The sequence below is a fragment of the Akebia trifoliata genome, chromosome 2 (genome assembly GCF_017979445.1).
Source record: "Akebia trifoliata isolate Shusen 1 chromosome 2, ASM1797944v1, whole genome shotgun sequence".
Lineage (NCBI taxonomy): Eukaryota > Viridiplantae > Streptophyta > Magnoliopsida > Ranunculales > Lardizabalaceae > Akebia > Akebia trifoliata.
Genome location: NC_141376.1, coordinates 28048628 through 28120716, shown reverse-complemented (window position 1 = coordinate 28120716; position 72089 = coordinate 28048628). Strand labels below are relative to the sequence as shown.

The 72089-nt window shown below is 34.8% G+C and overlaps 2 long non-coding RNA genes across 5 annotated transcripts; both read right to left on the bottom strand.

Annotated features, from left to right (window-relative positions):
• Positions 1-32630: 32630 nt before the first annotated feature.
• On the bottom strand, positions 32631-51575 carry LOC147410032 (uncharacterized). Of its 4 annotated transcripts, none has more exons than XR_015170251.1 (5): positions 50580-51575; positions 50384-50438; positions 48397-48422; positions 47497-47559; positions 32631-32880 (listed from the first exon to the last, which is right to left on the bottom strand). It is a non-coding gene; the product is annotated as an uncharacterized LOC147410032 (long non-coding RNA). The 4 variants fall into 4 exon arrangements; XR_015170248.1 differs by lacking the exon at positions 32631-32880 and adding an exon at positions 46889-47417 and having other exon boundaries at positions 50360-50438; XR_015170250.1 differs by lacking the exon at positions 32631-32880 and adding an exon at positions 46889-47417.
• Positions 37312-39746, bottom strand: LOC147410033 (uncharacterized). Its single transcript, XR_015175574.1, has 2 exons — positions 38464-39746; positions 37312-37655 (listed from the first exon to the last, which is right to left on the bottom strand). It is a non-coding gene; the product is annotated as an uncharacterized LOC147410033 (long non-coding RNA).
• Positions 51576-72089: the final 20514 nt, after the last annotated feature.

Below are 72089 nucleotides of genomic sequence, written 5' to 3'. Positions count from 1 at the left end.
TCAAAATCATGGTTTTAGGAAGGATAGGGAGGCTTTTTAACCTACTTTTTCTAGGATTTTCTTTGACTTGTGAAATTAGATTGTGGAGGCTCTCTATTTATAGATTTTCTGGGTAGAGTTAGTGTTTGATTAGGTTTCCTTTATGATTTTAATTAAGATTTTGACTTTAGTCTTATGAAATTGACTTAGTCTTTTTATATTAGGATTTTAATTAGAATTTTGACTTAAGTCTTATGAGATTGACTTGATTTCTTTAGATTAGAGTTGTAATTAGAGTTTTGACTTAAGTCTTATGAGATTGACTTGATTTCTTTAGATTAGAGTTTTAATTAGGATTTTGACTTAAGTCTTATGAGATTGACTTGGTTTCTTTAGATTAGGATTTTAATTAGGGTTTTGACTTAAGTCTTATGAGATTGACTTGGTTAGGGTTTAATTAGGGTTTTGACTTTAGTCTTATGAGATTGACTTAGTTTAGATTTTTAAATTAATTTTATTAAAATTTTATTTTACGTTAATTAATATTTTATTTATTAATTTTGAAATTAAAATTTTTTAAAATTGAAAAATTATCGTTTTACCCCCCGAAGAGAACTTTTGCATTTCAAGTCGATTTTCGATGTTCTGGGATGTTTTGGAATCGATTTTTTGTAAGGAATTCAATGAGATTATTGGTTTGTGTTGTTTATGAAATTTTTTGGCGTGAAATGATAGTGAACCCTATGAGGGGTATTTTAGTAATTTTGTCGAATCTGGTGAAAATTGGTTAAATAGTTTATTAAATTTTAATTTGCTATTTTATGTGTTCGAAAGGATTTTTCTAAGCATAAGGGGGGCTCTCAAGATGTTTTGATGTTAGGAGTATTATGGTAATTTGATCATTTTTTAGTGATTTTCATCATAAAGTTTCTTTTTGTCTGAGAAATGATGATTCCTATGTTTTTGGACTTATATTTTCCTAGCGTAGCATGGTTTCTATAGTTTTGTTAGTTTGAAATACTTAATTTGAATTTCTAAAACATATCTAGTAACAAATAAAACATTGGAATAATCATCTATCATTAGGAATCATCGTGACCGGGTTGACGAGTTGATTAATCAGGCGGATGCAAAAATGGGGTGTCTACATATTTCTTCATAAAATCATGCATCATAGTTAATTTTTCATAAGTTACATTTTACTAACTAAATTACATGTATTTACATGAATTTCAATGATTTAATTATATTTCCATTTTTTGCAGGCCAAACATATGGGAGTTAAAGAATTAAAGAGTGGAAAAACTACCAAAGTCAATAGTCAAAGGCCAAAGTTAAAGTTAAAGCTCAGTCTAAGATATTCAATGGTTTCAAATTGACAGAATCAAGATCTCAATCTGCCATATCATATCATTTTTCTCATAAGTTTTAACTCATTCATCAAAATAAGGTATGATAAGAGAGTTAGAAGATTAATTCAGAGGAAAATAAAATTGCATTCCACGAAGCAAAGCTAATTCGAACTTTGAGTTTGTCTAAAACATGTAACAAGTAGCAGATTTCAAGCCTGTCATGGTTCATCATTTTGGACGTAACTTTTAACTCCGTTATCAAAATGGGCTAAGGTCAATGGTGTTAAAACTTTAATTGAATGAGGAAGATAATTCTATTTTACATAGAAAATTCAACTCAGAAGAAAAAAAGGACAAAAATGTGTTGTCAAAGTAATCCTAATTTTTGTTTATAAAAATACCTTAATTTTCAAAATTTTAGGTTCTTTCCTAGCTTACTCTCCTGTCTCCTCATCTAATATCTTATTCTTATATTTTTATTTTATATTTTAATTATTATTTTCTACAAATTAGAAGACAAGTATTTGTTAAAGATTTATTTTAGAGATCAATAAAAGATAAATTATTTTACTTCTATTTATTTGTTGATTTTCTAGAACGAGTCGTGTCTAATTTCCCCATCTAGAAAGATTGATCAAGTCGAGATCTTTAATCAATTTTATTTTTATTTTTAAAGTTCTAGCATATTTTTCAAAGTTCTTAATAAATTTATTTTTCAATAAAAAATCAGGGTCTAGAAAATGGTTTCTAGGACCTTAAGTTCATAGACTTTATGGATAAAATCTACAGTAAATCCTCTAATTAGATATAATTCATCATTAGTCCATAATAGTTATTGATTTCAATAAAATTATGTATTTTGAAACTAATTACAATTATTTTCATGAAAGAGGAAGAAGTCATAAATTTTTTGAAATGAATAAGAAAAATCCAAAGCATTCATTGTGATCCAAGATTCGAACAAAGTCAAATGACCAAGACCCAGACCCAGTGTGCCCTCATGGACCTTAGTACCCAGGTTGGGTAGGATGGCACAGTGAAAAGAGAGTGAATTTTTTTGAGATTTGTACAGTGTGTTGACGGCTGAAAAGAATTTTGATTGAAGTCAACTTTTAGAGTCGTGTGAATTCAAAATGTTATTCCAAACTCTAAAACCCTAATACAGTCTCTCTATAAATAGAGGACCAGACTAAAGCTTTAGAAAATGAGCTAGATATCTCTACAATTAGGTTTAGAGAATTAGGATTTTTATACTTTTTGTTATTTCTTTCTTAGTTTTGATTTTTGTAAGGAGACTCTGTCAGATTTGGTTCCAAGATTAATAAAGTTAATTTTTTTTTCTCATCTCTCTCTTTTTATTTTATTATTCAATTATTGTTCTTGCAATGTTTCTTGGCTAAACCTCTATTAGAGAGGTCTATGAAAACAAATCAACATATAATGAATAAACTTGTTCTAAATCTATATTGTTTAAAGTTTTTAGTTGATCCACTTTTTGTTTATAAGTATTGAAAATTAATTTTAATTATCGAGAGTTCTGATGGTTTAACCTTAGATAAGGTCAAGCTAAATCATACTTAGTTTTAGTAGTTTGATTTTGATTTTGATATTTGTTCATTTAAAAAGGGAATCATAATTTTTAATTATTATATGTGCTAAATTAGATTTACTTTATGATTTACAAGCATTAATTTTGTTTGAATAGATTGAGATTAAAAAAAATCGAAACTTATTTTATCTACTAGACTCGCTAGGGTAGATTTGACTGATCTAACTTTTCTCTTATAGTTTTAATATTTCATTTTTATTAGTTTGATTGATAAATATTTCTAATTTAGTTTTTAATTGGTTACCCAAAATCTTTAGTTTGTTTGAGTTAGAAAGATAATTAGATAATGTTGTCTCTATGGATCGACCATTGCTTGCCAATGTTGTTTAATTTTTGTTATATTTTTTATTCTTATTGATTCATAACTACAGCTTGAACAAATTGGCACTGCTACCGAGGACAACGGTTTGATCTAATACTTTTTTAACAAAATTCTGATTAGGATTTCTGCGAATTGAAGTTTTATTTTTCAGAAAAATTCAATTTTTTTTGTTGCATTTCTGAATCACGTGCAAGAAAAACCCTAAAATTTTTTTTTCTGATTTTTATCACAATTTCACCGTGGTGCCTTAGTCAATCTAGGTGGTATGGTCAAACCTCGAGATTCACATATTAAATTTTTACTGTGAAATTCTACAAATTCCAAGAATTGAATGAAATAATGGTTTTTCTAAAATTTTGACTTGGATGTATCTTTTGTTTTATGCCGAAGGATTTGAAGAGGAACGACGTAGTTGGAGAATTAATTCAACCATCCAGATCTAGTTCTTTAATGAAAAACTAACTTTTCTTTCCATTTCTTTTATTTTTTAGATTAAACTTGTAGTATGTTTTAATTTTACTAAGTTCAAAGTTAGGAGTTTAAATTTTATTTTATTAATCTGAGAAGGCTTGGAGTGTAATAGATTTAGGAAAGGACAACAACGAGACGTAACTGTCTCAGCCTCTTGGGTTCATACACTAAGGTTGGTGTCGATGGCTAGAGTCGACTCAAGTAGTTCATTCCCAATCTAGAATTGGAGGTAAGACTTAAACTACTTACATAACTTGTCCAAGTGGATTTCTGTATTGTTTTTTGGTGAATTATCTACACACTCTGGATTTGTACTTAGTAAACAGAACACCATTACTAGGATGGCACTATAAGATAAGAATCAAATTTCATCATCGAATTCTTGTTCTATTAGAAAATTGAAATCATAATAAGTCAAAATTAATTAAAATCTGGCTAGACTTGACCTTAGGTCCCATCGAGCTCAATAGGCAAAGCTAATTTGAGTTGCATCAATTGTACTTTTTGATTAAGGTCGGTGCCTAAGCGAGATCCTGTCCCACTATACCCTGCTGTATTATAGTTGTACTAGGGGGATATATTAAGTCTATCTAAACGAAGAGGTGATTTAAGAGTGCCCTTACTCAAACATTGTGTGCCACCTCTAATCTGGGGATTAAATAGGACAACTTTGATTTCAGAGAATTGGGTTGGAGGCTCAAATTATCCTTTTCAAACAGTTAGGAGCTATTTAGTCTATGAGAACCCATAAAACATGTGTGAATTCCTCCCTACTTTGTGTGTGCATCTCTAGTGTATATTAGGTAGGAGGTCTCAACAAGGTCTGCTTAAGCCATTTGATCTAGAGATCTCGAGATCTCACCTACTTCTAAGGATTAGGAGAGAAGTCAACCCCGTACCTACTCCTCAATTTCTCGAAATGGAGCAACAACATCTCAGACCTCAACCAGTCCGAGAAGAACAATGTATCATTAATGAGGTATTTTCCCCTATCATAGCTACTTCACCTTCCTATATTGCCTTGCCAGCAACCAATGTGTTACAATTTTCAATTAGGGCAGCTACCATCAATATGCACCCTAAGTTTTACATGTTTGAAAGTGAACAATCTTATAACCATCTCAACAAATTCCTGACCTTATGTGAAACCTTTAAAAATGACAACTTGGATGAAGAGAGGGTAAAATTGAGGTTGTTCTCCCTATTTTTAGAAGATCATGTTGTAGCATGGTTGAATTCATTAGCCTCTAACTCAATCACTACATGGGATGAGCTATTAAAAAAATTTATGGCCAAATTCTTTTCAATGGAAAAAATTGAGTGGCTGTTTGATACCACCTTTAAACGCAGCTTTTACTGCATTTGAGTTGAAAATCTGAGTTTGCATTCATAATCACCGTTTGATACAAAACGCTACATATAAAATCTGTGTTTTTAAATGCAAATATGAGAAGCTTGTGAGACCCACTTTTTTTTTGCGTTTGCGGGAAAAGTAGACACCAAATAACGATCGAGGCAAAAAGACATAAATGCCCCCATCTTCTCTTCTCTATCGACAACAAAACTCTCAGCGTCTCTCGCACCATTTTCTCTCACACAACATACACTCTCTCTCTTTTACTTCTTTGATCAACTTAAACCCCACAACAAGTGATCTGCGACACCATTGATGAAGGCAGGCATCGCTATCCAACATGATTCAAGTGATCTATGATGCCATTGACAATGAAAAGCATCGCTATCAAACCCAATTGATTTCTTCTACCTTCTTGGTTCTAGATTTATTGAGTTTGCCCTTAACAATTAGAACATCACAGTCGTTGGTTCCAGTGGACAAACCTCGAGATGAGAAGAAAGAAATGAGGGATTTCCAAGTAACAGAGGAGGAGATGAGATCAACTCCTTTGGTAATAAGTATCAGCTGAGTCTCAGTGTGGGTGACTTGAGCCTAAAGGTCCAAGCTATGGAACCTAGGTCCAGCCTTTGGTCTTCCAAAGCTACCGAAGGGACCAGCTTCGACAGTGATGGACATAATAGCTTGATCGGTTTGCTTCTCCCACTCCCAACATCTAATCTGATTTCTTTCAAACAATTTTTTGTATTTCATCTCTTTCTATTGTCTCTAATGGCTTCTCAAAGTGTGTAAAACCTTCTTTTTGTGCTATTGGCACCCCAATTTTTTATTTATTACACTTCAATTTCTAAATTATTTCTCACTTCCATTAAATATAAAAACACACCATTCAAACATTACAAAAGTTTTTCTTAAATTATTATCTCAACAAAATACAACATTATAATACTCATTCAAACAATTTTGAAACTTTTAATAAAATTTCGAGCTGTTTTGGGCATTAAGTCTTAACAACCGTAAAATCAGTATCATCTCAATAATGGGTTTTGTATAAATTTGACTAAATGAGGTAAATGGGTTTGTTTTTTTTTATTTATTTTTAATGATTACCAAAATTTGGGTTGTGTTTGAAAGAATGGAATATTATTCTATACGGGGCCTAAGCAATTCAAAAATTCCATTCAGAACTTCAAAGGAAGACCAATAAAGAATTCTCCCAAACTTGGGAGAGATTTAATGACTTACTTGTCAAATGCCCTCATTATGGGATAGATAAAAACCTAGTGGGGTCAATTTTTTCTATCGAGGTCTCCCAACAGCTCAACGCATCCTATTAGAATCCATACACAAAGGCAAGCTTATGAATCAGACTCCTAATCAGACATTTGAGTTCCTTGTTGAACTGGCTGAAAGTGCCCGAAACTGGAGCACCAACTTAATAGATCATGATAGAGAAGATATAGGAGCCAAGAAGCTAGGCATGTATGAGGTCAAGGCTGACCCTGATCTTAAGAATGTCATGACAGGCCTGGTTAGTGGTACCCAAAACTTGAATAAGAATTTTGACACTTTCAGTGTCAAAACTAACCACCAAGAGGCTAATCTGAAAATGTGTGTCGCAATTGAGACACCAGCAACATGTCTCATATACGAAAGTTTCTATCATTCCATCAAGAGTAGTTCCAACTTACTAGTAGTAAAGATCGAATAAGCCAATGTTATTGGATCATATAACACCTATAGAAATCCCACTCCAACTCTTATAGTCAAACATATCATCCTGACAATACGTTCCATCCTAGTTTCTCATACCATCAAAATGAACATATTCAAAAGGGTGGTGCTCTAGGTTTCCAAAGGGGTTATAATAGATAGTATCAACCCTCTACGAACCTAGTTGTGGTTCCAGAACATCAATACTTTTCACATTTTCAAAATTTTAATCAGAGAGCGATCGTTGTCGACCCTATGACTAATTACTCTCCCCTAGTTACATAGATAGGCTCATACAACAACAAATACAGACCAACTAAAACCAACCTCAAATCAATCAAGTGAATGCACAAGCATTCAATAAACTGGAGATTCAATTAGGTCAGTTAGCTCTGTTCATTAGGGAGAAGAATAAGGGGAAATTCCATAGTCAAACAGTTCCAAATCCAATAGGATATACTTCCAATGCTCAAAAAGGGCAATGTGAGATATCAAGTCACCTAGATCCCTCTAATGACTCTGTCCAAGCAGTCCATACTTTACGTTATGAAAAGCTAGTATACTATCAGATTCATAGGCCCAAAGAGAATCATGAGCCCCCAACGAAAGCTAAGAACTCGACTGTATTTATGACAAAGGAAGAGGAAAAGTAAGAGGAAACACCTCCACCATGTGAAATATACTATTCCCAAGACTTCGTTCCCACACAGGCTTACAGGCAATAAGAAAGGGAAACAGTTAGAAGGGATTCTTTTAAAAAATACAAATCAATATCCCCTTCTTAAATGCAATCTATAAGATTCTCTCTTATGCTAAATTTCTCAAAAATCTTACCATAATTAAAAAAAAAACACTTTTACCGAGAGAGACTGTGATCATAGCTCAATCTTCTTGTCTGATCCAACAAACAATTGTACCTAAATTCTAGGACCCTAGCTATCCCACAATTTTTATGCATATCGGGGATACCATGATTGAGAAATATCTGTTAGATCTAGGGCCTAATGTGAACCTTCTCCTATTTTCTGTCTACAAACAATTAGATTTGGGGGGAACTCAAACTTATGGACATCACATTGAGTTTAGCTAACAGATCGATTAAGATTTAGAAGGACATAGTGGAAGATGTTATCATAAAGGTGAAAAACTTTTATTTTCATGCTGATTTTGTGGTTCTTAACACTAAAACAGTCACTAACCCAAACAACCACATTCCAATCATACATAGTAGGCCATTTTTGGCAACATCTGATGTTGTAATCAGATATAGGAACAAAATCATGACCTTGGCTTTTAGAGATATGAAAGTCAAAATGAATATCTTCCATAACAAATTCCAATCCATAGACATAGATGACGGGGAAGAGGTCAGCATGTTAGAAACCTAATCAGTAACTCGTTCAAAGAAACAAAAAATATTGATCCATTATAATAGTACTTAGGCCAATCTGACATAGACTTTGATGTAAAAAAATTTATCAGGGAGGTAAACTCCTTATTAGAATCCCTTCCTGAGATGAAATTTTAAAAATGGCAATCAAAAGTCAAGAGTCTCTCTGCCCCTTCATCTCCAAGATCAGTCGAAGAGACTTCCAAGCTTGAATTGAAGCAATTGCTAGAAATGCTGAAATACGCATTATTAGGAGAAGTTGAAACCTTTCCTATCATAATCTTTCCAGACTTAGATGAATCACAAGAAAAATAGTTACTTGATGTTCTACGCAAATATTGTGAAGCTATAGGTTGGACCATAGTTGAAATTAAAGGCATCAGTCCCTTGGTGGTCATACACCATATCCACCTCAAGAAAAAATTTCAAATCTTTGAGAGAACTATAACAACAACTCAATCTAATTTTACAAGAAGTTGTCCGAGGCAAAATCCTCAAAGTACTAGATGCATGTATTATATATCCCATCTCGAATAGTAAATGGGTTAATCCAGTTCAAGTTGTCTCAAAGAAGTTTAGTATCACAGTCATGATCAATCAAAACAATGAACTGATACCTACTTGCATCCAAACAAGATGGCAAGTTTTTATAAACTATATGAAATTGAATACCATGACAAAAAAAAATCACTTCCCTATCATATTTATTGATCGAATTCTTGAACGTTTAGCCAGACATGTCTATTATTATTTTCTTGACGGGTATTCGGATTATAATCAAATCTCGATTGCTCCAGAAGACTAGGAAAAAACAACATTCATGTGCCCCTTTGGGACATTTGTTTATCGTGGCATGCCTTTTATGATATGCAATGCACCTGCCACCTTTCAACGGTGCATGTTGAGTATCTTCTCCGATATGGTAGAATAATTCTTGGAAGTCTTCATAGATGACTTTTCTATATTTGGATCTAACTTTGAAAATTGTTTGAATAATTTGAAAAGAGTATTAGCTAGATGTTGAGAGAAAAACATGGTGCTTAATTGGGAGAAGTGTCATTTCATGGTAACCTCCGGTATTATTTTAGGACAAATAGTTTCCCACAAAGGAATAGAGGTGGATAAGGCAAAAATTGACCTTATCACTAATATACCTCTACCTAAAATTGTTAAGGAAGTCCGAACATTCCTAGGTCATGCAGGATTATATAGGCGCTTCATCAAAGACTTCAGAAAATTTTTCCAAACCCTTGTGTGAATTATTTGATAAAGATCCCTCATTTGAATGTTCAACATCTTGTCTAAAAGCTTTTGAGAAACTCAAAACTGAAGTAACCTTTGCACCTATCATCCAGCCACCCAATTGGAATCTCCCCTTCGAGTTAATGTGCGACGCATCAAATTATGCTATAGGTGTTATTATGGGATAAAGAGTTGGAAAACTCTCCCATGTCATTCAGTATGCGAGTAAAATGCTTAGTGATGCCCAACTCAAACTATTCCACCATAGAAAATAACTACTTTTTGCACTGAAAAATTCTGATCCTACCTAATTGGATTTAAGGTCGTAATTTTTACAGACCATGCTACGCTGAAAATCTTCTCACTAAGAAAGATGCAAAAGTAAGGTTAATACGATGGGTCATCTTATTCTAGGAATTCGATCTTAAAATTCGAGACAAAAAAGGATGTGAGAATGTGGTCGTAGACCATTTGTCTAGGTTGGTAGTTGAGTCTAGTTCAGACTTCCTCCCTACTTTTGAAAATTTTTTAGATGAGTAAATCATGTCGATTTCCAACCCTGACACACCATGGTATGCTGACATTGTCAATTTTTTGGTAACAGGGCAGACATTGGTTTCATGGACTAAACAAGAGAAAATACGATTTTTCACCAAGTACAAATAGTTTTTCTAGGATGATCCCTAGCTATTCAAATATTATCCAGATCAAATAATCAGATAGTACATACCTGATGGAGATCAGAAAAACATTCTAGAGTTTTGCCACAACCACGCATGTGGTAGACATTTTGGTGATAAATAGATAATTGCAAAAGTTCTACAATGTGATTTTTATTAGCCCACAATTTTTCAAGATGAACATCTATTTGCTAAGTCTTGTAATAGATGCCAATGATTAGACAAGATTAGCAAGAGGAATGAGACGCCCCAACAACCAATCTTGGTTATTGAAATCTTCGATTTATGGGGCATCGATTTTATGGGTCCTTTTCCCATTTCACACGGATTTCAATACATTCTAGTTGTAGTATACTACATGTTGAAATGGGTGGAAGTTACAACATATCGAACTAACGATCATAAAATTGTTGTTCAATTTCTTAAAAATATAGTATTTGCTAGATTCAGTATACCACGCATTATAATTAGTGATGGAGGTAAACGCTTCTATAATTGGGTTTTTGAAAGTTTGATGCATAAATACGCAATAACTCACAAAGTAGCCATCCCATATCACTCACAAATGAGAGGGAAAGTCCATCCCATATCACTCACAAACGAGTGGGAAAGTCAAAATTTCAAATCAAGAGGTAATGACCATTCTTGAAAGATTGGTCTCTATGATTGGCTTATGTACTATGGGCCTACAGATCAACTTTCAAAACTCCAATTGGCATGTTTCCCTATCAGCTAGCCTTTGAAAAAGTTTGTTACCTTCTAGTAGAACTAGAATATCGAGCCTATTAGGAAGTGGAACACCTTAAGTTTGACCTTTTAAGGCAGGTGAACACAGGAAACTCCAACTCTCAGAGTTAGAGGAATTATGCAATGATGCCTATAATTATGCAAAAATGTACAACGATCACACCAAAATTTCGTACGATATGTACATTCATAGAAAAATGTTTCACGTGGGTTAGAAATTGTTGCTTTACAACTTTCGAAACATCTATTACCGAGATAGTTAAACTCTTGATAAATAGAACCCTTCATGGTTCATCATATTTACCCACAAGGAAATATTGAGATACTTAATCTAGAAGATGGTAATACTTTTCAGGCTAATGGCCAAAGATTTAAATCATTTCTTTACTTTCTTACGTATCAAGATCGAGAATTAATTTTGAGTGATCCTGTGTACCAAGATTAACACCATATCTTTTTCTGGCTAAAGACTTTAAACTTAGTACTTTTGGGAGGCAACCCTTGATGTATTTTATTAAATTAGTCATTATTTTCCTAGTTAGGATGGTTTCTCTTATGTAGGTAGAATTTATAATCTTACAAAACCTATCGATCATATGTATGTTAGAACTTTTACATCTTTGAAAATAAGTTGTAACATCAATGTCGATTAATGCCAAAATCATTTTAAGTATGATCCAACATTTTCACTCTTTTTTTAATGCTTCATATTGAGGATAATATTTCATTTAGGTTTGGAGGTATAGGGTTAGTTCATAATTTGCATGTTTTAGTTTATAAATTGCACATTTTACTTTTAAAAATTTCTTTTCTTGAAAAAAGAAATATTTAACATTTTTAAGATATTTTCTTCAAAATCTTTGTATGTACTGTTTATATAAGAATTTCAAATCTCCGGCTCATGTCCTAATTTTTTATCATAAGTTCTTTTTGGTTATTTCTCATTAAAAAAATCATAAAAAGATTATTTTAAAAAATTCACTATACTTCTAATTGAGTTATTGAAAAAATAAGATTTTATGGAATAAGAGTTGACCCTTTTCTCTGTCTAGAGTGTTTAGGAGAAACCTAGTCCAGTGAGCTATGACTTCCTTATCCTTTTGTTAGCTGGTTAGAAGAAAAATAGAAGTGGACTTAGTATGACTTGGACAACAACCAAAGGATTAGTGTAGGTACCTTGAAAATGGCTGCCTGCTTTTTGAAAAAGAATACCAGAAAAATGGTGATGTGTGAAAAAAGTTAAAAAATAAAAAGTAGAAACCTGTGAAAAAGACCAAATCAAAGCCAAAATGTTTGAATGGAAAAAGTACAAAATTGAAAAGAGTCCAATGAAATCAAATATAATAATTTCAGTAGTATGAAAGCCGTTAATAGTAAAAATATAACATGAAATATCACAGATGATGCTCAGTTTCGAGTTAGAACCTAGGAAGAACCGACTATTCTTAACAGTTAGGAAGTGAAATTTTATTCCTAAAAAAAATATTTTATAATAATAAAAAAATTTGCACAGGTACTCGAATTATTTTTAAATTTTTTTAAACTGAGGAATGGAAACCTAGAAGTTTATTTAAACATAAAGGACATTTGATTGATTTGTGAATGTCGTTATGTTCGACTTACATACTTTGATTTTGATATCGACATTTTTATTAAGTGTTAGAATTTTGTGGGTATATTTATTGTAAACCTTCACGACTCTAACACGCCTACTAGGGGTAACCTAGGGGTTTAAGAGCTTGTTGTATTCGCTAAATACAGTTGTGTAACCTATGAAAGTGATTTGTAATTTAGTTTTTACTTAATTTTTTCTTAGGACTAGCAAAATCTTGGTTTGGGGGTGTGATCAAGGTCTAGAAAGTAGTTTCTAAAGTCCTAATTTCATAGATTTTATGAATAAAATCAATAATAAATCCTCTAATTAGATATAATTCATCATTAGTCCATAATAATTATTGATTTCATAAAATTATGTATTTTTGAATTAATTACAATTATTTTCGTGTCATAGGAAAAATTCATAAATGTTTGAAAATGAATCAGAAAAATCCGAAGCATTCACTGTAATCCAGGATCCAAACAAAGTCAATTGACCAAGACCCAGACCTAGTGGGCCCTCATGGACCTCGTTGCCTAGGTTGGGTAGGGTGGTGCGGTGAAAAGAAAGTAAATTTCCTCGAGATTTGTACAATGTGTTGGTGGTTGAAATTTTTTTTTATTGAAAGGAACTTAGAGTCGAGTAAATTCAAAATGTTATTTGAATATCTAAAATCCTAATCCGGTCTCTCTATAAATAGAGGACCAGACCAGAGCTTTAAAATAGGAGTTAGATATCTTTACAATTAGGTTTAGAGATTTAGAGTTTTCATATTTTTTATTTTTTCTTTCTTAGTTTTGATTTTTATAAAGAGACTTTGCCAGATTCGGTTCAAAGATCAATAAAGATAAATTTTTATTTTTTCATCTCTTTTTTTTATTTTATTATTCGATTATTGTTTTTATAATGTTTCTTGGCTAAACCTTCTATAGAGAGGTTAATGAAGCCAAAGTAACATATAGTGAATAAATTTGTTCTGAATCTATCTTACTTAAAGTTTTTAGGTGATCCATTTTTTGTTTATAAGTGTTGAAAATTAATTTTAATTATCAAGAGTTCTGTTGGTTTAACCTTTGATAAGGTCAAGTTAAATTATGCTTAGTTCTAGTAGTTTGATTTTAATTTTGATATTTGTTCATTTAAAAAGGGAATCAAAATTTTTAATTGTTATATGTGCTAAACCAAATTTACTTTCCGATCTACAATCATTAATTTTGTTTAAGTAGATTTAGATAAAAAAAATTCGAAACTAGTTTTATTTACTATACTCACTAGGTGGATTGGACTGATCTAACTTTTCTCTTATAGTTTAATCTTTCCTTTCCATTAGTTTGATTGATAAATATTTCTAATTTAATTTTTAATTGGTTACCTAAAATCCTTAGTTGGTTTGAGTTAGAAAGATAATTCGATAACGTTGTCTCTTTAGATCGACCCTTACTTGCGAATGTTATTTAATTTTTGTTATTCTTATTGATTCATAATTACAGCTTGAACAAATTGATGTTCTTGGTGAAGTATGGTTTAACTTGAACTTATTTAAGAATAGACCATCAAAATTAGAAAATCAAATACTCAACCCAATAATCCCTACTTAAGATTCTCATAATGAAAACTATGAAGCATAAGGTGAAAGGCAAATTAACTATGATAGACAATATTATTCAGGTGGATTTGATCTATATAAGATCTACATTACATTTTTATTTCTTATTTTTCTTTTAGTTAATTAGTAATACTCTTTCCTAAAACTATTTTAATTTGGTTACATTCAATCTTTGTTGATTTTTAGTTAAAAGAATTATTTGATTAATGTTGTTTCTTTAGATCGACCCTTGCTTGTCAATTTTTTTTAATTTTTGTTATACTATTTTTTATTGATAGTCTACATCGAACAATAAACCTTATTTCTAAAATTTTGTTATTTATTTCTCCTCATCCCTCATCTTGGGTGCGATCCATTACTATTGGGGAGAGTCCATTATATCAAATGCTCACTGTGATGTAGAATCATTTGGCGATAAAAAATTTAATAAATTTAATTATTTTAGTAAATTTATTTTTTCTTCAAAATTACACTATTTTCCTTTGATTTCTAAAATCTGGAATATTAGTCCCCCAATCTCCAACGGAACGATCTCACTTTTCAATCTAAAGTAGGTTATTAATTTTTATTTAATATTTTGCTCTTGTCATTTTCATAGAAATCTTACACGACAAACAAATTGGCATCGTTTACAGGGATTGGCGTAATTAATTGTCCAGATAAAGGAAAATCAGAGAAGTTTTCTAATTTTCTTAATTTTTTTTTTAGTTTTTTTTCTTTTATTTTCATTTTTATTTTAGGGAAAAAATTTTCTTCTCCTGTAGGAGATAGATTTTGAAGGTAGAGTGAAGAAGAAGATCAAATTTTCTTCAAGACCAAGTTAGAAGTAGAATATAATTAATTTAGGAGTAAATTTTTAAAGTATAATTTTTTTTACTCATTATTTATTTTAATTATTTGGGAAGTCTTAAATTGCAATAAAATTAAGGAAGGATTGACAGTGAGACGTAACTATCTTGACTTCTCGAGTTCGTACATCAAAACTAGTGTCGGTGGCTCGAGTCGATTTGTGGTGCCCCGCCAAACGCTAACACAAAGCTCCATGTTAGATCTTGACACACTAGGTGATGCCTCAAAATTTTGACATGGTCTCCTCTATTTATGTTAGCCTTCAAAGGTGTTCAACCTGCACTTGATAAACAACATACACGATATCCTGCATATACATACAAAATATAATAATTAACGGAAACCTATATACAAATAATAAAGTACGATAGATCAGAGTGCGAAATGATAATCAAAATACAGGATTATGCAAATATTCCTCACTTTAACAAAAGTCTCAATGCTCAATACAACATTTATAGTACACTTGGACAAATCGATACCACTAGGGAGTATAGTCCCAATACTTACCAGGTGACAAACTCTGGTTGTCTATCTGACCCACCAGACGATCCTCACTCGTACTCTATACTTGCCTCGCTAAGCTCTGAATTTGAAATTAAAAAAATGGAGACGGAAAGGGTGAGTAACAATGATTACCCAGTAGGAAAGTAAATAATTTCTACCAATAACCTCTCCTAATATGAACAAATAAACATACTGAATCATTTTAAAATATGCAAAGTTTTACAGAAGAAACTACAATTACCTAGTACATATAGCTAGGGATGAGCAACTAAACATTTTAAAACTCACATTACAAATCTAATTAATCAAATGGAAACATTAAACATGCATTTCATTTTATATATCAAAATAAGCCAACAAATACATAATAGACAATGGTGGAGTAGTGGAATTAGAGAGTTGGGATTCACGACTGAATCACTCCTAGTCGGGATAGGATTTTTCATAATAAAATTTTAGTTCTTGATTTTGTGGTTGATCATTGTTTACCACACTTGTGGGATCATAAATCCGACTCAAACTGACCATTTAACGTGATTGTAAGCAATGGGTTTTTTTTCGATATGTTAGAACGTTCGACTACTATAGATTGTTAGTGATCATTGACTAATCATCTTCATCTATGCCTATCAAATGTGCATGTGATTCCCAAATATGCAATCCATTCGTATACAACCACCTTTATATTACAAGCTCACTAGTAAAGATACAGAGGAATAAACTCGGATTCCAATTGTGAGTCCATTCTCATACACGTCTGAAAGCGCCCTCGATCCGCGGGGTGCGCGGATCCGCTTTTGACCCTTGAGGTTTGGGAGTCGCCACCTAGTTATTACGGTCTAGGAACCGATCAATGACTCTAAACGGATAAAAACTAATCTAAAACAAAAAAAAAACTGAATTCGGGGATCAAGTTACGGGGTTGGAAGGTGTTAGGCACCAACCCTGCCCGGCCAAAGCCGGTCTCTACTAAAGTCCCAAATATATCACATTGCTAAAACCTAGATAAAAATAAATAAAAATAAAAACTCACCTTTTCCGATTGCAAGGACTTGGTTCCCTCAGATCTGACAAAAGAGCTCCTTGTACCGTGCTCCCTTGCTTCGTTCTGTCTCCGGATTTGACTTCGGATCTCCTAGATCAAGATATCTCCTTGTTTCTGAATCTGAACTCTTCAAGTTTGTTACGGATTTGGGGGTATTTTTGGAGGGCTTTTAAGCGTTTTCTAGACTAAAATTGAAGGGGGATGTTAGGTAAGGAGTTGGGGCTCCAAAACTAGGGTTTATGGGGGGCTAGGGGAGCTTCTAGACCTACTTCTCTTAGGGTTTATGATTTGATACGAAAATAGGGTGTGAGCACCTCTATTTATAGATTTTTTTTAGGGGTTGATTTGGATAGAGTTAATGTTTAATTAGAGATCTTTTAATTAGAGTTGTGTTTTAATTTGACTTGTTTTAGGTAGAATTGTGTTTTAATTAGAATTGTTTTAGGTAGAATTGTTTTTAAGTTAGAACTTTATTAGATAGAGTTATTATTTAATTAGAATTCTATTATGACTTTTGGTCTTATTTGATTGACTTTTAATGTTTTGACTTTAGTCTCAATTGATTGACTTTTAATATCTTGACTTTAGTCTTGCTTAATTGACTTTAATTTTGACTTCAGTCTCACTTGATTGACTTTAATACCTTGACCTTAGTCTTGCTTGATTTACTTTTAATTTTTGGAGAACCCCCCTCTAAAATATCTTTAATTCTTTGGACCCCCAAATGGAGGGGTCCTTAAAGAAATATCCCACGAACCCTCAACAATTTTACTTGAGAGTCCGATTAATCGATTTTTTAGGTTCAAAATTTTAAATTAATTTCATTAATGTTTAAATTTAATAATTTAATGTTTTTTTTATTAATTTCGGAATTTTTTATCATGAAAATTGTGAAATTACCGTTTTGCCCCCAAAGAGGACTTTTCACATTTTAAGTCGGTTTTTAATGTTCTAGGATGTTTTAGAATCGATTTTTCGTAAGGAATTCAATGGAAATATTATTTTGTGTCATTTATGAAGTTTTTTGTGTGAAATGGTTGTGAACTTTATGAGGGGCATTTTCGTAATTTTGTCAAATTCTGTTAAAATTGGTGAAATGATTTATTTGGTTCCAATTTGTCATTTTATGTGTTCGAATGGGTTTTCCTAAGCGTAACGTAGGCTCTAAGGTTGTTTTGAGGTTAGGGGTATTTTGGTAATTTGGTAATTTTTAGTGATTTTTATCGTGAAGCTTCTTTTTGGTCTGCAAGATGATGATTTCTATGTTTCTGGGGTCGTACTTTCCTAGCGTAGCGTGGTTTCTAAGTTTTTGTCAATTTGAGATACCTCATCTGGATTTCTGAAACAAATCTGGTAACAAAATAAAGCAACGGAATACACATCCATCATTGGGAATCCTTGCGATCGGGTTGACGAGTTGATTAATCAGGCGGATGCAAAAATGGGGTGTCTACAGATGCCCCTCTTTGGCAGAGGGTTGAAGCAAACTGGATAGCAAATCTATTTTGGTAGATAGTGCGATATCCGAATGCCAAAGCTAGTGACAGTTCATTTTGCAGCCTGATTTAGCAATTCGTCAAGGTGTTCGGATCCTTGAGGGTAAAACTCTCCTCGAATTAAAAGGTTGTCAGGTCCTTGAGCGCAAACTCTCACTGACGGTGTCAGATCCTTGAATTTTAGAGAATTCTCCCTGACTAAAAAATGCAAATGTGCAAGTGTGTGCACTGTGTGAAACTGAGTAAAACCTGAGCATAAATTTAGCATAATCTGAGTATAAACTGAGCATAATTTGAATATAAACTGAGCATAATTTGAATATAATCTGAACATAGTTCCTGAGCATAGTTCCGAGAAAACCCTCGGCGGTATCTGAGCATGGTTCCGAGAAAACCCTCGGCGGTATCTGAGCATAATTCAGAAAAAACCCTCGGCGGTATCTGAGCATAGTTCCGAGAAAACCCTCGGCGGTATCTGAGCATAATTCCGAGAAAACCCTCGGCGGTATCTGAGCATAGTTCCGAGAAAAACCCTCGGCGGTATCTGAGCATAATTCCGAGAAAACCCTCGGCGGTATCTGAGCATAATTCCGAGAAAACCCTCGGCGGTATCTGAGCATAGTTCCGAGAAAACCCTCGGCGGTATCTGAGCATAATTCCGAGAAAACCCCCGGCGGTATCTGAGCATAATTCTGAGAAAACCCTCGGCGGTATCTGAGCATAGTTCCGAGAAAACCCTCGGCGGTATCTGAGCATAATTCCGAGAAAACCCTCGGCGGTATCTGAGCATAGTTCCGAGAAAACCCTCGGCGGTATCTGAGCATAATTCCGAGAAAACCCTCGGCGGTATCTGAGCATAGTTCCGAGAAAACCCTCGGCGGTATCTGAGCATAATTCCGAGAAAACCCTCGGCGGTATCTGAGCATAATTCCGAGAAAACCCTCGGCGGTATCTGAGCATAGTTCCGAGAAAACCCTCGGCGGTATCTGAGCATAATTCCGAGAAAACCCTCGGCGGTATCTGAGCATAGTTCCGAGAAAACCCTCGGCGGTATCTGAGCAAAATCCAAGATAACCCTTGGTGGAGACTGAGCAAAATCCAAGATAACCCTTGGCGGAGACTGAGCAAAATCCAAGATAACCCTTGGCGGAGACTGACCAAAATCCAAGATAACCCTTGGCGGCAACTGAGCAAAATCCAAGATAACCCTTGGCGGAGACTGAGCAAAATCCAAGATAACCCTTGGCGGAGACTGAGCAAAATCCAAGATAACCCTTGGCGGCGACTGAGCAAAATCCAAGATAACCCTTGGCGGAGACTGAGCAAAATCCAAGATAACCCTTGGCGGAGACTGAGTAAAATCCAAGATAACCCTTGGCGGAGACTGAGCAAAATCCAAGATAACCCTTGGCGGCAACTGAGCAAAATCCAAGATAACCCTTGGCGGAGACTGAGCAAAATCCAAGATAACCCCTGGCGGAGACTGAGCAAAATCCAAGATAACCCCTGGCGGAGACTGAGCAAAATCCAAGATAACCCTTGGCGGAGACTGAGCAAAATCCAAGATAACCCTTGGCGGAAACTGAGCAAAATCCAAGATAACCCTTGGCGGAAACTGAGCAAAATCCAAGTTAACCCTTGGCGGCAATTGAGCAAAATCCAAGATAACCCTTGGCGGAAACTAAGCAAAACTGGCAGAGGAATGAATGAATTTTGGAGAAAATTGATTAGAACGAACCGGAGAACGAATAAATCTGGAAGATAATGAATCTGGAAGAGAAATGATTGATTTCCAAGAATGATTGAATCTGGAAAAGAATCTGGAGAACGAAAGAATGTTCTATCTCCTATGTGAGATCCAAAATGCTTTTGTTTGAACCTCAAGGATTTATCAAAAAGTTTTATGAATTTAAAACCTGAGTTTTTATTTCTTTTGAACCTCAAAAGTTTTTCAAAAAACTGTTATCAAGAGGGTTACCTTAAATTTGGGGTTCTCATTATCTTTTAGGATTAACATTGCTCAAAAATAAACCACCTCTAGTTTGACAATGAACATGGCCTTGAAAATAATTGAACACATCGTGCAAAAAAAATGCCCCTAGTATAAGGGGGAAAAGTTACATTAAAAAAGAAAGAAAATGCCCCTTGTATGAAGGTTTGAAATAATTGATTACCACAAGCGCAATAAAGACTCAACTTTTAATTTTGATTAATTTTATTAAAGGTTTTGAGTCAGGCTCAAGAGTACAAAATTATTCCTTTCGAGACTCATCATAGAATTCACCTTTATCTCCCTTGGTTCACTTGGGGAAGTAAACATTTTCAGATCGATCATAGACAAGATACTTGTGGCTTCTGAGTCTATGCCTGGCTTAAGCTAAGTATTGAACTTGGTTATTCGGACTTCTAATGTTTCAGCTCGGACCGCTCTCAGCTTAGGATTTTCTTCTATTTTTTCTTTATTGCTCTAATTTTTGTCTAGATCGCCTTTTCAGGTTTTCAATCTAGCGAGCTTGCTCTAACTTTTGCCTAGATCGCTTTTTCAGGTTTTCGATCTAGCGAGCTTTTTTTTTCTTCTTGGCTCTGATTGTTGCCAAAGTTGTCCTTTCAGATTTTCAACCTTGCGAGCTTGCCTTAATTTTTGCCTAAGTCGCCCTTTTCGGGTTTTCAACTTAGCAGGCTTCATCATTTTTTATCTTTTTATTTTGTCTCTGAACTTCTGGAGTTGCTGCCTGATCATGCTTTGATATCTTCCTTGACTTCTCGCACGGTACTTAGGAGGACTTTCATGGGTAGGCTTAGGACTGGGTATAAAAAAGAAAGGGATTTTGAGGCTCAAAAATCCAAATGCCCCTTGTGTGGCATTTCCTTTTAAATTATTCCTTTTTCTTTAAATTTCCTTCCCCATTTTGGATGATATTTCTTTTCTTTTGAATTTTTTTCTTGATTTTTTCCTTGTCAGGGAATATAGATTTTTTTTTTATTTTTTTTATTGATGTGGTCGGGCCTGAAGTAACTTCTCAGGTTGCCTACGTACCCCAGAATTTTGGGATCAGACCAAAACGTAGTTCGAACATTTTTCCCTCCCCTAGGTTAGGTGATCAGGCTAAGAAATAAAAGGCACAATTTTTCTCTTTTTGAATAGGCTGCAAAGGGGTGAGAAAGGAGATAATGAACTGGGTAGCAAGAAAATTGATTCGGCCAAAGATGGCCTCCTTAAATGTAGTACCGTTTGATTTGGTCAAGGTTGGTTGGTTCTGGTAACTCAATTCCATCATGATCTTGAAGTTTGACAGCCTTTCCTAGTAATATTTCCTTAACGAATGAATTTCTCCAATTGGATTCAGACTTTCTTCTATAATCGAGGAGGAGTGTTCAATTTTCTTTGAAGTCTGATAGTTAAATCTTTGACTTGTAAATGATGAGCTTTGAACTTTTTGTCAAATGCACGGGTGACTCTTCTTAGATAAGCTTGCACGTGGTATAGGGCTTTAACTCGTTTTCTTCGATCAAGTTTAATTCTTCATACTGCTGACGAACCCAATCTGTTTCTAACAAATGATTTTCCAACAAGACCCTGAGAGACGGAATTTCCATTTCAACTGGCAAAACTGCTTCCATGCCATACACTAAGGAGTAGGGAATAGCTCCAATATAAGATAGCATTGAAGTAAGATGTGCCCCTAGTATGAATGGTAACTTTTCTAACTAATCCTGATGTGATTGACACATTTCCCTGATGATTGTTTTGAGATTTTTACGAACTGCTTCAACTGCTCCATTAATCTGAGGAAGGTAGAGTGATGATCTGCGATGCCGGATTTTGAACTTTGTACACAGAATAATGACTTATGCTTTGAAATACGACCCATTATCAGAGATCAGTTTAGAAGGTATCCCCATATCGATTGATAAAATGCGATTTGCAACTTAAGATGTAGTGAGGATAGCACTGATACATTTTTGTAACATCTTCTTTGATTCCATTGATATAGACGAGTATCTAGTCCATGTTGAACAACACTCAAGCTTGTACCTAACATACCCTCATATGATCACACGAACAAGTCTTTTGAAATTTCTGAGAAAATTCATTATCCCCTTGTGTTCCTCTAGAGATAAGATGGTTTCTATTTGAATCTCTTTAGGAATTTATTTCTGTTCCGAGGTCAATGACCTTTGCTTTCTTGAGCCCGACTCTTATTTTCTTGCTCATCCTTGAAGCTCGTTAATGCGCTCGGGGTAGATGATGGGCAACAGACACCTCTATAGACTCGATGAACTAACTTGACTCAATAGGAAAGAGTAGACTCAATATAAGGAAGACATGACCTTACTGGAAAAAAGGACTCGAATTAACCCAAATGACTCATGAAAACTCAAGACAAGTACCCACACGAGTTTGATTAGGACTGAGGACTGAGATATTGCTTATAACCGGTAGGATTGAAGCATTATGATCTTCAAAGAACAACGGACGATGTTGAGAAATTTTGAGGTCACTTCTGACTGTTGATTTGATATTGACGTTTACTCTAACTGACCGGATTTACAACCCTAGCTAGACGATAGACGATTGAGTTTAGACACAATGATAACCCTTAAACCTCTTTGAAGGTGAAATTTAACCAATTTCAGTGTCACCCCCTTGATAACATTTTAAATGAACCCTGAGATTTTATTGAATTTGGTGCACCAATCCATTAAAAAATTCATCCATTCAATGATTATTCAGAAGAAAAATATTATGTTGCACTCTTGAAAATATTGGAAAATAATGTTTTTATTTCACAAATCTGATTATTTTTTGCAACATTTTTTTGGTAGTTTTCAAGGTCCATAAAAAACTTTTCATGCAAAAATAGATCTTTTGCAAATTTTTCTTTTTTTTTCTTTTCTTTTGGAAAACATTTTCTTTTTTAGGAAAAACATTTTTTTAGAAAACATTTTTTCTTAGAAAATTTTTTTAGAGAAACACTTTTTCTGGAAAATACTTCTTTTGGAAAATATTTTATTCTGGAAAATATATTTTCTGAAAAATGTTTCTTCTAAAGAAGCCTTCTTTTGGAAAATAATCTCCTTTTTTTTTTTTGAAAAATATTTTCTTTTTCTTCTTTGAAAATTCGATTTCCATTTTGATTTAACTGGCCGGTCCATCATGATTGTTGGATCGGGATGGACTGGGTCATTATTGTAAAAGAATGGACTCTTTACTGGGTCGGTGCACCCATTTTAATTTTCAAAAATAAAATTTCTTTGATCCTTGAGGACAATCATGCACTCTGATCTCAACATTCATATCACTCACAAACATTCATCCAACAACAGGCATTCATTCAATAAACAACCCGGGAACACCCACGATAAGTTCGAGTCGTGACCTATGGGGAAGGTTTCTAGACTCTAGGCTTACTACGTGCAATGCATTTTATATCTGGCCACCCTTGCCCAAGCACACCTATATATACCTTTCGATACGTGGTGACTTGGTTTGATATACCGTATAGGTGATAATCTAAAACCTCAATTCACTTCTCTGAAGTCAAAAAGAGCCAGTTTGATCTCCAGTTGAGAGGTGGCGCACAATGCTGAGCAAGGGCCCACTTAAATACCTCTCGTCTAGAATAGACGTAGTCTATCCCCCTCGTACAGTAGGGTACAGCGGGGCAAGATCTTGCTTAGGCACCGATTTTGACCAAGAAGTGCAATTGATATACTTAGATTACCTTTTATACCTACGGGTACGAGTCAAGAGTTGTAGCTTTCATAAATGGTTTGGCATCCCACGAGGGGACCGACCACGTACTAGTACTACGTTGGCAATCGGGACATGTGACTGTGTGGCTTACAATAGGACAAAGGCTCAGGTCACCCCAGCATGGGTGCATCAATATGTCTCTCAGAATCACCTGATCAGACGGTATTGATGCCCCAGTTCGATATACCCTAAGGTACGTGACTGGAGTTGTGGGTTTCATGAATGACGTCGCATCTCCGAAGAGACCGGGCCACGCACTAGTGCCACGTTGGCTAAATGGGACGTGTAAGTGAGTAAAGCAGTAAACGTGCATGTGGTGTGTGCAAAGTAAGGTGGGGTGTGCCCGGGCCTTTTCCAAACAAATGGGCCCATGGCCCAATCAAACCAATCATTATAACATGAATTATATGGATCTAAGCATCATTCCAATCACATAAACATCTAATCATGATCAACATTGTGACCAACATCAAACATGCATTCCCAATGATATTATGGCATATTAAATAGGCAATCATCATGAATTAATAATATGGTCCGCTTCACGATTTAAACATGCACTATATGATATGTGGCAATCAATTAGACCCGATCATCGCAATGATTTGATAAATTTTATAGTCCAATCAAGGGTGTTTTGGGGCGACCCGAAATAATTCGAAATTTCTAAGGGTATTGAATTGAAGGTATAATGATGATTGATGAGATAATGAGGATGGTTTTGTTCATTTATTTCTTAATTTTTTTTCTAAAATAAATTGAGCCCAATCAAGGAAATTCCAAAAACAACACAAAGAAAACTTGCATATATGTTGCTATGGGTAACATTTAGAAAATGACTTTGTTGTTTTTTTTTTTGAACTCCTTTTTTTATGAAAAGAAAATCTCCAATCTTTTTTTTATTATTTTGATTTTTTTTTTTTTTAAATTTTGTTTTAAAACAGCAGGATAACGTCGAGCTCAACGTCGAGCTCAACGTCGAGATCATCGTCGAGATCAACCCTTAACAGCAGCATAATCGTCGAGATCAGCAGCTTAGTTATCGTCGAGATCAAGCGTCGAGATCATCAGGTTAAACCGTCGAGATCAGCCTAGAACAGCAGCTAATCGTCGAGATCAGCCTAGAACAGCATACCAGCGTCGAGATCAGCATGCAACATGGGATTTTTCGACGGATCATTCGCCATTTCAGCGCTGTGATGAGAGAGATCTCTTCATGAAATTATCTAATGGCGATTATGTAGAAATCGAAGTCGAAAACTCGCGTTCGAAATCGGAGTCAAAACCGCTTGGTAATGAAAAGAACGATCGGGGAAAACTCCACAACTACTTGGAAGACGATGTTCGACTGAAACAAAACGCATGGGGAAGATCAACATTGAGTGATCTCTGATTTCCATCGAGCATCTCATCTCACAAAGCAGATCATATTCCCTGCCTGAACTTCAATCCATCGTTCTCGTTCGACCAAGTGGTGAAGGGTGACAGCAAACTCGATCGTCCGTTCGAGATTCACGGAAACAACGATCGGTTTTGGAATTCTCGAAGTGCAGAGTTCTTCGGTCTGCTGAGAACGACAGAACTAAATGGGGACGAAGAGATGTATTCGGTTCTCTTAAAAATATTGAAGAAAAAAAACAAAAACAATGAACTTCACTATCGGCACCCCATTGAAAGTCATTGGATTTTAAAGAGTTCAAAACGACTTTATACTAAAGCCACACCATCACAAGTTGCTGTTGACAGAAATTGAAAATTTTTTTTTTTTTTTTTTTTTTTAATTTTTTAATTTTTTCCTTTGAAATTCTGTATACTGCCAAAGGGCAGCATATATTGACTATAAAAACATCTTAAAAGAAATTAAAAAATAAAAAAAAGGTTAAATATCGAACATGCTTCTTTAAAAAAAAATCCTTTGTTTTCCAAACACAGATCGACATTCCTTTAAAAATAAAGAAAACAACCTTTTTTTTTTGGTTTCATTATTCCATCATCATTACCCTCAATCACGTTATTCTTTGAAATTTAGTATTATTTTGAGTTACCCTAAGTGACTCTTAATCGAAATACCAAACATGTGCCACGTTACCATACCCGGAATTAGATAGAAATTAATGATTGGGTCAGTAAATAAACGAACAAAAAACGGTAACCAGACAATAATAAGAAACTACCTAAAAATCAAATGGAATAGAAAGAGAGCAAAAACAAATGAAATCTAGGTCAATGGCAATATTCCCAAACTTGGGGTTTTTCAAGTCTGATCCTCAATGTCCCAGTGGAGTCGCCACTGAAAGCGCCCTCGATCCGCGGGGTGCGCGGATCCGCTTTTGACCCTTGAGGTTTGGGAGTCGCCACCTAGTTATTACGGTCTAGGAACCGATCAATGACTCTAAACGGATAAAAACTAATCTAAAACAAAAAAAAAACTGAATTCGGGGATCAAGTTACGGGGTTGGAAGGTGTTAGGCACCAACCCTGCCCGGCCAAAGCCGGTCTCTACTAAAGTCCCAATATATCACATTGCTAAAACCTAGATAAAAATAAATAAAAATAAAACTCACCTTTCCGATTGCAAGGACTTGGTTCCCTCAGATCTGACAAAAGAGCTCCTTGTACCGTGCTCCCTTGCTTCGTTCTGTCTCCGGATTTGACTTCGGATCTCCTAGATCAAGATATCTCCTTGTTTCTGAATCTGAACTCTTCAAGTTTGTTACGGATTTGGGGGTATTTTTGGAGGGCTTTTAAGCGTTTTCTAGACTAAAATTGAAGGGGGGATGTTAGGTAAGGAGTTGGGGCTCCAAAACTAGGGTTTATGGGGGGCTAGGGGAGCTTCTAGACCTACTTCTCTTAGGGTTTATGATTTGATACGAAAATAGGGTGTGAGCACCTCTATTTATAGATTTTTTTAGGGGTTGATTTGGATAGAGTTAATGTTTAATTAGAGATCTTTTAATTAGAGTTGTGTTTTAATTTGACTTGTTTTAGGTAGAATTGTGTTTTAATTAGAATTGTTTTAGGTAGAATTGTTTTTTAAGTTAGAACTTTATTAGATAGAGTTATTATTTAATTAGAATTCTATTATGACTTTTGGTCTTATTTGATTGACTTTTAATGTTTTGACTTTAGTCTCAATTGATTGACTTTTAATATCTTGACTTTAGTCTTGCTTAATTGACTTTAATTTTGACTTCAGTCTCACTTGATTGACTTTAATACCCTTGACCTTAGTCTTGCTTGATTTACTTTTAATTTTTGGAGAACCCCCCTCTAAAATATCTTTAATTCTTTGGACCCCCAAATGGAGGGGTCCTTAAAGAAATATCCCACGAACCCTCAACAATTTTACTTGAGAGTCCGATTAATCGATTTTTTAGGTTCAAAATTTTAAATTAATTTCATTAATGTTTAAATTAATAATTTAATGTTTTTTTTTATTAATTTCGGAATTTTTTTATCATGAAAATTGTGAAATTACCGTTTTGCCCCCAAAGAGGACTTTTCACATTTTAAGTCGGTTTTTAATGTTCTAGGATGTTTTAGAATCGATTTTTCGTAAGGAATTCAATGGAAATATTATTTTGTGTCATTTATGAAGTTTTTTGTGTGTGAAATGGTTGTGAACTTTATGAGGGGCATTTTCGTAATTTTGTCAAATTCTGTTAAAATTGGTGAAATGATTTATTTGGTTCCAATTTGTCATTTTATGTGTTCGAATGGGTTTTCCTAAGCGTAACGTAGGCTCTAAGGTTGGTTTTGAGGTTAGGGGTATTTTGGTAATTTGGTAATTTTTAGTGATTTTATCGTGAAGCTTCTTTTTGGTCTGCAAGATGATGATTTCTATGTTTCTGGGGTCGTACTTTCCTAGCGTAGCGTGGTTTCTAAGTTTTTGTCAATTTGAGATACCTCATCTGGATTTCTGAAACAAATCTGGTAACAAAATAAAGCAACGGAATACACATCCATCATTGGGAATCCTTGCGATCGGGTTGACGAGTTGATTAATCAGGCGGATGCAAAAATGGGGTGTCTACAACGTCCCATACCACATATGAATTTGGTTGTCCTTACCATACATCCCAGGATAGTGCACCACACCGAATAATATGATGCACTATTCCTTCAGGTATTCACAAACTCTTTAACAATTCATAAAATAGTTATATATATATATATATATAGATATATATATATATATATAGTATATTTCTTTGAAAACAAAAGAGAGATTAATAATACAAGGTTGAGAATAGATATCCAATTTCATACCATGCAACTGTGGCCACCCGGCCTAAAATAAAAAATAGAACTTGGAGGCTCTACTCCAACAAAATTTAAATAAAAATGTAACCAGTTATTATCCCTGGATATCCTTTCACCAACTTACACACAACATATAAAGTAGAATGCAGACATCACTCCTTGATCGTATTTCCTACTCGTAGCCATGTGTCAGCTCATGGAGCCTGTCATGTGTAGCACTACTACCATACCGCTATCCAAACTAATCACTGGCCCAGTTTGGCATGTGCACGGGATGTGACATCCCATTTTTTTGGATGTAAAATGTAGACATCACCCCTCGGGTGTGAGTCTAACATTTTATCGTTTGATCCCTTTTTTCCTTTTTTTTCAAATTTTGCAATTCTCAATCTGTCGAAAAAAAATTCACTTTCTAGTATTCATCAACTCAATATGAATTCACTGAATGTTAAATCATTTTTCCAACTATGAAATTCTTTTTTTTCAATAACATTAAAAAAATACAAAACTTAAAGCAAAATGGAGTTCGAGTGGTGCATAGGACCCAATTGACCGAAATAACCTAGTGAAATATCCTACCTACGTATAATTTGTTATGAAATACAATAAAACATATCAAAAATGCAAGTTCTGGAATAACCAATTGAATTCTATATTTTTGGAAACATAATACAAATTTTTAATAAAAATCCTAAATGCAATTTTCACAATCTACGATTACTAACTTACTAAGAATTGAAGCACTTGCACGAAAATTGAAATTTGACGCAGAAATTGACGACTCTATCTTGGTAGTTTCGAAGATATTGATGTCATCGTCTTTTCTCCCTTCTATAACGAATGATGGTTTGGCCTCGAAACTAATGAAATCTAGTGTCGAAGTTTTGAAATCCCTGTATTATCTACGACTAATTTTTGACAATGAAAAAGGGGATAAAACGAAAAGAACTTTGGTGGATTTTGTAGAAAATGAGGCTGCGGACGATTTTTCCTTTTGCGTCGAACGTTAAAGACGGACTGTTCGCGGTAAATCGAATGTTGAAGGTTTGAAAAAAAACAAAAAATTTTTTGTTAAAAATACTTGTCTAGTTTTGGACGAGTTGGAAGATGAATAGTATTTTTTTTAAAAAATGAATTACATACTTGTAAGACAAAATTGGTATTTTACCTATTGTTTCGTTCGATGATAACTTGACTGTCCAAACTTCAAAAGTGACGAATGAATACTCTATTTTATCTAATTTTTCATTTAGATCTAATGGTATGATCAAATTTTACAAATTATATCTTTAACAAAAATTTACTATTTCGGTCAAATGGGACCCTAAAATTGATGTTGTTTTCGTTTTTGACGATAATTCAACTTTTTAGATTCCAAAAATGATAAGAAAATAGTCTATTTTCTATAATTTTTCGTTATGAACCCAATGGTATGATCAAATCTTAATAATTCTTGTTCTAACAAAAATTTATTATTTTAGTCTAGTTCGACTCAATAATTGAGGATTTTGCAATTTTTCTGTTTGGACTCGCATTTGAGCGTGCTTACAAGTTAAAGTATATTTTTCGATCATTTAAATCTAATGGTAAGGTCAGATTTCATTAAAAATAACAAAAATAAAATCTTACAGTTTTACCCTAAGTTCCATTTTCAGGATTTTTCAAAATTCAACAATTTATTTTTTCTCGAGATACGAATCGAAAACTTGGGATTTTACATTCTCCCCCTTAATAAAAATTTCGTACTTGAAATTAAAATCATACCTTATCAAACTTTGTCGTCATCACCACACTAACACAACATGTATAATAAATGATACCTACCCTCAATTATCATTTATTCTTGGTTCTAAGCCAATGTCATTTTCAATTTATAAACCTTATGTTACCTATTTTTCATCAACCCAATACATCCATCAATTAATCACTCCAATTCACATTATAACAATCGATTCACATTATATCACTTCCCCACCAATATCTATCAACAACAATCATTTCACCTCTTCTTTATACTTTATTTTCTTTACTTCTCTCACCAATTACATAGTCTATTATGTTTTACTCATACTTGCCATGAATATTACTCCTCACTGTATAGACTTACCGCAAACACACCACTACTATTTGCACACCTTTTAATACTTCTTAATAAAATAATAAACAACATCCACATTTAATATATCCCTACAAATAATACAAATATTTACTAATACTAGATTTGCAAATTACATTAAAATCTTCATTCTCAATACACCACTATCTTTATATTCAATTCAATATTCCATTTTCTACTCTACCTTACTGTGTCTACCCATACTACCTCAATAAATTTTTATCAATTATAGTCTCCTTGTGGTGTAGATAATTGCATTACTCGACCCATATCAGTAGTTTCTAGCTCTAGCAAGTGTACAAGATCTCAATAAAATTACATGATCTAAAGGAACCAATATTGAATAGAACTCCACGTTCTCATACTATAATTAGAAATCATACCTTTCAAACTTCGTCGAAGACATGTACTTTCTCTTGGGTCACAATCCCTTGCTTGCGATTATGATAAGGGGCACTCTCTCCTAATATGTCTCACCTGACCACACGCGTAACATGCCAACGATCTTATTTTTGTAGGTTTCTGTGGAGTAGGTAGTTGGTAAACTGGAGCTTGCATACTTTGAACTTACCTTGTTAGCTCATTTAGCCCTATTCATATCATTGGAGCTCTATTTGTTCTATAACTCAGTGATGGGGGAATTCTACAACTCGATAGTGGAGGAGTTCTATATTGTGGATATACTGATCCGGGAGAGATTGTCTTCGAATACATCGGTCTCTTGGGTGGATCTGATCTGGGAGGAAAAGAAGTCTAAAGTCGACTAATTTACCCTCTAGAAGTTTGTAACTCCATCTCCCCTCGCTCTACTCTCTAAGCTCGACTCATTGTATTTCTATATTTGGTAGTCTCAATCATCGACCTCCTGGCCCTTAGGTAGGGTTATAGTCCTCTAGAGAATCTACGGGCCTTTTGCAGATCTGTCAAGATAAGTTCGAGCGCATATTGGGACAACCTAGTGAACATCATACCATAGTCTGTAATCAATAGATTATCCTGTACTAATATAAAAAACTCTTAGTGCTTGATTTCTTGAGCAGTTTCAGATATAAATCTATCAACAAACATCCTCTTGAAGTCTACTCACATAAACAATCCATCTCCCAATATATTTATCTCAAAATGTTATTAATGACTGGCATCCCATCCAATTGGAATGTAGTCACCATCACCCATTGATTTCTTGGGCAGTACATGACACTTAAAATTTTTCAAGTCTTCAAAACCTACTCATTGACCTCAACCGGATTGGAAAAGCCCATAAATCTTGGTGGATGTAATCATTGAAAATTCTACAATCACATCCTTGAATTTACTTGCCTTTTGGGTTGGGGAATTCTCTCAACTTCAATGGCACGACCTGTGGTAGTGGTTCCTAGGGTGGAATAGTATTTGCCTCTTGTGAAGAAGTCCAACGCTCCTTTATTTTTTGGATTTAGTGGTACACTTTCCAATTTTGGTAAGTTTTATACCATTTCTCACTTTTGATCGCTAGTCTTGTTTGTTTGGGGTGGTACGAGTACGTTATCAATTTTATTGAAATCTGGTAGCCTTATTGTTCCTTGAACTGATTTGTCTAGCATTTTTCTAAGCCACACATCCTTAATCTGTTGACGTCGACTCGAATGTCATTTTCCTTTATGTCCCGATTTGCTACATTCATAACATACTACAACTCTCTCTTTCGACTGATTTAGTAGTATATATTATTATTTCTTATAAAATTCTTCCATCCATTGAGTTGGTATGTTTATAATATCACTACTTACGTATTGTTATTTTTTCTAAGAATTTGCTAGTTTTGTAATTGTTTGTCTCTTATTAGACACTAATTGCCTTCTTTCCATTTGGCTTCGAGGTGGTGGTGGTTATATTATTTATATTTCCTCTCTAAACTTGATATGAGACTCAACCATCTGTCTCATGAATGACATTAGTGTGCTATCAGGTCAGTGGTCTAATATAAAACCTGTTTCGTCTCTATTGTGTTTCGGCATCTGCTTTGTCCACTCTTTCCACTTGTGTTTATCCGTAACAAGGCTCTTATCAGAATAAGGCCAAAACCGCTCTTACGTAACTATGAAATTCTACCATAGTCTGGAACTTAGTAATGGACTACATTTCTATTACTAACATAACAAACCTAGAATCATATCCTAAGCTTACTAGACTCTATAAACTTCTAGAAACGGAAGAACTCGTAATTCCAATACGGAACTATTAATGAGCTTGGATATTAAATTTCTAGTGATACTCTATGATTCTTATTTTAATATATGTGGTATCAGTCAATTCTCCAAAACATAACATATCTGTATCCCATGCGAATCTAATGCTATGCTTTGATACCATCTGTGGCGCCCCGCCAAACGCTAACACAAAATCCTATGTTAGGTCTCGAAGTACTAGGTGGTGCCTCGAAATTTCGGCATAGTCTCCTCTGTTTATATTAGCATTATAAGGTGTTCAACCTGTACCTGATAAACAACATACACGATATCCTTCATATACATGCAATATAATAACTAGCGGAAACCTATATACATTTAATAACGTACGATAGATCAGAGTACGAAAGGATAACCAAAATACAGGATTATACAAATATTCCTCACTCTAACAAAAGTCTTAACGCTTAACATAACATTTATAATACTCTTGGACAAATTGACACCACTAGGGGGTATAGCCCCAATAATCACCACGTGACGTATTCTGATTGTCTATCTGACCCACCAGTTGATCCTCACTCGTACTTTATACCTGCCTCGTTAAGCTCTGAATCTGAAATTAAAAAAATGGAGAAGAAAAGAATGAATAACAATGGTTACTCAGTAGAGAAGAAAACAATTTCTATCAATAACCTCTTCTATCATGAACGAATAAACAAACTGAATCATTTTAAAATATGCGAAGTTTTACAGAAAAAATTACGATTAATTGGTACATATAGCCAGGGATGAGAAACTAAACATTTTAAAACTCACATTACATCAATCAACAATACCTACCATAGCATTTTCTTTTTATATAAATCTAATTGACCAAATGAAAATATTAAACATGCATTTCATTTTATATATCCAAATAAGATAACAGATACATAATATACAATGGTGGAATAGTAGAATTAGAGAGTTGGGATTCATGACTGGATCATTCCCAATCGGGATATGATGTTTCATAATAAAGTATTAGTTCTTAATTTTGTGGTTGGTCACTATTTACTACACTTGCGGGATCATTTATCCGGCTCAGGCTGACCATTTGATGTGACTGTAAACAATAGGTCTCTTCTCGATGTGTTAGACCATTCGACTATTATAGATTATTAGTGATCACTGACTAATCATCTTCGTCTATGCCTATCAGGCGTGCATGTGATTCCCAAATATGCAATCCATTCGTATACGACTACCTTTACATTACAAGTTCTCTGGTAAAGATAAAAAAGACTAAACCTAGATTTCAGTTATGACTCCACTCTAATACGCATCCCATACCACATATGAGTTTGGTTATTCCTACTGTATATCCTAAGATAGTACACCACTCCAGATGACATGACGCACTATCCCTTCAGGTATTTATAGACTCTTTAACTGTTCACAAAATAGTTACATATATATATTATTTTCATTTAAAAACAAAAGAGAAATTAACAATACATGGTTGAGAATGGATATTTAGTTTCCTACCATGCAACTATGACCACCCGACCTAAAATAAATAACAGAACTTGAAGTCTCTACTCTAAAGGAATTTAAATTAAAATGTAATCAATCACTATCACTGGATATCCCTTCACCAACCTACACACATCACACAATGTAGAATGTAGACATCACTCCTTGACTATATTTCCTACCCGCAGCGACGTGTTAGCTCATGAGACCTGTCATGTGTAGCACTACTATCACACCGTTATCCCAACTAATCACGGGCCCAACCTGGCACGTGCACGGGGTGTGACATCCCATTTTTTTGATGTAAAATGCAGACATCACCCATTGGGTGTGATTATGATATTTTACCGTTTCATTCCCTTTTTCCTTTTTCCCTTTTTCCAATTTTTGCAGTTCTCAATCTTTAGAAAAAAAATATTCACTTTCTAGTATTCATCAACTCAATATGAGTTTACTAAATATTAAATTATTTTTTCAACTATAAAATTCATTTTTTTCAATAACATTGAAAAATACAAAATTTAGATCAAAACAAGGTTCGAGTAGTGCATAGAACCCAACTGATAGAAATAACTCGGTGAAATATCTTACCCACGTATAATTTATTATAAAATTCAATAAAATATATCAAATATACAAGTTTTGATGTGAATTTGAAATAACCAATTGAATTCTATATTTTTGGAAACACATCACAAATTTTTAATAAAATCAAAAATGTAATTTTCACAATCGATGATTACTAATAGAAATTAAGAATTCCTTACTATCTCTATGCGAAAGAATTAAAACGCATATGGGAAATCGAGATGAATCAAACTTTGAGGTAACTAGTTTTTGAATCTAACATGGTGGTTTCGAAGATCTCGAGGCCATCGTCATTTCTTCCTTGTGTCGCGAAAGACGATTTGACCTCGAAACTGATGAAATCTAGAGTTGAAGTTTTGGAACACCCATATTATCTACCAAATATTTGATGATACGGGGTGAAAAAGTCAAGCAAACGAAAGGAACTTGGGTGGATTTTGTAGAAAACGAGGCTATGGAAGATTTTTCCTTCTACATTGAAGGTCGAAGACTGATCATTCACATCGAATCAGATGTTAAAGGTTTGAAAAAAAAATACTTGACTGGTTTTGGACGAGTTGGAAGATGAATAATGTTTTGTTTTCAAAAAAATTATTTATATAATTATAGGACAAAATTGGTATTTTTCCTATTATTTCGTTCGACGGTAACTTGACCGTCCGGACTCCAAAAGTGATGAATGAATACTTTATTTTATCTAATTTTTTATTCTGGATCTAACTGTATGATCAAATTCTACAAATTATATCTCTAACAAAAATTTACTTTTTCGACCTAATGGGACCCTAAAATTAACGTCGTTTTCGTTTTTGACGACAATTTAATTTTTTGGATTTCAAAAATGACAAATAAATATTACATTTTCTATAATTTTTTGTTATAAATCCAATGGTATGATAGAATCTTAACAGTTTTTTCTCTAGCAAAAAGTCATTATTTTAGCTTGGTCCGACTCAGTAATCGAGGATTTTGAATTTTTCTGTTCGGACTCGTACTTGAGTGTGCTTATAGGCTAAAGTATGTTTTTTCGATCTTTTCAAATCTAATGGTAAGGTCAGATTTCATTAAAAATGACCAGATCAAAATCCTACAATTTTACCCTAAGTCTTATTTTCAAGATTTTTCAAAATTCAATTATTTATTTTTTTTCAAGATACGAATCGAAAACTCAGGGTTTTACATGGTTTAGCTAAGTAATCCACCGTTTAGAATAAGAAATAAGTTCTTCTAACATCCACAAATCTATTGCAAGTGAATTTTTTATTGCTTTAAGTAGTACATGAAATGTCTTGATAACACAAATGATAGGGGTACAATTAAAAGCTATATCAGAAAATGTATTAATGGCATGGTACATGGAAGGAAGTATGACATACATGACATACAACTACCATGACTCACATTAATATCTACTTGAAATATGACATTTAAGAATGTAATTGAATATTGAGAATATTGATGATTTTAAAATTCGTGATCACGTATAAAATATTTTATTTATAGAATCCTAAAATTGAGATTTTTTCAAAATATTTTGAAAATTATCTATTATTACAATCGGTTTAATGGGCCAAGTAGGAGAATGTTAGAACTCTATATCGTGTGGTCCATTGACCTCACGATTTTGTGGTTTAATTGCAAGGATTCTATATATAAAATATATCAATATTAAAGAATCTCAATATCATTAGAATAGTTAATATTCTTTAAGGTTTGTAAGAGACTTGATGGATAAGAAACTTACTAAAAGAATAACTCTAGGCTCTGAACCTTCTTCTATAAAAGAGGATCGGAGATCCCATATTGGTAAGGAATATAGAACAAATTAAATGTGAAAAAAAAACATAAAAGAGAGTTCTAGTAGAGTGATATCCATCAATCACTAGTACCTAGCCGACCCACATAGAAAGAAGGAAAAAGGAGAGTCTAGAAGAAATGATGAATTTGATTGGGGTTTCGAAAGGAACATGTGGATCGAAAGGCACACATCCAACGTTTTGAATCAATGACTTTATAATGGTATAAGGTAAGTCCTATCAACTTGATTTACATTGAATGAATAGTATGCTTGAGGTATGTGACAGATTAGATCCTATTGGGAAAAATCAAAATATATTAAAGTTTTGTTTTAAAATTTTGAATGTGTAAAATCTAATACCAGCATCTCTCTATTGTCCACAGGGTGGGCATGTGTAAACTTGGTTGGAAGATTCTTTCTGAATGTTCCCTTTGGAAAGAATTCATTAGAGCTAAATATTCGGGATGTTCTAATGAGTTCCGTTTTCATGTCCATTGAAAAAGTTCTATTATTTGGAGAGCAATAGTCATGAACTTGCCCTTGGTCTTTGAATGATCGAGATCAGTTGTTTGCAATGAAATTTCAATTTCTCTAATGCACCACAATTGGAGGGGAGATGGGTCTCTATCTACTATATTCCCTAATGTGCAATCAGATTTGATGCTAAGTGATGTGTGGCGGAATAGAGTATGGGACAGAGGCAAACTTCTTTAGACATTTGGTTCCAGCTTCACTGATTTTTGTTGCTCCATCAATGTTGCTTGTTGCGCTAAGGACAAGCTTGTGTGCAAGTTGTCTCCAAATGGTTATTCGCATCAAGTCTCATGAGGAAGTTCATTCTTCCTAGGGGTATTCCTCATAGGAAATGGGACATGCACTATGTGAAAAAAGCCCATATTTGACGGTCTTAGCCCGTCAAATTTTGAGAAATTTGACGGACCCTCCCATCAAATATGCCCGTCAAATATTCTCTTGTAGAATTTTTTTTTTTGACGGCCCTGGACTATCAAATTATTGGAGAATGGGCTTAAAAAAAAATTCATAGAGTATGACCGTCGAATTTGGAGGTTTAACAAACAATAGCACGGTCCTCTAATTCACTAATCACAATGAACAAAATAATAATAAAAAAAATCAAAAAAATAAAAAACAAAAGAAAAATCATAGAATAAGAATATGATGGGCATCCATATTGACTGAAGAACAAAGAAGAGAAAACTGAATCAATATTCATGAATTAATATTTTGAAATTGAAATAGACCCAACTTTACATTAAATCGAAGAAAATTCAGTAGAACCAGATCCTTGACTAGCTTCATTCTTGTCTGCATCACCTCTCTTCCTCAGCTCCTCCATAATGGGATTCTCTGGATTGATCTCCATTGTCTTCTTGCTTGATATGTACCCAGTCATGCTCGAGTCCCTCAGAGCCTGTGCCTTCATTGTCCTCTCCATGTTAGCTGTCCACCCATACTCTCCATGTTAACTGTTCACAAGACCCAATAAAATGTAAAGATGCAAAAAGACACCAAAATAGGATCTCAAGCAATACAAACACCAAGGTACCCCACCTGTTTGATTGAAACAAAGTTTGCAATAACAATTATGTGCCATTTACCAGCAGCAAATAAAATTTGTTTTCCAAGTTAGTTTATCAAATAAAATCCTGAATAACGAATTAAGCAATAATAAACCTATTGAAAGAAGAACAATGAAAATAATAAATAAAGAAGAAGAAGAAGAATGAAATGATATATGTATATATACGAGGTTGTTTGCAGGTAAACGCCAATATAATCCTTGAATGGCTGCTGGAAAAAGCCCACAAGCAGCCAGAGCATAAACAATCAGAGCATTCAACCAACCAAAGTCATTCCTATATCAAAATTCTAGTATTTATTTAACCGTTACTAAATAAATAATAATTTCAGTTGCTTCCCTTTGAAAATGGCATCAATTGCATCAAAAAATGTAATTTACAAAAACTGACAGGAATACCTAACAGGTGTACATGTTCTCAAATAACCTGATTGCATTGGCTACTTAACCCAAACTTAATAATGTCTCAAAAGATCATCTAGTTTTATTTGTGAACACTCTTGCATATGATAATAACACTCATATAATCCAATATGATTTAAATGATATTCACCCCTCCCAAATGTAAATAATAGCACAAGCATACTTGTTGCCATAAATGGCAATGACAAGCCCTACTTAATAATGTCTAAAGAAAATAAGTAATTTCCAATAAATCAATACGATTATCGAGGGTATAACTCAGTATTTGTCACCTCATTCATAGTTGATGGCAGTGTTAAATCACTCATGGGCATGTTTGACTTCATTCTACCATGCACGCAAAATGTAGGTGGTAAAGGTTGGGAAAGAGTGCCAGAATAGCTACCGAGCATAAGAACCACAGTTGCCATTGTTGGCCTATCTGCAACATCTTCTTGAACACATAATAGCCCAATGTGGATGCATCTCATCACTTTGCTTGTCGAAAACTTATACCTCAATGTGTACACATATAAATTGAAAGAAACATAGCTAAGATTTCAATACATCTTTACTTTAATATGGGAATTGCTAATGTCTTATACAAGCATTTGGTGTTAGCAACCTCACATACCTTGTTTTTTCATAAAATTTCTTAAAAAGTATCAAAACCAAAATTAGTCTACTAATGTTTATAAAAAAAAAGTCACTACTTGATTGTTGTTGTGTAATGACATTTCTGTCAATATCACAAAGTCTCGGAAAGTTATTTATAAAAAATATTGTACAATAAAAAAAAATAATAATAATAATAAAAAAGATTAGTTGTTTGAGGATTTTCTTCAAAAAAAAAAAAAAAAAAAAATTAAGTAATTGGAGATTGTTAACACCCAATACTTGTATTTGGAACATTAGCAATTTAGTATTTCCCAGTGATTATGATTCCAAAGAGAGCAGGAAAGACTTACAAAACCAAATCCGTCAGTCTTGTACGTAGGTCCGACCATCGTATACTTAGCACAGTATCTCGCAAGGAGGAGCTTTACGTAAGGGGCCTCATAAAAAACTACAGAAATGCCATCTTTTTGACTTCCTTTTGATAAAGCTTGATCGAACTCGTCTGAAGAATTATAGGACTTAAGCTTGGATTCATCAAACCCCATCTGCTTCAAGAGCCCAAACACAAATGAACAGATTCGCATCTCTTTAGGAGCTCTTTGATATCAATGATGGTTGGTTGGAGTTGTTGAACCGTCAAAAACGATGTCAAGCTAGCTGTGTAACTTGATGCAAGTATGAGGACTACAAAAATCCATATGATCAGCACAAACCTAGCCAAGTTGCTCACCACCTTCTCCCCTGCACCATCACAAAGTTGTATTGAAATTATCACAAAATAGATACTGTTTGGACCTCTAGATATTGTTATATTGTACCTCAACCACATCAGCCTAAGTCTTTTAACCAATGCACACTATACTATGTCAAAGGAAACCTTCATGACTTTGGTTCTTTTGAACCGAATGCCCTCAAAAGGTGTCCTTGCACTCTATTGAAACTAATAGTAAGTAAATTTAAAGAGATGTATGGGGAATTACTATGTGCAAAAACAAGTGTATAGAAGGAGAACCAAAAGGTCATGCCAAACTGATAAGCTGCTGGCCCCCTAAATTCTTCGTTGATCCGGTGTTCAAGGACCCAAATCACAAAACCAGTGAAGATAAAGAAGGAACCACTTGTTAACCAAAGATTTCTGCTTAAAGGCTTCAAGAAAATCCACGCATTCTTCTTTCCATTGTTTTTAATAGGCACGAGCATTGATACCCCAGACTCTGTATATGGTAGTGTAAAGTCTACATATTGGGATCGGTTGGCTCTAATGGTTGTATCTCCAACGACGGCATCAAATTTCTATTGAACAAGAAAAAGAATTCCCATTTAAACAAAAAGACTAAAACTTACTCAAAATATTAATCGAAATATATATATTCAAACTTACCTGAAGAAACACTTCATAAATCAAATCATTGTAATTCCCAGCAGTTGTGCTATCAGCCTTTTGGAAGGATACATATAAAACACATGCCAGTATCGAGCACAAATACGTGTCACCATAACCTCCAACAAGTTTAAAAAATATAGCAAATTAACAGAGGTACATTGGCAACAAACTTGAACTACAGTCATAGAAGAAACAAATTTACACTATGAGAATCAAGAATCTTAATTCAATATGATGAGCACCTTTACATTTGTGTGGCCGGTGAATGTTTGGAGAGGATTGTCAAGTACTCGCGATGTGCATGCTGATAAATCCCAAAGCTTCAGTGTGTTAGCCGTGGACGTTAAAACAAGAGTCTTTGAGTCTAAAAACTTGACATAACTCAGTCTTACTATGACCAATTAATGTGCACAAAGGCGTTCGTGTGTTACGAAGATCATAGCAATAGATTTTATGATATCCAGAACCAAATGCAAGAGAACGTGAAGAATCTGGAGGGAACTGTACATCATGATATTAAGAACAGCTAATTGTACAGTTAGATTGTGCAAATTTAATACTCAAGTGATCATTTTTCATTTGTATTGAAGTACAAGTGTTGTTCCTTGATATAATCAATAACTTCATCTGCAGTAAGATATTTAACTGACAACCCTCTTGAAATGCATTCCCTGAAAAGATAAACAAAAAGAGGCTCCCCTTTCAATGTTATTATACTAATCAACATGTTCATGTTATCTCTAGTATTTTGTGAATAAATCGAAAAATCATTTACCTTACTCTTGTCGAGCTGATCTGGTTAGGTACAAGTTCATCTACAACTTTGATGTTACTCTGATGTTACTCTTCCGAAATAAACAGATATGAAATGTTGAATGGTATTAGTTCTTTAAGGAATTAATACGAAAAATCATTTAGCTCTTTCTTTGTCTCTACCTGAAAACGATGGATGTGACCATTGCACATCAAGTAAGATCCAATATATGGAGAATCTCTTTCCCTTAATTGAATTAAGGATATTCTTATCAAAATTGCATCTTTGTGAGTGTGCATTTGTGTGTTTTGCTTTTGAATAGTTGATGAACTGAAAATATTTACAACTACTAAATTATGTTCATGAATCAGATAGTTTAATTGAAGGAACTTTTGGGACCATAGTTGAATCCATGCGGTGACTAGTCAATAAAACCAGATTGACAAGGGGGCATACATACACTGAGTGTTGCATATAGAAAACCCACCTCCATGATGGTTTTTTTTTCTTTTGTTTTTATTGTTAAGCTGGACTTGAACCCATGACCTCAAAGTTGCTTTGCAATTTTTGTCAAACCAGCTGACCTATGGGTATAAGCCCCATCCATGATGAGATTTAGCTGTTTATGAAAGTACACTTTAAAAAAAATATTTAGAACCACCAAAGATTCTTATTACCTTATATTCATTCAAAATATCATCAGCAGATATGACATTCTCAATGTTTTTGCCTTCCCTACGAATGCAGGCAATGCCATAATCTTTGCATATAGTTCGAACCTGTAAAATCATAGAGGGATATTTGATCAGTTTTTCCAGCTGCCTTAAAGGTCCTAAATAAAGTTTGAGTTTGGAAAACAAAGATGAATTCCCCCTTTCCCAGAACTAGTTGAGACATTTAAAAAGAAAATTTTGTTTTTCTTATTCAAGAAAAAGGAAGACATTCTCAAACACCATATTAGGAAAAACACTTAATTTATTGTTTTGTTTTCGTTGCAAGGATCTCCTTGATTTGGTCATAGACAGAGTCCTACATCCCAGGTCTACAGATTGGTTCATATTAGTGTTCAAAGAAACTAGTCTGTTCATGGAAGAACACAATGGGAAGCACAATTGAAAAACAAGGGAAGATTCCTTTTTTTTTTTTTTCTTTCTGAGATATACCTGTTCACGAATCCATGCTCCAAGAATACCAAAAGATTCAAGTAAATCAGAACCACAAACAAGCATGACTTTGAGGGATTCTGCGAGGAAAATAAAAAAGCAATGGTTCACATTCCACCCAAAAAAAAAATTTTGAAATAAATTATAAATGCATTTGTATTCTAATAATACATGTAATATGATAAGCCACATTCATTAAAAATGAAATTTGCAAGAAAAGTTTTTGTCACCAAACAAAAAAAATCAATCTTGAAAGACCAAAGTAGTTCACAATTGTCTTTTTCTATTTTATTTTATAAGTTCACAATTTGCATTAACTGCTTCAAGGCTTAACAAGACGAAGAGTATACACAATGGTAGTGAGAACACTTCCATGATTAAGTACATATCAAATGCAAATTAGTGGAAAAATACAATGATCCCCTCTATTGGGTTTGTTTCCTTAGAACCTAGAGATTTTCCCTTAGAATTGATGGATATTGTGTTGAAGGATGCCAATGGGCATATGCCTATATAAGGATGAATCAAATCAATTGAAAAACTGCATAGTAGTAAATAGAGGGGCATATACCCCATATTTTCAATCAATCAAAAAACTGCAGAGTACTAAATATTACAAAATTATATTTATGAATCAAATCAATAGAACAACTTTTTTATGTAGGTGGTATTATTTTATATTTGAATCTGTTTTGGAATGCTTTAATTGTGTCACAAGCCAACATAAACAAAGCAATAGAATAAGAAGAAAGAAAAAAAAAAAGATACCAAATAGAAAAAAAAAAAAAAATTTGTGAAAATACATGGAGTGGGAGATAGAAGGGAGTATAAAAAAGTGGCCTGCCCAATTTATTTCCAGCTACCAAATCCAATATTGGGATAAGAATCACCTCATGTATCATACATGCTTTCCTACCCGATGTCTCCATCTACATTGCCTTGACTAATGTTCTTTGATCGGCATGGTGATGCAGCCCAAAAATAAGGGCACACGGAAGTCCCAAGTAGCTGGAATTTACAGCATAAATAATTTAAGAATAGAACTCCTAGAACTTCTAATAAATAATCAGGCATTCACTTGATGTGTAGAATTTTAGTATGCAAATAGAAACCATGTCCCATCACCTTACATGCATACTATATAGATGAAGCCTATGGGAGTTGAAACAAGATCTGCGTTCCAAATCCTTCTTATAGCTACCTACCACTAACCTGCTAGCCTACCAAAAAACCTTGTTCCCATTTATCTCTACTGACATACATACAGGTTGGTGTTAGACCTATGATTTTGGCTGGAAGCCCATGGCTGCAATCCAATACCAATCAAGAACTTGCCTGCAAATAGTCAAGGATTGCCCTTGTGAAATGAGAAAAAGATGAAACAATCAGTTTGGTAATTGCCAGTTTTGTTAAACATTATGCAAATACTTTGGCTACCGTTGTAAGGGCAGGCCTGTATTGTAGAGTGACAGGACGTCTCTAGCCAATTTCCTAATGTGAAACTGAGATATTTGATTCTGTACAAACAGTATTGGCACTCACTTTGCAAATATATATGCATGCCCAAAACAATACAACAATAAGAAGAGCTGCTATTTGCACCCCAAAATAAGAGATGATTTGGGATCCATGGAAACAAGAAAACAAAACTCTAAGGATCACATAATCCTGACTGTTGAAACACAAAATCTAATGGTAAGGATATATCTTAGAGCACAAAATTCAAAGAACTCTAAAATATCAAAAAGATGCTTTTTTATTATGGATAAATGTAGTGGATAAATGTAGAATTTTGTGCCCTTCCATTTTCAAAGTCTTTCATTAGTAAATTCTTTTATTGTATTTTAAACCTGAATGATTGAGGTATCATTTAGGCAATTGTGACAATATATACAGGTTCTAAATTTTTGAGATTAGTGGCAATCCGTTTTCTAAGTCTCTAATTTGGCATAATTTTTTTTAATAATGTTTTTAACTAATCTAAAACGTGAATCATACAAAACTGAGATCTGAAATAAGAAAATCTTACAAAACCTAAATTTCAACTATTTTTCTACTAAAATTCAATGAAACTCAATCCAATTTATACGATACAAACCCTAGAAGACATGAATCAGATAGGAAAAAAGAGATTTCGAACATACCTTGAGGATTATATGTGAAATTCAATTTTTCCAGACAAATCTTCATGAATCTACCATATGTGAAATTCAAGCTTTTAGATCCCTAATTAGCAGAGAATCCAAGAACATAGAGATTTCTATAAAGAAATTCAAAGGGAAGTTAGTGATGGAGGAGTGTCCGGATCAACTATAAAGAAATTCAACTTCGTCTGAAATGGAGATAGAGATTTCTTCGCGCGGCTGCGATTGAAATCTATTAGATTTCGAGATGTGCAATCGAAAGAGATGCAACGTCGTCAACAATGGAGACAAAGAGTTCTTCGCAAAATTTCCATCGGGAAGAATCGTGCTTCACCTTCGATGGAGAGGTCGATCGATTGAGAGAGAAAGAGAGAGATAGATAAACAGTGAGAGAGAAAGAGAGAGATCGACTGTGAGAGAGAGGCAGAGAGAAAGAGAAATAGTGAGAGAGGCAGAGAGTTTTTAGACAAATATGATCGACCCAAAAACGTGGTAGACAGGCTGCGGAGTTTTGGGTTTAAAATTCGACGGGCCGGGCCCAACAAATTTTTTTAGACAAATTTGGGATTTTCACGTAGTGATGATTTGGCGAAGTTGTGTGCCCCTTAAATTTAAAATCTTTCGATGGAAGATTTTCAATTTTATTTTCCCTGTCGACTCTTTGCTTTTGGCTTCTAGAGGCGTTATGTGTGGTGATGCCGAAGAACATATCCAGCACTTGTTCTTTCGATGCTCGTTCGCCCATGAGGTGTGGAGTTTCTTTGCTAGAAAGTTCGGTAACACTTCCCCCATATCTAGTTATATTTCTTACATTCTTTCCTGGTGCAACAAGTTGAGATCGAATGAAGCTCAAATTATTCCTTGGCTGATCTTGTGGAATATTTGGTTAGAAAGAAATAATAGGATTTTCAATAGCTCACCTATAATTTTGTTGAATTCACATGATTACTTGAAGGTTTAGGCTCATTCCATTACAAGGCAAGAACCTGATCATAGAATCTGACTCAAGGCTAGTGGTAAATGCTCTTAAAGGTCATGCTGCGCCTTGGGAAGTAGACTCCATCTTTTTCAAGTTCGTCAAATTCTCAAGGATATTCATTGGGTTGTGTCACATGTTTATCAAGAAGGAAACCAAGTTACACATAGTCTTGCTACTTTTGCTTCTAGATCGTCTAATTCAATTTTTATGACTCTGTTACTAGTGCCCCCTTGTTAGCTAAAAATTCATATTGGGGGACATGATGGGCATGTTAGAATTCTCTGTCTTGTGGCCCATTGATCTCATGGATTTTTTTTTGTTTAATTGCATAAGGATTCTATATACACTATGTCATATTGCACTAAAAACGACTGCTCCTACAGTCGTAAAAGGGGTCATTTTAAAAGGAGTGGTTTCTAAACTGCGAGAGACTAAGGTGGTGTTTGTTTGCGCTATTTTTCAGCGCTTATTGCTGAAAAAAATTAAATTCAGCACTTTTGTCAAAATAGCGCGTTTGTTTACTCGTGCTTATTGCTGAAAATAAGTGAAAAAAATTCAGCACTATTTTGATGTTGAAAAAAAGTGCTGAAGCGGTAAGCACTTCTCTTTTTTCAACACGGACAAGTATGCCCTTTGTTTTTTTGAGCATGGACAAGTATACCCTTATTCTTAAAAGGATATTACCTCTTATATCCCATGGATAAGTATATAAACACCCTACAAATTAATAAATCCACACCATAGCTAAATTATTTTGTCTTATATGGGTTAAAAGTTTTGGAATGAGTTGATTTTTGGTGAGGATAATCTCTACAATGAGGAGATTATCCCCACAAAAAATCAGCACATCTTAAAACTTCTAACCTTATCAAAACAAGTTCAAGAACCGTAAATTCTCCATTTTTTTTTTTTGAAAACTATTTTTAACAAGTTAGAAGTTTCAAAATAGGCTGATTTTTGGTGAGGATGATCTCTATATCATATAAACCATCCTCACTAAAAATTTGCTCATTCCAAAAACTTTAATCCATATAAAACAAAACAAAAAATGGCTATAGTGTGGGTTGCCCTTATTAATTCATAGGGTGCTTTTATAATTACACATCCTTCATTTCCATCGAATATTATTCATCCAAAATTAAGTTATTTTAAAATTGATTTCAAATTTTGGTGACTTGTATGACATTATTATTTTTAATTTGAAATTTGTTGGCTTTTATAAATAGAAATTATTATTTATAAATTGAAGATTTTAGTATTATTTATTATTTAAAAATAAATTATATTTTAATTTTATAAGAAATAATATATTTTATTGTGTTTGATAATAAATAAGCATTTGAAACATGTAAACAATGTATAATATGATTGTAAGGGTAACAAAGACAATTTATCAGTTTTAGCAATGTGTAACAAACATGATTCAGCATCTAAACAAACAACTTTTTCAGCACTTACATTCAGCGCTTAATGCTATTCAGCACTTATTTTTTTCAGTTTAACAAACAGCACCTAAAGCGGTCAGAAAAAACGACTGTCTTTGACAGTCGAAAAAAATGACTGTCATTGACAGTTGGGAAAAACGACAGTAACAGTCGTTTTTCTTGATTTATAATATTAAAAAAAATAAAATAAAATAAAAAATTCTGAATTTATAAATTGAAAAAAATGGATCATTAAATTGATTTGTTTTTTGGACTCGCGACCCTTTTTGGCATCTCCCTCACTTGAATTTTTGAGAGAGAACTCTACATCCATATTGGGGGATGTTGCAAGGCAGTTCAGGCTTGCTCCCTTTTGTAACAAAGAGAGAAGGTGTTGGGAAGCACAATCATCAATTGCAGATTTTGGCTACTCCGTGTTTTCATCAGAAACACTCTTGGCTTGAATGGGATATTGCAGATTTGAACTGTTTTCATCAATCTCTAATAGAATGGACTGTTCAAGGTCTTCACACATAAGTACTGGAGTAGCATCCGGATTACTAAAGTGGTGTGGTGGCTGAAGTGTTCCAACCGTTGCAGAGGTTGTCGGAGATGTTATAAGTTTGTGCTTAAGTTCATTGTTTTGGAAAGAAAAGATTGGTGGAATCTGTTTCAAGGCTTTCTCATCAGACACTTGGGATCCACCTTTTTCACCACAGACAATCATTGATAGCAAGTCTTTTAGTTTTGCTAGATGAGAAATTATTTGCTGGTTTTGTTTCTGTAGGAAGATAGAAGGAAGAACAATTAGAGGTTCAGTACAGAGGAAGAGTTTTGACTCAAGATTGGTATAAGCTCACCTTCTTCAAGAAACCAAGTTGCAAACTTGGAAGAATGGAAGGATGTGCAGTTCCATGTGTCACCTGTATTAACATCATTACATTGGTGGAGCAGTGGAAAAATTAGTGATGTCAGGTTCTCGATTATAACCATTTTATAGATCATTAACTTCAAAGCAATACAGTTGTTCAAACTAGAAATACATCACACATGCTCAGAAAAGCTATATTTCTTAAATGAACAAAAATGCAGTACAAACAAAACTCATGTCTTACTATTGAAATAGCTTTTTCTTCTTTTGTTATAGGTAAAAGAAGAAATTTGAGCTTGAAGAAATGGTTTTAGCTTCATCACAAGGGATCCTAGAGGGAAGTTTCTGTTTGCAGGTGATGGTCCATCTGGTTCAATAATATAAGCTCCGATTGAGCTTGAAGCAATCTATGAAGGGCTGTCATATAAGATTCAAAAGGGTATGCTAATGTGATTGTCTCAGCTGATTCAAAAGGGTATGTGCTCTCGACTAATTTTATCTTCAAAAGCACCTGTCACCTTATCATTGACAGCAGCTTTTTTTAACTCTTCATCTAATACAAAACTGAACCTAAGAGGATTTAGAATTAGGATTACTAGGGATCACCAACACAAGCCCAAATATGCATGAAAACAAATTCCAAATAAAAAATCAGAGCGCATGTGATATATGTGTGTATTTGTATATCCTTAGAATGTAAATATGCACTAATGTATATCTCCAGTAAATAGAGGCTAAACATCACACATCAAACATCAGAAGAACCCAAATTGCAATGTATATCTTCACTGCACAAAGATTATGCATTATACCTAAACTATAATATAAATTTAAGAAAACTTAAACTTAGATTATGCAATTAATAGAAGCTTAAGAAGGGCGAACTCACTGGGCATTCTTGAACCACTTATTGACCTGAAAATAATAAATAAATAGGAAACCTTGGATCAGGTGAAGACAATTTAGGTGAAAAGTTAAAAAAATAGTAAATTGTGACCAGAATAAAAAAAAGAAAAAAACCAATATGAAGTGTTAAAGTGAAAGGGACAGCACTCAAGGTTTTCTTTTAATTATGAATAGTGTGCAGTAGTTCAATGTAGATGAACATGATAGGCTTCTCAACCCAAATCTTTCCAAAATAAGTTATAATTTCCAGTTGCTGTTAATGTCAGATAGCAATAAAGAAACTCATAATGAGATACTAACTTGCACAACAATGACAACAAAGTCTTATAGAAAAATCCAGTTAGATACTGATCAAAAAATCCTAAAGAACAATGAGCATAAAATATGTGCGGCTAAGAATATTATGGAAATAGAAAAAAAAAATTAACATTGCACCATGATTCGTTCTGAGTATAGTGATTCTGGAATTAGCATAACAACTACTATTTTCTAGTGATATCTTCCTTAGTCATCATCGCCTCATTATTGTAAAATTGATGTTTTAGCTAGGCCAATGACCAAAAATGAACACCAGCACAAATATTACCAATAATGAAATATTTGTGAAATAATTTCATGATTTAAAGTTGAATAATTTATGTGCAAACTCAAATAATTATAATAATGAAATAAAAGCAAGAAGAAACAAAAGAAAGAACTAAACAAAACCCAACACAATACAACATACACAAGCATATTAAGCTAAAATTACCTTTAAAAACTCACTCAATTCATCCAAGATTACAAAATATACCAACATTAGAACCCAAAATCAAATGGAATATAAGAACTAACCATACTATTATGATAAAGCAGTTAATTTCCATGAGAGACTCTCATATGATTAGAATTAGAGTGATATTTCAAGGAGGAAAGTAAGTATTATTTTTGCTAGCTAATAATAGGTAAAGGTTATGTGACTTTAGAATCTCATTCTATCAAAACCTTCCTTCCATCTAGATTTAGATGCTAAAATCCACTTCAACAATCACAACCCTTTGATTCAAACCAATATCTATCTGCCCTTAACCAACCACATTCATCACACTAGAGCCATATCTTGTGCTTTGTCAGATGTTCAACAACAATTCACACAGATAAAAGTTTGCCTAATATTAACCATTTTGTTGTTGATAATAGAAAAAACACATGATCTAGTGTCTCTCATCTGAATTAAGTTCTAAAAATAAAAAAATAAAATAAAGATGAAACAATCATACAAGAATACAGGTTTACGGGGTTCGGCAAATTGCCAACACAAAAATAAAAAATTAAAAGTTAGAATAAGTAGCCACATGCTCATACAAATTTGAACCTACATTTCTATGTGAGCGTGGTGAGTGGATGATGAAAGCAAATTGACGAACAGATTGTAAGTTGAAGATGGTCATTAGAAAGTACCTTAGATGATATTGAAGGTCAAGGTTGTACAAATGTGAAAAAACTTGCACAAGATAATAGTATTTATTTATGTTAAATTAAAGAGAGGGATCTAAAAATCAATTAAATACCATACAGTTACATCAATAAAACATAAATCCTTGGGCTTACTTGGAAAATGATAAAATTAAACTTAACAGTTGGAACTGAAAGTAAAATGATCATCCTCCTTTTATTTCAAGACAACACTTTTATGGATGGGGCATAAATAACAGAATAGGACTCTATCATACTTGAATCCCCATAAGTATGCACCAATGTTTGAACTTTAACCCTATAAGAACATATAACAACTATCTAAGAAGTCAATAAGTTCTCAATCAACATGTAAGGACATTACATAAAAGTGCTCTCTATAAAGCATAGTTTAGGTAGGAAAAGCATTCCATATCCAACATGTGAAACTGCAAAGTAAGGTTGCATAAATCGGGAAAAAAAATATACAGGCTAACCAACATAGGACATACAAGAGATTTGAAAGGAAAAGGCACCTCGTCAATGAATAGGACTCCAGGTACAAGCTCTGCCACACCTTCATCAATGTACCTGTTAACAACCATCATAAGCATAGTTTTTTTGGTTAAACCATGCACATCTCCACCCTTACTTCTCAAATCCAAGATATTGAAATGTTCAGAGAAAAAAACAAAATATGATACAAAATAAGTAGAAACATGTACTACTTACAGACAACATCTTGTCCAGCTTCATTGCGAGTGAACTGCCTGATATGATCTTCCGTTTCTTTCTCAGCCTTCAATGTCTCACGCTCATTCCACAAAATAAAAATAAGAAATTAAGAGTTAGAACAAGTAATCACATGCTCATACAAATTGAACCTAAAAATAATTAGAGAAAATCATTGTTATATAAAATGCAATTAGCAAGCATTTATTAAAAAAGAAAAAAAAAACCAATGCGGGAGAGAATTCCTCAGATTTATATCAATAGATTTCTTAGAAAACTTATTTTCATATACACATCTTATAATCATCAATCAATTTCATTAAATATTTTAACAAATTCCCTTAATTTTTCTTAAATTGCAAAGATTTATTCGAGGAAAAAAAAATACTAAATCTAGCATTTCCACCACTCAACAACAGATATCTATCCTCTCATTAAAAAAAAAATCATAAATTAAAATGCATTGAAGAACACCGAAGTACTGTTTTTTTTCCTTCCACAAATTCAAGACTGTTAAAGAAACAAATTTACGATTTCACACGATTCCTCTAAAATCAAAACAAGAAATTTGCAAGATCTATCCAAGTCAAATAATTTTCAAATTTTCAAATAAAATAACTCAGAAAATTAAAAAGTTTAATCATACTTACAATCTTCACATGTAATTCTTCAAAATCCTTCCAAACGATTCAACATTCTAAATGACTTAGATATTAACATGAAACTCTCCACAAACCCCAAAATTCAACAAAACAAATAAATCATTTTGTGAAATTGATTGTTGATTATGAGATGTGTATATGAAAATCAATTGGAAGAAAATCTGGGGGAAGCTCTCTTTCAAATTGATTGGTGATCTTGCATTGAATTGAACCTTGAAGTAGATCCAAAAGAAAGAACACGATCAATGATTTTGAAATCTGATTGTGTCTGTCCAAAGAGATCAAAACCTAAATAGATGAAATCCTATTGAGTCTATGCGAGAAGAGAGAGAGAGAGAGATAACAGAGAGTTGATGTGAGAGATCATGATGTGAGCCGCAAAATCAAAATAAAACTCTAGAAATCGAGTTGAATGGGAAAGAGAAGGGAAAAACGACCGATTGGGCACAAAACCCTGATGAATCAGTCCAAACGACATCAACAAAATAACGATTGTGATTTATTAAACTTATAAAAGTCGAGTTGTTTTTTATGCAGTGACTGCTGCAATCCGTCGTTGAAAACAACTGCTTACAGCTGTCGCTTTTTCCCAAAATCAGGGTCGCAATTTAACCATTATGACGTAGTGATACATTATAAATACAAATATTCAAGAATCCTAATATCGTTAGAATTATGAATATTCTTTAAAGTTAGTAAGAGACCTTGATAGATTGAAAACTTATTAAAAGAATATCTCGAGGCCTTCAACCTTTATCTATAAAAGAGGATTGGTGACCCCATATTGACACGTACAAAACGAATAGAAGTGTGGAAAACATACATAGTGGAGAGTTCTAATAAGAGTGATACCATCAATCACTAATACCTAGTCAATTCATATAGAGAGAAGAGAGAAGGTGAGTTTAGAAGAAAGGATCAATTTGATTGGGGTTTTGAAAGCTTCAAGGAACACGTGGATCAAAAGGCACACCTATAATGTTTTTATACCAACGATTACATAATGGCACGAGGTAAGTACCCTTAACTCATTTTACATTGAATGAATAGTGTACTTGAGATATGTGATAGATTAGATCTTATTGGGAAAAATCAACGTATATTAAAATTATATTTTCGAATTTTAAATGTGTAAAATCTAACAAGGCGTCCCCTATTTAAGAAATCTGTAATGGACTTTCGGCCTTCATTTTCCTTTTTTCTTCTATAAAATCTTTCGCTTGCTTAACGAAAAGATAAAAATAAAAAACTTTGTTCTTTTTTGATAAATAATATTTTAATCTGTTTTTTTGTTCTTTTAACTACCCTTATCCATTCTGATTTGTTTGTATTTTTTTATTATTAATTTTTTTTTTTTTTTTGGATTTGAGTTTTTCAATGAAACTTAGAGGGTTATGGGTTTGATAGGTAATCCATTTAAGCAAAAACAGCCTTCGTAAGACCAAAAATCTTATTAAGTTAGCCATGCTAGCTTAATTCATAAAGTATTTCAAACAAAAACTGTAACAACATTATGATTAGGTTAGCATGACTAACTTAATAAGATTTTGTATCTTACTAAGGTTTATTGGGCCCTCATAGATGATTAAATTGGCAAATCCAACGTCACAACCCCTTTGAATTCATGGAAAACCTCATATTAGAAGAAAAACATTTAAAAAAAAAAAAAAATAATCTTTTTTAGCATAATCAAAGATGATGAAAGTGGATGGCTATTGAATTTCCAAAGTTAAAACTAAGATTTAATGGCTAAAATTAGCAATTGTTTTTGAATTTTTTTTGGAAGTTCTTAGAATTTTGTCCTTTATAACACTATGACATTAGATCATGTTTTTGGATGTTACATATTATGATCATATTTCCTCTTTCACCTCTTTTAACATGTTGGGTAACAAACTTGATAAAATTAGTTCTCTAGCAACTACAGTAACTCATAGGGCGTACATGGGTAAGGAGAAAATTAATTTTGTTTTAGGGTGTGTATAGTAAAAGTTGATCCCACACAAATGTTTCTGTCACATGCAAATGTTCCAACCTAATTGTGTTTTATTATATATATATGCTTTCGGTTGACAAAAGTTTTGTCCTATGTGGCTTAAAAGTTTCAGATTGTGCTAATTATTTTAGGATGATCTCTATAGTGAGGGGATAATCCTCACAAAAAATCAGCCCAATCGAAAACTTTTAACCGCATCAAAATTATTTTAGAATTGTAAACCGTCTATTTTTTACCGATTTTTGGGAGGATGATCTCCTCACTATAGAGATCATGCACAAAAATCAGTTCAATACAAAACTTTTAAACCACATAGGACAAAACTTTTGTCAACGTTTTGTCATCCTAAGATTGTCAGCCGAACGCTCCGCTATATATGGGGGGTGTTCATGGGAAATAAGTTTGTAAAACAAAACAATTTTCAAAATGGGTTAGAAGTTTTGGATTAAGCTGATTTTTTATGAAACTTTTAAATCCATCAAGACTCGTTTACAAATTATTGGTAAAAAATCGATGGTCCACATTCTAAATCACTTTTAATGGGGTTAGAAGGTTCAGATAGGGCTGATTTTTTGCGAGGATAATCCTCTCGTCATAGACATCATCATCATGAAAAATCAGCTCAATTCAAAACTTCTAATCCATATTTTGAAAAATGTTTATTTTTATTTATGTCTCTTCAGTGCTCCCCTATATATTTATGTTGTGAGATGTATAGTATTCTTATTGGTTTGACTTTAAGAGGCAACTCACTGTCAGAAGGAACTTTTCACCGTCAAGGTTTTAATAGTGAGTCAACTTTTAGAGAGAGAGAGAGAGAGAAATTTTTTTTTTTTGAGGATTATCAAAGTCATGGATAGGAGGTGGTTATAAAATTTTAGGATTTATTTGTAAATAACAGAAAAATCTTGCAAAAGTCATGCTTTAGCATTTTGTAGCTGTAAAAGCTGATCTTTGGACGTCCGATCATGTAACATCCAACGAATACCATATTTTATCATGAATTTTACGTTTTAGTATGGCCTTTCGGCCTTCTGGTGGGTCCTTATTGATGTAGGCCCGTGCAAATTGGGGTGTATGTTTCATACATATACTATTTTGTACCGACACTTTGATGAATTTACCTTTTTGCCTATGAGTAGAATGGATATTCACAGGAATGGACAACTAAATTGAAAATGTCACTATACATCAAACAACCATTCGTATAAAAAGAAATTATGATATACAAAATCGGGTATATGGATTTTTTCATGAATACTATAAAAAAAAAAGTTGGCTTGCTCAGTAATTATTTTAAATTATTCGGCCATTTTGGTAAAACATTCCTAGTTTTACAAGAAACTCTGTCCGTTTGATACTTCAAGTGTTATTTCCCTACATTGTGTTTAGTTAAAAGCTTGTATTTTCTTCCCAAGAGGTGCCAAACATAGCCTTAAACTAATGTGTATATTTTCTTCATGTGTGATGCCCATGGTGATACATTAGTAATGTAATAGTTTACCAATCAAACTGAGTTTTTGATGTGTAGGCCACCAAAGGGCCAGCCACACTTGAAGACAAAGCCAACCCTTTATTGTAAGAAAACTGCTAAAGTGACTTCCTATGTCACTGCATTCAAAACTATACCTACATGGAGGTGTGCTCAGTACCATAGATGCTTTTTCTTGAATTACAAGTGAAAAGCATTTAAGGTTCTGAGCATATCTGTGTCGAGTGCAGTGTACTGCACCGTTTCTCTGTCATTGTTTTTAAAATAAACTAATTTCGTGAAGAGAAACAAGTCAACAATGCTGCATTTTACTTAGGGAAAAAAATGTCAACAATGATGCACTTCGTTGAAAATGCAATTCTGGATCTATGATCTCTACTTGCAAAAAAAAGAAAGAAAAACAGTCAACAATGCTGCAATTTGTTGAAAATGCAATTCTGGAACTATGATTTCTACTTGCAAAAAAGAAAGTCAACCATGCTGCACTTGGTTGGAAATGCAATTGTGGATCTATGATCTCTAGCAATTTACTTAGCAAAAAAAACGAAGTCAACAATGCTGCACTTTTAAAATGCAATTTTGGATCTATGATCTCTCCTTGCAATTTAGTTAGCAAAAGAATAAAATAAAATAAAGTCAACAATGCTGCACTTTTAAAATACAATTTTGGATCTATGATCTCTCCTTGCAATTTACTTAGCAAAAAAGAAAAAAAAAACAAGTTGCAATTTTAAAATGCAATTTTGGATCTATGATCTCTCCCTGCAATTTACTGAGCAAAAAACAAAAAACAAGTTGCAATTTTAAAATGCAATTTTGGATCTATGATCTCTCCATGCAATTTACTTAGCGAAAAAAAAAAAAAAAAAGTCAACAATGCTGCAATTTTAAAATGCAATTTTGGATCTATGATCTCTCCTTGCAATTTACTTAGCAAAAGAAAAAAAGTCAACAATGCTGCAATTCGTTGAAAATGCAATTATGGATCTATGATCTGCATTATATATGTCTAGTTGGGGAGACAAAAATGAGGAGAAGAAGAAACACATCTTGTTTGTTGAAATCAAAAGAAAGTTGACATGGCGAAACATTCTTGTTTGAATGTAACTTCCGATGGTGAGAACTATTCCTCTCCAATGCCTGTGATTGGACTATACATCGCGATGGCCACTCTGGTATGTTTTCTATCTATGCTTTGTGATGTGTTGCATGGATTACGCCGTAGGAAAGCATGGATACCTTGTCGATTTTTCTCCCTCAATTCCCTTACACTCACTCTTCTCGCTATAACATCAAAACTCACAGTAGATATCACCACTTCAATGCCTTCTGCTTTGGATCAATTATCCAAGCTTAGTGGTACTACCTTGATATGCATCTCAATGGGTTTTTTGATGCCATCACTCGGAACTCAAAGTGACTTTGAAAGGCTTCTGAACATCGGCTCCTTAAGCATCTTAGTTGTAACTGTTGTTGTCAATGTATGTATACAAATGGCCACTGGTGTGATTTTCTCTTTTGTAATAGAGCATGTCATGATCTTGTCCTGCATGATGCTATTGCTCATGGTGCTTTGGGCCTCTGCTTTTGAAATTGGTTTTCGTTTGGAGTTTGCCTATGATGCTATTAAAGAGGAGATAGATAATGCAGTGGAGATGAGTATGATAGGTAGATTGAAGTCAATTTATCAATTAAGTTATTGTAGCAACCCTCAATTTGTATTCTCTGGTTCCCCACATTCCCTCACTATGGGCATGCTTTCCGCACTTAGTTCACTAGTTTTATTACAAGCTGCATTCCGGTCCCTTGTTCTTAAGGATGTGAAGTTTCGTTGTGGAATTTCAGATTACAAATGGTCAATGTGGATCATTGTTGTAAATCAAATTCTTACCATCCTACTAGGTTTTATAGCCATCAGTAGTAGATGGTTCAATGCAGTGAGCCACTTTAGCAGAGAGTTATTCCCAATAATCTTTTCTTCCAGTGAGGATTATCATCACTTTTCATCTATGACCAAAATGAAAATTTTGTCATTGTTCGAATTCTCTCAAATGGATTTGGTAAAAAATGTGTTTATTGTATTGCAAGAAGGAATCACCATTGTCGTCCAACTGGCCACATGCTTACTTATCCATTTGAGAAATACAATGTGGCGTAGTGATCAACAATTGGATGCTCTAAAGTGGATGGAGAAAAAAAATGAGGAGGACTTGAATAGATGTGAGGAGAAAAACAAGAGGGACTCCCCAACTAATCTCATCCAACTCCTTTCCAACACTCATATCACCTCATCTCAACTGTCATTTGAGGAAGACGAAAAAATATCTTGTCTTACAGTGGTGATCCTTGCTAGAATAGCCATTATTTCACTTCCAAATACCTTCAGTGCTCCTATAATCCATTCCCTTGATGAAGCTTTTGAAATCATTAACTTCATCGACAAGAAAATGAATCCCATAAGCTTTAAAAATACAATGAGATGGACTGTGGCAAAAGATGTCTGGATGAATAAGGACAACACCAATCATTGGCTCCATAAGAAAATTACTGTACCATTAACAAAGAAATATTATTCCACAATGGCGGTGAGATCTGTCAATGGGGGATTCCAATCTCATTCGGAAATGGGTCGTGCATTTGAAATTGTTAAAGAATTGTTTCCAGAAATTTCATTGGAAGACTACATAAAAAATCCTATACAATGTAGACTTCTTGAGGACGAAATGCTCATCATTAATAAAATTGTCATTGAAAGGGAGTGGCAATCGGATGCATCACTAAATGACTTCTATGATCTCATAAAGCAATTATTTGTGGATATGCTGAAATTTTTCCTCCCAAAACTTCCTCAAGCCATTTTCAAGCATGTTGATGAGAGCCCTTTAGGAGAATTTGAAGAACGAACAAGACTTGGCATCAAATACCTTTGCAAACTGGAACCATTGGTAGGCAAAGTTGATTGGTCATTTCCTGAAAACACTGGTAGAACTAACTTGATAGTGTAAGCTACGAATGGAGAAGGTGAAATTCAAGAGCTTGTTTGAATTGAGTGCAACTGCATAAAGCATAACAGGTATGTATATTTCCCTTTTGATAGTTGTACTTAGAATAATTTCTTCTTCTCATGTTTAGAACCATTGTTTTAAAAATGTCAATTTGAATCTTTTGAGTTTCTAGTAGACTCAATATAGGTTTTCAAAAACACAATTTAGCCTTAGAAATTCTTCTGAAGGTACTATTTCGACATCACTAACCCTTGAATGTTAATCCTATGACCTACATACCTAAAATTAGATTAATTTTTAATCCTTGGATACTTGTAATTTTGTACAGGGCTTTATAGGTCTTAGATGGGTTCCAAGTCCATTAAGCAAAAATTGATGCCCATATGAATAAGTACATATAGTGGATAAAATTTGTTTTTGTACTACTGGAGAAAATTAATTATTTTAGCAATAAATGAGAAGTGCTAAACCAAATTTTAGTAATATTAGGTTCACAAGACAAAATATTACTAGATTCAAATGATTTTTATTGTCAATTTTGATTATTACTATATATGAATTGGGTTTAATAAATTTTTCTCTTTGGCTTGTTTTCTTTTATGAAAATTGTGTGGTTTCATTAGTAAATTCAATTTGTACTCTATTTTCTTATTGATAAATTTTTACTTTATTTCAAATAGTGGATCAATTCTGATTTCAAACTCTTATAGTTCCCAAAAATTTGATAAAGTTCTCTTTGTTCCAAAAAACGAATAAAAAACCTTTTCATCTATCAACTCTATCATGATTATGATTTTGTGTTCTAATTTGACCATCTGGTTCTCTTGTAATGGAGCAGAGAACATGGAGTATAAGTTTTACACATTACATGTTGGACAAGAAGAAGACCCACATATCCATCAACTCATCATTGATCTCAAGCTTCCGGAGAGTGGTTGTATCGTCATTTGGGATACATATCTTTGTGAACAGTCCAAAAGAAACATGTAGAAATTATTGGTGTAATCGATACTTCTAATAAGTTGAGTCTATTTTTCTTAGTTGTTAGGAGTAAAAGTCATTTTACTTTTAGATGTTATTATTCAGACATTCAATTCTTCCTAATTCATTTTATCTATTAATGTCTTTATTGTTCTAATAATAATTGCTACATTTGATTTGAAGGTGCCAAATTAACTAAAAAACACTAATAGATGTTCTTATCCAGACATTCAATTCTTCCTAATTCATTTTATTTACATTGAATATAAATAGAAACGGGAAAATCACTAAGCAAAAGATAAATGTTCCAATATGATAGAGAACTTCACAACCCAACAAAAAAGTAAGAAAACAAAACAAATTAAAGTCATAGGTCCCATCATCTAGAGCCAAAATTGATAAGAGCTTAGACTTCTAAATTTCTTCAAATAGGCCCAACCAATAGAAGGGTATTGCCATAACATTCATAACAACTACTCAAACTTCATCTTTTCTTACAAAATTCTTCCGTTTTTCTCTTTCTAAATAGTCCAGCAAATATGAAAATGACAAATGTCCCACATTCATATGCGAGCCTTAAAACATCTTTTGCACTTTCTTAAGTAAAACCACTAAAACAAAAAATAGCATTAATGACTTTCTTTAATATACATTTTTTGATAGAGTCATGTTGGAGTAACATTGTGGGGGACATTTATGATGTGGAAGCGTGTAAGAATCATAGATGCGTTTCATTGAGATATGAGTGACATCTTGATGAAAAGCATGTATGGTTCCTATACACTTCCACCTCAGAAATGTCCCCCATGATGTCCCCCACAATGTTACTTCAACATCATCCTTCTTGATAATAGGCTAAAGATATTTAGATTCAATTTAAAGTAAGGTAGTCCCATTGATGGAAGAAGGATTCAAGACCACATCTTCTATCTTGTCTTCTTCCCAACCAAACAGTGCCCTGAAAGTCACGCGTTGGCCCCTATTAAGCATTGGATCCTAGTCAAAGCTCTGAATCTAGCCACAAGATCTAACTCCTTATCCACGATAATCAAAGTTTCTACCATGAGAAACTATTTTTGGCGCTGTGGGCGTACCAGACATCCCCCAAGAATTCAAGCGGCATTACGCCATTCTCGACGGTCTACAGATAAGAGGCTATCCTACCTGTGGAGATAAAAATTGGGTTTGCACGAATACTTCGGGTCATTGGATTCATAGAGGAAGAGCAAATGATAGGAAGAAAGTTGGCGAAAAGCAAACAAAAAAACAAAGAGTCACGGTGTCACCCCCCACCCACTGCCACCGTAGGTGATATCTGGGGATCAAAAATGATATTTTTTTTCAGAAACTCCGTGGCACCCGTATGATTCCCGGATAGTGGAAAATTGCTTTTCATTCAATTATTCTTATTTAATGATGTTTTAGAAATAAGTTTTCCTTGCTATTCTTTTGATGTACTATAATTATGAATGATAGGTTTTCATGCTAAAACACGAATAATACTTTGGCATAAGTCCCAATATATTTTAGAAAATATTATTATATTCTCTGTACTAATATAGTTTAGAATTTTTTTAATCTCAATCTACTTAAACAAAATTAAATCTTATAGATCAGAAAGTAAATCTGGTTTAGCATATATAATAATTAAAAAATTATGACTCCCTTTTTAAATGAAGAAATATCAAAATTAAAATCAAACTACCGGAATTAAGCATAATTTAAATTAACATTATCTAAGGTTAAACCATCATAACTCTCGATACTTAAAATTAATTTTCAATACTTATAAACAAAGAGTGGATCACCTAAAATTTTAAGCAAAATAAATTCAGAACAAGTTTATTCACTATATGTTGCTTTGGCTTCATTGGCCTCTCTAGCGAAAGTTTAGCCAAGAAACATTACAAGAATAATAATTGTATACTAAAATAAAAAGAGAGAAACGAGAAAAGAAAAGTTTATCTTTATTGATCTTGGAATCGAATCTAACAAAGTTTCCTTACAAAAATCAAAACTAAGAAAGAAATAATAGAAAATATGAAAACTCTAATTCTCTAAACCTAATTGTAAAGATATCTATCTCATCTTTTAAAGCTTTGGTCTGGTCCCCTATTTATAGAGATAATGGATTAAGATTTTAGAGTTTCAAATAACATTTTGAATTTACACGACTCTAAAAGTTGGCTTCAATAAAAATTCTTTTCTACCACCAACATATTGTACAAATCTCGAGGAAATTCACTCACTTTTCACCGCACCGCCCTACCCAACCTGGGTGTTGAGGTCCATGAGGGCCCGTTAGGTTTGGGTTTTGGTCAATTGACTTTGTTCATATCCTGGATCATAGTGAATGCTTTGGATTTTTCTAATTCATTTTCGAAAATTTATAAATTTTTTCTATGACACGAAAATAATTGGAACTAGTGCAAAAATATATAATTTTATTGAAATTAATAATTATTATGGACTAATGAAGAATTGTATTTAATTAGAGGATTTATTGTAGATTTTATTCATAAAGTCTATGAAATTAAGGCTCCAGATACTACTTTTCTAAACCTTGATCATACCCCCAAATCCAAATTTTGTTAATCCCGAGAAAAAATTAAGTAAAAATTAAATTACAAATCACTTTCATAAATTACACGACTGTATTTAGCGAATGTAGTGAGCCCTTAAACCCTAGGTTACTCCTAGTAGACGAGTTAGACTCATGAGGGTTTGCAGTAAATATAGCCACAAAATTCCAGCACTTAGTAAAAATATCAATATCAAAATCAAAGTATGTAAGGCGAACATAACGACATTCACAAATCAATCAAATATCCTTTATGTTTGAACAAAGTTCTAGATTTCTATTCCTCAATTTAGAAAATTCTAAAAATAATTTGAGTACCTATGCAATTTCTTTGATTTTAAAAACAACTTTTTCATAAATAAGATTTCAATTTCTAACTGCTAAGAATGGTCGGTTCTACCTAAGTTCTAACTCGAAACTAAGTATCATGTTCGAGATTGTGAGAGGTGTGAATATTCACTTTAATACTTCTAAGAGGTTTTATCTGTGACATTCTAGCTTACTCGCGTTTTTACCATTGACGACTTTCAAACTACTGAGAGTACTTTATTTGGTCTCATTGAACTTTTTTCATTATTGTACTTTTTCAATTCAAGCATTTTTACTTTGAAAAGGGGGCAAGTTTCCCTTGCAAACACAATTCATTCCTTCACAATCATAAAGCAATCACAAAGAGCATGAGAAATGTATAATAGTAAGACAACCTCAATGTCAAACTTGTAACATTTTGTTTTTGGCTACACCACAATATGTCTCAAGTAAATATGATAAAATTTTATATGATTTTCCTAATACCTCACATACCTATAGGGACGACATCAACACGAATGTGAGACATCTCTAATTTAAGAAAGTACTCATCAAAAGAGGAAGGAATCAAAGGGCCTCAAAATAAGTCAAACTAAAATAGAAAATATAGAAGGTAACCTTGGCAAGGATGAAGAATGCATCCCAATCAAATTACAAGGAAACATTTTCCAAGAATAAAATAAGGTGAGTTTCAATTTATAGAATTGGTGTTGAATAATCAATAAAAAAAAAACATATCAAGGAATTGAGCATAGCAAAGATATAGTTTAAATTTTCATCCAAGGTCTTTGAGTCCAAGCTGCCTTCCATAATGGTGCTCAAATTCTTAGTAGCTTAATATAATGCACCTTAATAATGGTGTCAATGCTAACATGTACAAGTTATTGCTACTGCAAAACCATTAGGAAGAATAAATACAAGATTTCAGTAAGAGATAAACCTATTAGCATATAAATGTATTGTCAAGATATGACCAAGATGATATCATCTTGATGTAGCATGATTTGTTGGGCTTTTGTGTCTTGTGAGAAAGCAATTCCACAAATATTATGTCATGTAGGTATGCCAACATACGACCACAACACAGTATAGATATGGCACTTATACTTGCAATTGAAGTATCCAACAACTGCAAGAGAAAGTGATAAAAAGGATCAGAAAGAGCAACTAATTCCAACTATAGACCAACCTCTAGGTAGGTAATGAACCACTAAACATGGAAACACCCCAAAACAATTAAATTTCTTATCAATTAAATACACAACATTTTTTTAAGACTGAAAATGATCATAATGCTCTCATCTTCAACCTCTAGCCAAAAACCCTTTGACTTTTCTCATCATTACTGTCATCATTTACCCTTGTCTTGAACCTCAAGATTCTATTTCCTTCAATCTTCAATCTTGAAGAGTAAAATAGAACTTTGGGGAAGTTGAAAATGGTAGATATTTTTATATAGAAAAATTAAGGGTTTTTGGCAAGAGGTTGAAAGCAATAGAATAGAGATAGAATTGAAAAAAATTACCCAAGAGGTTAAAGAGTTTGAAGATGAAAAAAATTGATGATACCTTGTTTATTTCTTGTTGTAGCTCATCGGTGATCTCAGTCTTCCTTGGTTTTATCATCTAACCCATTCAAGATGTCAACGTTGGATAAGGATATATGTCCATTTGTTTTGATCTAATACATGTAATCAGAAATTCTACTAATTCTCTCTGTCCACTCTGTTCCAAGAAAAAACTCCACTATTCTATTAGATTTTAACTATGTTCTTTATTGTTTTTTTCCCTCCTACTTCATTCTTTGATGATTGAAAAAGAAATACAAGATAAACAAAAAAAAAATTCCGACTCAGTAGCCATTAGACTACTTTTTTTATTTTCTTGAATGGAATTGAAACTTATTAAAATCTTTCGGGGTGACTGATTAATACACCTAATCAAGTCAACCCAAGATTACTCATTAAATTCTAAAACGAACACCCAAACTTTGATAAGCCAAACCCGAATTCAAGTTTAGGTGCATTTTGAGACCTGAGAAGTGTGCCCTAGACCAATACACACAAATACATGATTTGAAGTGGACCGACTCTTTGACACCACTAAATTCCATATTTATAAATTACAACCATAAACATCAAAGAATGAAACATGCATACCAAAAGCAGTAGGGATTGGAAGTCGAGTTCAACCATGTAATTTAGCTGTTAAAAAGATGTTTGTAACAAACTTATAGTTTGTAAACCTACTCCCCATGTTACTTAAATTCGGAAGAAAATGATGGTGTGCTAGCAAATACAGATGAATCGTGTCAAGAAATCTAAACAATTTACATCTCAAAACCTTAGAGAGTTGAAATTGAATGGATCTAACAAGTAAGAAAAATCTAAGGGTACCTGAGATAGATAATACCTTGAAGAGTGAGAATACCTTAGCAGAAACTCAGCTTCCAATTTAAGAGAGATTGAAACCCAAAGAGATGAAATTCGATTTTTCCTGAGAGAGATCGAAACTCTTGAGAACTGAAATCCTATTGCGTCTAAGAGAAAATCTAAAAGAGATCGACAGGGATCGAAACCTTAGAGAGTTCAATCTGATTGCGTGAGAGAAATCGAAATCCTAGAGACTTCAAATCCGATTGTGATTGCGTCTGAGAGATATGGAAGTGAGAGAGAAGGTGAAATGAAGTAAAACCCTAGAAAGTTGAGTCAGAGAGAAGGTAAAGCGTGATGGGTACATGTGGGTGCAAAAACAAGATCGTGGGTGTGGGATGCAAAACTACGAACGATCCGACCCAAACCCGAGTGAAATCTGTGTAGTTTTTATGGTAGGGATTATTTCTATCAGTCGCTTAAAAATGACTACTTAAATCCATCATTTTTTTCCTCAAATTTGGTTATTTTATACTTATTATGACGTAGTGTTGTTAAAACAATGTATTTGTTATAGCTGCACGCTTAAGCTATAGGTCTAAATATTAAACAACATAGAACTATAGAACTACCAAGTAATAATATAATTCTGGTAATGATATTTTCTTACCAAAAGGGCAGCCTCATTGTCATTATTCATGTTCATTACAGCCCCGTCACATCACAAGTCCATATTTGCCTCATCGAAAAATGTTGTGTAAATAGTATGTGGTACTAAGAATTTTTTTAAATGATATAATATAAAAATCGTTGAAATAATATAAAAGATGTGTCCATTCTATATATATAAGATCTGTTTCCTTACATAGATCACTCAAATCAATTTTCTTTTCTGTTCGAGTTTTGCGAATAATTATGTTATTCTTGACCGTGAATATTATGTAAATTAAGTACATGTCCTTTCTTTTTTAGCTTAGTGTCATCTCAATAACACTCTTCAACCTTCCTATGTTACCAACCTTCTCCTTACCACCCTTTAGCCTTCTCTTTGCGTGCTATATATGTGGATCTTAAAGAAAAGAATGGGTACCAATACATTCTTGTTTTTGTGAAGCAACTATCGAACCACAATCAGCATTATCATGGGTATTATGATTCTTTGCTTTTCCAAAACCTTCGTGAATAATTGTTCAATGCCTTCTATTGCAAAATTGTATGAATTCTTTGATATTGAAGCAATACATGTCATTTTGGTTACTCGTCGACAAATATGGGAAAGTCTCCATGATGTTAGATGTGGGGGAAATTCTTAAACATGGACACGTGGCTCGAGCAAAGTCCAGAAGTAATAATTTTAAGCTCAGATAGACTGCTACATAGGCTCAGTTGATTAAGCTCTTCGGATGCACGGATGTCCAGCTCGGACCTAAGCCACCGATAAATTAAGTAGTCCGGACGATGATAGTACAGGTCAGCAAGACGGATCTGATAGATGTGCCATTGATTGACAGCTCTAACAACCCACATCATGTCAGATCAGCTCTGATTATCCTAGAAAATGGCAGGGCAGTTGCAACAACTCCTGCAGCTGACATGTCAAGGAGTGAGCTAACTGCCCTTAGCAAACTAACTGCCCTGGGTCATTTCAAAGGATGGCACATAAAATGATCAAGTTCAATGCTTATAAAAGGAAGAGGACTATGGGTAAAGGAGGTTCAAATTCTTCTTCTCTCTGAAACTAAATTAACATTGATCAACTTATCTAACTTGATCGTCGGAGTGGGCTGATTTGCAGGTCCGCCCGAGCAAAGAGAGAGGAAAAGTGTGGAGTAAAATCTTGCATCTACAATTGGGCGCCGTCCATGGGAAACTTACAAGGAGAAAAATGACCAAAATGGGAAAAGCTAGAGGCGAAACACGCGGAGAGCCATCGAATCCCCTACCAGCAGATTCACCTCCAAACGCGCAAGACCCCATGCTTGCGATGTACAACTTACTCACAGAGATGAGGGAGGAAATGCGTAAGGGTTTGGAGAGACAAAATGATGAGATAACAAATATAAGGAGGGAGAATGAGGAACTCAGGCAAAAACTGGGTGAGTGTGCGGAAATCGAAGAAAGCCCGGGTACAAAGCAAAGCAGGGATCATACTGTCCAAACAGCGCGGACAGAAGCAGATTGGACTGAAGATTCAGCGACAGTAAAAGTACAGCAGGGAAGTTCAGAAGTTAAGAACCTAATGACAAGGAAAGAAGTAGAGGAAATGTTAAGGCGGAGGGACGAGGAACTTGCACGTGGGAGAGACCCTGCTCAGAAGGTGAGGAATGCAATCCGGAAACTCAAGGGGACACCGTTTTCACTAATGATAGTGAATTCGGAACCCCCAAGAGCATTCCATGCACCTAAGTTCGAAACCTACGATGGGACAAGGTAACCCATGGACCACATCCTTCACTACAGGAGTCAGATGGTGCTGTACCAAAACGATGACTCGTTGCTCTGCAAGCTATTCCCCTCAACATTGAGGCATGGGGCCATGACGTGGTTCCAAACATTGCCAACTGAATCGATCATTAACTTTTCCAAACTAGAGGAGGCGTTCGTCGGCCAGTTCGTGCATTTACGAAAGAAGAAGGTCGATGTCAATACTTTGTTCAATCTTCGACAGGAGGTCGGGGAAAGTATCCGATCTTTCGTAACCCACTTCTGAATGCAGGTGTTAGATGTAGACGGCATGGACGAGGCAACCGCTTGCGCTGCGTACATCGCGGCAGTCATTCCGGGAACTTGGTTGCACGAGTCGTTGATTAAATCTGACCCAACCCGTTTAGAAGACTTGTATTCAAAGGTGGAGAAGTACATCCTCGTGGAGGAATCTGTGAAGGGCAGGAGACAAAGTTCTCAAACAGTGGCTAATAGCGAAGGAGGAAATGAAACACCAAAAGCATCGACTCAGCTCGGAAGGGAAAGAAGCAAGAAAAGGAGGAAGGAATCGTACGAGCAGTCGAGATGGAAAAGAGGTCGGATGTATACACCACTCAATGAAAAACTGTCTGTGATACTAAGGCATATAAAAGGCGATCCTACTTTCGTTCAGCTACCACGAGGGTATAGGGGAAAGCCCGGGAAATTGTATTGCGAGTATCACGAGGCAGAGGATCACCCAACCAAAGACTGTTACAGATTACGCCATATCATCCAGGATATGGTCGAGGTTAGAAAAGTCAAGAGGTATGTCTTGACAGGGAAAGAAAGAAGGAGAGAGAGCCCCGAGGAGGGTGAACGGAAGCCCTGACCTAGGTGGTCGAGAGAAGGGATACACCGTAAACCGGAAGAGCGCAGGATAGTGCATACCATCACAAGAGTGTTGGGAGCTGGAAGGCCATCTAGACAGATAATTCGAGAGAGAGTAAAAAAGATCTGACATATGGTTGGTGTCAACCATGTAGCATCAGGGGTACAAGTAGCAGAAATGATGGGCAACAGGGCAGATGCTCGGGCAATTGCTTTTATGGAAGATGACCTGAGGGGAACGGCAATGCCCCATCAGGACGTGCTCGTGACAGCATTCCCAGTCGGGAACGCCGAGCTCCGCAGGATATTGGTGGACTCGGGAAGTACTGTGGATATTCTTTTCTTGGGCGCAACAAGAAGGATGGGGATTTCAGATAGTTTGGAACCAACTTAGACCCTAGTTTACGAGTTCAATGGGGCACCCAGCAGTTCGGTGGGAGAGATTACACTCCCAGTCATAGCAGGATCGAGAGTGGTAATGACAAGGTTTGTGGTGATAGAGGCGGACTCAGCCTATAACGCAATCCTCGGGCGGAGATGGATATATGAAATGAGGGTGGTCCCTTTAACTTATCACCAAGTCATTCGATTGCCGAGCGAAGAAGGAGTGATGGAGATCAGAGATGACCAGGAGATGGCACAGCGGTGTTTTCACCTGACCTTGAAGTAAGAACGAGGCACCGAGGCCATTCCTCAGAAGAAGAGGAAGGAATCCCCGGTTGAAGAAGAAACGCTATAGTAGTTACAGGAGGAGCCACAGTAGGAGCGGATGGCAACAATTGAGGAAGTTGAGATGGTAGACTTCGACGATAATGGAGGACAGTTGGTTGGTATAGGCACCACGATGTTGCAAGGGGAAAAAGTAGTGTTGATTCAGTTACTGAGGGCAAACAAGGATGTGTTCGCATGGTCGTTGGAGGATATGCTCGGAATAGACCCTTTGATTACGTGCCACAGACTAAACATTGATAACGATTTCCAGCCTGTTCGACAAAAATCCAGGAGGCTATCGTCTCGTCTAAGGCAAGGGGTAAATGAGGAAATCGAGAAACTATTAAAAGCAGGATTCATCAGGGAAGTGGAATACCCAGAGTGGATAGCCAATATAGTAGCAGTGCCGAAGAAGGACAGGAGGGTGAGAATATGCATTGACTTCACAAATCTCAATAAGGCGTGCCCAAAAGATAGTTTCCCTTTGCCGATGATCAATAGGTTGGTCGATGCTACAGCCGGGCATGAGAGGATGTCGTTCATGTACGGATATTCGTACTACAACCAAATCCCTTTAGTTGTGGAAGATCAGGAAAGAACGTCATTCATCACCGAGCAAGGGCTTTTTTGCTATAAGGTCATGCCATTCGGCTTGAGGAACACTGGAGCCACTTACCAGAGGCTCGTAACAAGGATGTTCGAGGGGTTGATTGGAAAAACTGTGGAAGTGTACATCAACGATTTGTTAGTAAAAAGCAAGAAAGCATATGACCACCTGGCAGACCTGAAGCAGGCATTCGACCGATTAAGAAATTTTCAAATGAAGCTGAATTCGAAGAAGTGCTTGTTTGCAGTTTCGTCAGGAAAATTTCTCGGGCACATCATCACTAGAAGGGGCATTGAGGCCAATCCAGATCAGATCCGGGCTTAGGTGGAGATGCCGAGCTCGAATAGTAAAAAACAAGTACAGAAACTGGCAGGAAGGATAACAGCATTGAATAGGTTTATTTCCCAAGTATCCGATAGATGCTGCCCACTATTCAAATTATTGCAAAAAGAAAAGAGCTTCGCCTAGAGCACAGAATGTGAAATAGCATTTAATAACCTGAAGAAATACTTAGGGAAATCGCCAATCCTTAGCTCTCTAGAGGAAAGGGAAGAGTTAGGAATTTATTTGGCTACAAGCTCATCTTCCGTAAGCTCGGTATTATTCCAAGTAGACTTAGGACGGGAGTACCCTATCTACTACGTCAGCAAAACACTGGGTCCATCAGAAGCAAGGTATACGAAGACAGAGAGAGTGGGATTATCGCTCGTCTATTCAATGCACAAGCTCAGGCCTTATTTCCTCTAGTACTGCATCCGAGTTGTGACAGATAGCCCGTTGAAAGAAATGATGCATAGGTCAGAAAAATCCTGGAGGATAGCAAGATGGGCGGTAATTCTTGGAGAATACGACTTATAGTTCCAATCACGAACGACACTAAAAGGGCAGGTGCTAGCAGACTTCCTCGTTGACTTCCCGATCGAATATCCAAACTGGGAAGAGCTGGAAGACGAGGACGAGGTAGCGAGATAAATGGAAGTCTGGGACAAACATGCAGGTTGGAGGATGTTCGTCGATGGTTCGTCAAATTATTCCGGCTCAGGGGTTGGAATAGTGTTTGTAACACCGAGCAATGATAGACTTGAGAAGATAATCAAGCTCGGATATGGGGCATCAAACAATGAAGCTGAGTACGAGACAATTATTAATGGGCTGAGAATGGCAAGCGATCTGAAAATTGGCCAAATAACGCTATGCACTCATTCGCAACTCATAGCAAATCAGTGCAATGGTAAATTTGAAGCAAAAGACGTGCGTATGGCGAAATATCTAACCACGGTAAATCGAGAAATTAAAAATTTTGACCAAGTAAAGATATGTCAGATACCAAGGGATGAGAACAGGCATGCGGATTCATTGACTTACATTGCTTCAATGCTAGGAGAGACATAAAGTCGAGCTTTACCGGTGGAATACTTACCTAAAGCAAGCATTGATTACTGCAAAGGAGAGTGTGCACAGGTAGACCGAGCCCTGGGATGGATGGAAGTGTACACAGAGTATCTGCATTCTGGGATACTGCCATAAGACAAGATGGAAGCAAGAAAATTGCTACGACAGATCGATAAATACACACTCGTTGAAGGGGAACTCTACTGGATGTCATTCGGGGGACCACTTCTGAAATGCCTTAATAAGGTAGAATCCGAGCTCATAATGGTGGAAATCCATGAGGGGATCTGCGACAACCATTCAGGAGGACGTTCACTCGCCAATAAAGTAATCAACCAGGGCTATTTTTGGCTGAGGATGCAGGAAGAATGCAAGAGATACGTAACGACATGCGATAAATGCCAAAAACACTCCCCCATGCATCTACAGCCAGCCAGTGAGCTCCACCCTATGAAGTCACCGTGGCCGTTTTCTATATGGGGAATGGACATCGTTGGACCTCTACCTCAGGGAAAAGGGGGTAAGCTATTCATTCTAGTAGCTATTGATTACTTTATTAAATGGGTCGAAGCTGTCCCTCTCACTCGGATTAGGGAAGAAGAGGTTATCAAATTCACTTGGGAGCACATCATAATGCATTTTGGGATCCCCTATGCACTAATCTCCGACAACGGGACACAATTCAAAGGTAACCGTGTGCAATCGTACTTCAAGGAGTACGATATCCGATCACTCCAGTCATCACCGAGGTATCCATAAGGCAACGGGTAGGCGGAGGCATCCAACAAGACTGTTCTCGGAAACTTAAAAAAAAAATTAATGGAGCATAAAGGAAGATGGGTTGACGAGTTACACAGTGTCCTATGGATTTACCGGACTACAACCAGGAGGGCAACAGGTTTCACTCCGTTCGCGCTGGCCTATGGGACCGAAGTCGTTGTCCCGACCGAAATTCAGATCCCTACTACCAGAACACAAGTGGTCGAGACTGAATTGAACGATGAAATGGTGGCTCAGAATTTGGATTCTTTTGGATGAGACACGAGAGAAGGTCATAGAAAGATTGGCAGGATACCAACAAGTGTTAAAAAGATCTTATGATCGGAAGGTTCGTCGCAGGGAATTCACGGTCGAAGACTTAGTGCTTCGAAAGGTATTCTCCAACATGAAGGAAATTAATAGTGGAAAGCTCGACTCTAATTGGGAAGGACCTTACATCGTGAGCAAAGTCGGGGAATTTGGTGCATACTACTTAGAGACATCGACAGGGGATGTGGTTCAATCACCGTGGAATGTATTCAACCTGAAGAGATACTATCAATAAAACGTCATCTTTGCATCTATGCCTAACTGTTCAAACAAAGCCTCGGCCCCTCAACAGGAGCCGAGCCCAACCGAGGAGTTGGTTCAAAGTTAAAGCCTTGGCCCCTCCATAGGAGCCAAGCCCAACTGAGGAGTTGGTCTAAAACAAAGCCTCGGCCCCTCAATAGGAGCCGAACCCAACTGAGGAGTTGGTTCGAAGTTAAAGCCTCGGCCCCTCCACAGGAGCCAAGCCCAACTGAGGAATTGGTCTAAGGCAAAGTTTCGGCCCCTCAATAGGAGCCGAGCCCAACTGAAGAGTTGGTTCGAAGTTAAAGCCTTAGCCCCTCCATAGGAGCCAAGCCCAACTAAGGAGTTGGTCTAAGGCAAAGCCTCGGCCCCTCAACAGGAGTCGAGCCCAACTGAGGAGTTGGTTCGAAATTAAAGCCTTGGCCCTTCCACGGGAGCCAAGCCCAACTAAGGTGTTGGTCTAAGGCAAAGCCTCCGCCCCTCACCAGGAGCTTAGCCCAACTGAGAAGTTGGTTCGAATATAAAGCCTTGGCCCCTCCAAGGGGGCCAAGCCTAACTAAGGAGTCGGTCTAAGGCAAAGCCTCGGCCCCTCGACAGGAGCCGAGCCCAAGTGGCAAACTTAAAAAGTTGACCAAAATAAAAGCAGGATTTTAAACAGCAGACCCCAGCATAGGAACAAAAAAAAATATAGAAAGAACAGAAGGCACAAAAGTTGCAAAAAGTATTTCTATTAATACAAAAGGAAGATTTACATTCGAGAAATACATGTCGAAGTACAAT